The following is a 71,796-nucleotide window of genomic DNA, read 5'->3' on the forward strand; positions in this document are numbered from 1 at the left end:
ATATAGGTGATGATTGTGTTGAATACGACTGTATGGAGCTCAAACACAACAATATTGTGAGAAAAATGTTTTTCATCTATTCATAATTTAGTACCAAAGGTTCGATTGAGTTTAATGTAACTTTTGAGCATTCTCCAGATGAAATGCTTGTCCTGTTGCACAAACCAAGGAAATCAAGAACAACTGATGAGATCATTGCTATGATGCGTGATGAATATGTGTAGTCATTGTGAAAACTAATTGTTGTTACATTTTTAGAATAAACTTGCAATTTATCATTGGAATTATGATGTTACTTTTTTTAAGATTCTATACTTTAATCGTGTTAGTCCGAGAAGATTGTGATGTTTACCTAAGATTTTTTTCTTATTCTTCTTCAATCATGCAAAATAATACTACATCCAATTTTTTTAAAAATGAAAACAATTAAAACTATTACACGATTGAATTTATTTTTTTAAAGTGGATTTCCATTTTGTTTTCATTTCCATTTTTTAAAATATTTTAATCTTTCTATAAAAAAAATTAAAATTGATTTGTTGTTATTAAAATTTGTATTTAAGCCACAATTTATCTTTATGGAACTACACTAACATTCGATCGATAAAACAACATAAACATGAATAAAATAGCGCATAAAGTCACCTCCATGAGTTATTTATCTAAGCTTTCTTTTTTTTTTTTTTGTTTACTTCAGTCTAGATAAATTTGGTATTATCTTTTTTCTTTTTTTATAGGTACATTTAGTTTCAAATTATGCCACCTATTCTAAATATTTCATTTAAGGATTATTTCTTTTTAAAAATACTCATCGATAAAAAGGGATTACGAGTGTTTTCTTTGAAATAAATTAATTTAAAATGAATCTTTGTGTGGAATTGACAACACACAAAAAATGTTTGGAAATAACTTTAAACAAAAAAAGTAACATAAAATTAACTAAAAACATATGCATCATTTAGGTAAATAAAACAATTAAGAAATGGGTTCCCTTAATAATTGGTTTTTTTTTTTGAAAAGGGACGTTTAGATATTGGATCGATTCTGGAAAACTAATTTCTAGACATATGCTTAAAAAAAGACAAAAATCAATTCCCTTAACCATGTAAAAAAAATTAGGTGAAAAATCGGTTTTGGGAGAATCGACTTTTCATCTAGTACAATATTTTGCATCATTTAGGTAAATAATTTTCAGTTTACATTATTTGTGTAATTTTTTTTTATTATTTGGATGAAAAGTTCTAAATTAGTTGGATTAAAAGTTATTTAATAACATAACTACTTTTTTTAGAGGAATAACATAACTACTTAAAAGGTTTAATTGTAAAATCGATCCTCTTATTTTTTAACTCAGTATTTGAATTTCCCTATATTTCAAAATTCAAAATTCAGACTAGACTAGACAAGAAATAAAATCATGGTCCTTAGAGTGAGAAACGCACTCCTCCTTTACTGCTACATCTTAATGTTCATTTGAGTATTTTGTGCATAATATAATATTAATATAGGTTTTATGTGAAAATAGTTCAAAATTCAAATTTTATTCTTTTTTAATTTATTATATTTTTATAATATCATATATTATCTTTTAAAATATAATATATAAGATTAAATTTTATTTTCACATAAATTAGAATATGTACATTTATATAATTTTTATTTTTATTTTATATATTATATTTTTATAATCTTATGTATTTTTTATCACATTATTCAAAACTTATTTTATACAGTAAAAATATAATATAAATTTTATCTGTAATGTATATTTTTTTAGATAAATTATAATTTCATAAAATGATATTATTTTATTATCTTTTAAAATATTTATATATGTAATTTAATGACAACATTTTTTACTTATATTAAGATATTCTTGTTATTTATTATAGTAGTATTTTTTTTATATTTAACTTCATTTAATCAAGTACCTAATTTTTTTAAAGAATTAAATTATATAGTAAAAATACATAATTAACTAAAATGAAAGTATTTTCTAGTTTTTAAAATATTTATGTATGTGATTTATTGACATTATTTTTTTATCTATATTGCAATAAATAAAATGAATATCTTAATATAGATAAAGAAAATATTATCACCAAATCACAAGCATTATTTTAAAAGATAAATATAATATATAAAATAAAAATAAAACTTATTTGAATATACATATTCTCATTTATATGAAAATAAAATTTAATAAAATATAGAAGAACTTAAATAGTGAATTATAAAAAATAAATAAGAGAACTAATTTAGTGAAATAGACAAAATTAAAAAACAAATTTTACAATTAAACATACTTAAAAAATGACATAACTCACTAATTTAATTTTAATCATCTTCTATATATTTGTGAAGCCTAATTTTCTTCCGCTTACCCTCTTATATTAGCACTCTTTTTTTTTTTAATACATAGTATATATTAGCACTCATCTCAATCTCACTTGAAATGTTTCCCATAAGGGTATATCTATTGAAAATGTATTTTAAACTCAAGTGCACGTTCCTTTGCACATGTCGAACCACGGCTTTTGTTTGTGTGGTCCCATGACATTCATCAAATCCCAAAAATTAAGGTCATGAAACGACTAAAACTTATGGAGTCGGACTAAGTAATAAGTTAAGGAGATTATTTTTTTTTTTCTTTTTTAACATCTATCGTGAATCCATGAATAAAATATATGATATAGTTTACTTTATCTGTAAAGAAAAGTATTACTTAAAAATTCACAAATTTACAATAAAAAAGCCGTGGTTCGACAAACGTATAAGAGGTCAGTATTTGTTGGCACAATAAAAAAAAGAGCACAACTTAAAAGACATTTCTTTTTTCAACGAATTTACAATCTATAAATGTAATTTTAAAACTCAAGTCAAATATTCATAGTTAGTTGGGTAGATAAAAACTAAGAAGCAAAATATTTGTAACATTGAATAAATAAGCCAGCCAACTCTAACGTGATAATGTCAGAGGCAGATTCCATCTTTAATTTGGCCATCCATGTTGCCATGCTTCTAGCAATTAAGATATTTCCTCTTTATGCAAAAGTTCACTTTCCGTTAAGTAAGCTCTCTCGTATAAAAAGAATTATATATATAAATTAAGCCTACCTAGTTGAGTCGAAAACTCGATAATTTAGCCCTTTATTAGAATAGATAGTAGGAGTATTGTTTTTTGGTAGGCTATAAGACAATTCTGTTTGACTTAATCAAGACTACTAACATTGAAGTTTTTTTAAACGAATATTTAAAACAATTATATACTTAAATTTTGATTTGAATTTGAGACAATCGGTTAAATTGAATTCACAATTATTAGCTTATTTTGGGTTCCCATTCAACTTGTGGTGGCATGCCTTTCCAACAAATGAATGTAAAAGATACACTTCCGATCTGTTTACACACGCAATTTGGAGGCCAACCAACAATTACTCAAGCATACATTATGTTCTAATTAATTTACGTGGTTGATAATATATCTTTAGATAGGATTGTTAGTAATAATTGTAGAAAGAATTTTGTAGTCTATAATAATTTTACTCAACTTCAATATGACTGTTTCTAGTAAATATATTGTAAATTTGACTAGATTGTTTGTTAATTTGACTATTTACATAAAAATAGCAGTTTGTAGAAGATATATTGTTTTGTATATGAATATTTAAAATAATAAAAAATAAGTTATGCAATAGCAGCATAAAATAATTTCATACTATCATTCAATCATAATTTATAATAATTTATAATATAGGGTAAGTTTATTGATTTTTACGTTAAATATTTTAAACCATTAAGCTATTAAAATAAATGTGATTTTCTTATGACTATTTATAAAAATAAATTATTTTCTCAAACTAAATAAATCCTAAATATTTTTATAATACAACTCAAATGGGAGAATTCTAAGGTATATAATAAAATTTTATAAATTCAAATTTCATAAATATATTTAATTATTTTTAAATGAAACTCTCAACAACCTTTTTTAAAAAATAGTTTTTATTTTTTTATATCGTATTTTTAGGCTAAATTGTATATATAATTCTCTTATTTTCACAAAATCATAATTTTGATCCCCTAATTTCTAATTCCAACATTTGATCTTCCTAATTTGCAAAATTTCTAATTTTGATCTGATTGTTAACCGGGACATGTTGACCATCATGATATGTTATTTGACTGTTTATTAGATGAGTTGAAATATTTAAGAAGTGATTAAATATTTAATTAATTGAGATTTTATGTTCAATTTAACAATAATCAAGAAAAAAATAAAAGGAGAAGAAAATGAACTTATGATCAGACCCTAAATCATTTTTGTCCACCTCGTGTTTCCTTCTTCCCCAACCCGTCAGCCCTCCCGATTGAAATGTCGAACCAACGGTAACACATTTTCATCCATGTCCAACCCTAACTCACTCATTTGATTGAATTGAAGAGAAATAAAAAAAAAATGAAAAATAGATTATAAAAGTATTAATGAATCAACATTATCTTTATCACTCTTATTTTTAAGTGCAGATCCTCTGCTATCTCTGTAAAAGAAGAAATTTACCCATTAATCGCACTCTCTCTTAATTTGTTTCCTTCCAGTTAAACATAGCCATATAGAGAAGTTTATATCCCAATAAAAACGAAGAATTTAAACGCCCGCAGAACGCGTAGATATTTACCTAGTCATGTGTATTTAGCTTAATTTGATTGAGTACTAATTATTCAACCAAAACATGGAAAGTCAGATAATTCTAAATTAATCAAGGGAATAATATGAATAAAATTTTCCAACCTGAGAGACAAAAACATCGGACACCCCCACTTTTGCGCTATACGTAATACGTGTCTGCCTCTCATAGGCTTTCAATCTTTATAGAATTCCGCAACATGTTTCACTTTTCTCTATTTCCCTTTCATCACCATAATCAACGGCTACCATTGCTTCTGAACACTTTTTCTCTCCTATTTAATTCTTGTATAAACAGTAACACCAATGTCTCTGTCACAGCCAATCTCTATACACCACTTACTATATAGATTTTTTCAATTGGAAAAAGAAAAAATTCGAGGACAGTTCTAGAGAATCTAGACTTCTAGACTCTAAGTAGGATGGCTGGAGAAATAAGAAATTAATATGCTTCCTACTGCAATAAGTTTCTTCCCAAATTTCTTTTAGTATTTCTTTATTATAAAATAACTAGTAAATAAAAGAAAGAGTTATAGTAACTTTACAAAAAAATTGCTATTAATTTTTATAAATTACTTTTCTAGATTTTAATTATCTATCATTATTAATTTCATTTATAATTTTTATTGTCCATCAATAATAATACAATAAATCAATCACTCCACTAGTTTATTTTCAACTGAATTAATCTTTTTTTAAAAACAATGTAAAACAACAATATTTTGTTATAACCATGGTAAGTAGAGTATTTGTTTCCTTAGTATGACTTTTTAAAGTATTTTTTAAAACTTCAATCTTATGGATTGATTGAGATTAATTATCGATTCAGAGTTAAGTTAATAGTCACATAAATAATATTTTAAAAAAATATTATTAGACATATGAATATGAAATAATTATAATATTATATTTAAAAACTAAAATAATAATTAAGTGAGCCTAATTTTATTTCATATGACTCTTATTATGCAACATGAAGATTAATTGATGATATTTTTTTACATAAGAAATAGTTGATGATATGATATGATATGATAGACAAGAAATAAAAAAATGAAAAATATTAATTAGGTGTTTAGATTATTTAACTATTCACAAATTAATATGTTTTTATTAAAGAATTCTTAGTTAAATTATATGCTTAAGTTACAACATTTGAGTTCAATTCCTATAAATTAAAAAGAAAATATTTGAGTTATGAATTCCTACGTGTTTTTTTTATTATACATTCGAATCAGATAATATTATTTAAAATAGTAATTTTTTATTTAAATATTTAATGTAATTATATATATATAACTCTAATTCAAAATTATTAATTAAGTTGAAACAATATATATTACTTGCATTATATTTGTTTGAAAATACCCCATTAAAGAATTAATAAATAGAAAGTTGTTATTATTAGAATTGCATTGAAAATTAAATAAAAACACACTACTTACAATTTCTATTAAGATTTTTTTTTTATCTTTAATGTTTTAACAAGTGATCTTCATCTTATAACATTTGTTGGAATTTTCCTTTTTCAATTTCTAAGTTTAATAAAAATCTCGTATGATATGAAAATTGATCGAGACACGATGCTATCACATACTAATACAATAATTTCTCATATATGCTTCCTCGTCATGACCTTTTCGCGCTCTCTTTTTCTTCTCTATCTCTTCTTTCTTTCCTCTGCTGCTTTCTCTTGAGCTAGTGTTCTGGTGGGTCTCCAACGAGGTAAACAACCTTGTCTCTCTTCTGGGTCAAAACTTCTTTGTTTTTCTGCCTTTTCTTGCTGCTCATTAGCTTCACCATTTCTATATGATTCTCACTTTCATTTTATTTTTCTACTTTTCATTTCTCTCTTTGTATCTATTTGATTTTCTTTCACTTATCGAGCTTCGTGTTTGAAACATACCCTCTTGGTGTTGTCAAATTTAAAGTTACTATTTTTCATGTTTTGTGATTTTTTTTTAACTTTTGCTTTGCTTGATGTTTTTGTTTTGGTAAAGTCTATCTGTTTATCCCTTTTGTTTTACTTTCCTTGTTCTTTTGTGCATAGACTGACACATTTGAAAGTCAGGACACGTGTTCGGTGGGTTTGGTATTTTGTGTTTTGATGGTTTTGTTTTTGGTTTTTGAAGGACTTTAAAGAGATATGAGAAGAAGGGTTGGCTGTTGAAGTTGTTTTAGGACTAAAGTTTGAGTTTTTATGCAAAGATTAATGATAATGGATCCGCGTCTTTGTGGTCCCCCTAATGAAATCCAGTTGGGGAATCAGAGATTTGAAAATGGTTTCTTTGATCAAAGTAGGGAATTTGGTTACCTGCAGTCCAATCTAGTACCAACTGACACACCTTCTTCATCTTCGGTTTGGACTCATGAGGAACCTTCTCCGGAGGATTGTGAATTTTCTGATGGAATTTTGAGTTACATCAGTCAGATCCTTATGGAAGAAGACATGGAAGATAAGACATGCATGCGGCAAGATTCTTTGGATCTTCAAATTGCTGAGAGATCATTCTATGAGGTGATTGGCGAAAAGTACCCTTCTACGCCTTTAGGGCATCCAAGTTCTGTTGATCCAGATGATGGTAGTGGGGAGCATAATTTATCTGAAAACTATGGTACTTGTTCTTACAATGATGGTGACCTCAGTAGCATTTTTACTAACAATTTTTTGCGACGAAATTTGGGGGAACTTCCTAACCAGAATTTTCGAGGCAATAGCATTTCACAGTCATCTTATAGCTCTTCAAACAGTGTGAAAAGTAGTGTGGAAGGGCCTGTGGACTCTCCAAGCAGTATTCTCCAGGTTCCTGATCTGAACAGTGAGACTCAATCCATTTTGCTATTTCAGAAGGGTGTTGAGGAGGCTAGCAAGTTTCTTCCAAGTGGAAATGGACTCTTTGCTAATTTGGATGTGGCTAATTTTTCAAAACTAAAGCCTCGAGTGGGGAGTGATGAATTGCCTGTTAAGGTGGAGAAGGACGAGGGTGAGTCTTTTCCTGCTGGATCCAAAATAAGGAAGCACCATCACATGGAAGAGGAGGATGTTGAAGAAAATAGAAGCAGCAAGCAAGCTGCAATTTTCTCTGAACCTACATTGCGATCATCCATGATTGATATAATCCTGCTTCATAGTTTAGGGGATGGTAAGAAGCATTTTATGGCCCGCCGTGAGGCTTTGCAAACCAAGAATGACCAGATAGTGGTGTCAAATGGTAAATCAAAGGCTTCCAATGGTGGCAAGGGGCGTAGTAAGAAACAAAACGGGAAAAAGGAAGTGGTAGATTTGAGAACACTTTTGGTTCTTTGTGCACAGGCTGTTGCAGCAGATGACTATAAAAGCGCGCATGAGTTGCTAAAACGGATCAGGCAGCACTCAAACCCTTTTGGGGATGGAAATCAGAGGTTGGCTCATATCTTTGCTGATGGCCTTGAAGCCCGCTTGGCTGGTACTGGTAGCCAAATTTATAAAGGACTTGTTAGCAAAAGAACATCAGCTGCTGATTTTCTGAAGGCTTATCATCTATATCTTGCTGCTTGCCCTTTTAGGAAGATGACTGCTTTTATCTCTAATGTTACAATAAGGAAATCTTCAGCAAATTCACCAAGGCTCCATATTATAGATTTTGGTATCCTTTATGGTTTCCAGTGGCCTACTTTAATTCAGAGACTTTCACTAGCAGGAGGAGCACCTAAACTTCGGATTACAGGAATAGACTTCCCACAACCTGGTTTCAGGCCTGCTGAGAGAATTGTAGAAACTGGATGCCGCTTGGCAGCATATGCTGAATCGTTTAAGGTGGAATTTGAGTACAATGCTATAGCGAAAAAATGGGAAACAATTCAACTCGAGGAACTCAAGATTGATAGGGACGAGTACCTTGTTGTGACCTGTTTTTATCGCTGTAAAAATGTGCTGGATGAATCTGTGGTTGTGGACAGTCCAAGGAATAAATTCCTCAGTTTGATAAGGAAGGTCAACCCGAATATATTCATTCATGGCATTACTAACGGGGCCTTTAATGCGCCTTTCTTTGTTACTCGATTCAGGGAGGCACTGTTTCACTACTCTTCACTCTTTGACATGCTTGAAACCATTGTGCCTCGTGAGGAATGGGAGAGGATGCTAATTGAGAAAGAGATATTTGGCAGGGAAGCATTGAATGTCATAGCTTGTGAAGGCTGTGAGAGAGTAGAGAGGCCAGAGACATATAGGCAGTGGCAAGCGCGAATTCTAAGGGCTGGATTTTTGCAACAACCTTTTGAGCGTGAGATAGTAAAGAGGGCAATAGAGAAAGTAACGACTAGCTACCACAAGGATTTTGTAATTGATGAAGATAGCCAATGGTTGTTGCAAGGTTGGAAGGGGCGAATCATTTATGCCCTTTCTTGTTGGAAACCTGCATGACTAACCAAGATGGTACAAGTGCATCTCACTAGGGCTTTGTGCATTAGTTTGACTTCTGAGGAGCTCAGGTACTTCAATTGCTCACTTTCTTAGTTCTGTTTAACAATGCTGGTATATTTGTCATTGTGGTTTGACTCATCTTGAACAAACTTCAATCTGATAATTGATCAGGGTGAGCTCAATATGTAGGGTTCGAGATCAAAAGTAAGGGTTCAAGCTGTGAGTTCAGTTGGGGAAAACATGGTTACTTAATAGCCTGGTATGAAAGTAGTTAATCTATGTTATTCTCCTATAGATCATTTATAAAGTCTATTGTGTGATAGCTAACTTGAGGGCTGTCAAATGAGTATGATCCAATCTAATGTTGCAGATGAATTTAGCATGTAATAAGATCAAACCTATATTGCTGTTACTCATTTTGAGCTTTCTACTTCAAATACTTCTGATAGTTTACTTAACTGAAGATGATATAGCTTGTGTATTTTGTGTATTTCCTCCTAACAATTAATGGAATATTTACTTTGGAGAAATACTTGTTGCACACCAGATGGCGTGTTGCTATTCGAGGCAAAAGTTTGACTAGGTCCACGTAGCTTGGATGCTGAAATTGGTTCAAGTGTGGAAGTGATGTACAAACAGCGGATCTCTTTACATTTGCTTTTGAAGACTTGTTTCAACAGTGGATGAAAAGTAAATTCTAAATTATTCACTCTGTTCTCACAATTTGTTGGATTCATTGTCCTTGTATAACTGTCTACACTGTAGTCCAACCTTATGTTGTCGTGTCATTGAAAGTGTTTGAATGCTTTAAACATAATGTAAAACGTTTTATTTAAAAATAATTATAGTGGACTAAAAGTAAGTTGATTGTTAATGCATGTATATATCCTAATGGTATAGAACATTACATAGTGGTGGACCTTGTGATGGGGGACCTCCTGTGTCGAATGTGGCTTTTAAAGATTCACATGAGGAATTGAATTTTTCTCCTTTTGTCTTTGGAAAGGTTCATATAGGTTTTACAAAAGAGTATGAGTGGAATTTATTGCAAGAATCAAAACCGTATTCATAAGAAAAATTATAAACGTTAATTCCATTTTGGGTGGAAGAAGAGAAAGTGATAGATATAATAAGTGATGTAATGAAAAATGAATTTAGGAATAGAAATAAATGAGGTGAAAGTGAAATGAAATACTTTAATTTTCAGTACGAATAATGGAAAAAAAAAGTTTCCATTGTTAACTATACTAAAAAAAAAAAATCTTATTTTTATGTACAAAAAACATGAAGTTTATTTCGAATGCAAGAAAAAGAAAAGGAGGAAAAAAAAGTGGAAAAGTGCAGATTGATAGCAGAAACTCGTGATGCACACATAAAAATGAAAACAACGTTTGAGATAATAATTAAAAGTGTCATATATAGTCAACAACGTGCGTGGAAATTGAAAATGAGAAAACTCTTCCGTGGGAAAGGTTAGATTACTATAGGTCTCGTGAAAGGTGTAAGGTAAATTAGGTATCGGTCTGAGGTAAAAAAAAAACATTTTTTTAGATTCCTAATTTTTTTTTATTATTAACTATTAACAAATTTTAACTCATTAAAATAAAATAATTTAGAATCTCTTTTTTCCTTAAAAATTAGTCAATCAATATCATCTTTTTAAAAATTAACTAATATCACAATTAAGGTCATTTTAAGTATTTTATTTATCCCAAAAAAATAAATCCTTATTAACTTTCCTTTAACTCATCCCAAATTTTCTAACTAACGTATCTCACCCTCCAGACTTCATTCTTCACGTTTTTTCATCTCTTTATCTTCTGTTCATACAAAAAATCTATTCTTCTCCTTTCCTTGAATAAAACATTGTCTATTGATCAAACTTTGTCTCCGCGACTCAACCTCCCTGGATTTGACATCGTCTGGATTTTGAACGCCTATAAACCACATACATACCGGTCTCCCGTGTATGGAGCCTTTCATCTCCATCCAGATGGATTGGTGGAACGATTCATTTCATGGGCATGATTCTGGGTACGCAGCAACACAACACGTATCACGTAGCACCCTTGCGCCTGACACAACATCTAAATAACAAAATCTCTGTCTGTTTTCAATTCCAGGTTCTATCGTTCTGTTCATCGATCATCATTTTTTATATTTATTTTAGAGTTTAGTTTATTTAGATTTCTTTAATATTTAGTTAATTTTTTTATTTTGATTATTTACAAAAGAAAATGTCAAATAGAAAGTATGAATCTGATTATGAAAAATTGAAGAAAAAAATGAAAAGTTGAAAAACTAATTGAATCTCAATGTGATGCCCTTGATACTAAGTCTCTCTAAAATTCTTATAAAAAAAAGATCTCTTTAACATTTTCGTTTTAGGTCCCAAGATGTTTGTACACGGCTTGTCTATTCTAAAGGAAAAGAAACGTGTGTGATGATTATGATGCGTCAAACAATAATTTTGTAAATGAAATCTCGTAGGTTTTAATTCCTTTGACTTAATGTCGTATATTTATAAAACTTACACTGTGTATTAGACAATTTGGATTCACGGAAAGAAGATATATGACTATTACAATGTACTATTAAAATAGAATAAAATGAAATAAAATAATTGTGACGATAATTTTTTTTATTCCATCTCATTCTTATAAATCTATTTTATTATATTTCATTCTCGTTTCATCAATCCAAACAATTGAACCTAATGCAATTGTATTTTATTTTCTTGCATTCTATCCTATTTTTTTTTATTAATCCAAACTCGACCTTGAGTTTCCTGGACTGAGTATGGCCCTCTCGTTTGTAGTTCCAAATTCCAATTAAAGAGGGGATCCTACAAGACTTTTGATATTGGTTTAGATTTTTGGTCAAATCAATTTCATAATTAATCAATTCTAGAAAAAGAAATCCAGAAATTTAATGTCAAAGATATTAATGAGTAAAAAAATATTTAGAAGAATTAATTTTCTTTAAATGGTAAAGTAAAATCAGTTTTGAAGTGTAACTACTTTTTTAAGTTTTAGTAAACACCACACTCAAATCAACATATTATTACGTTTTATGTCCTATTTGGTAGAGATGAGATAAACAAGATGAATATAAACAATGGATATAAATAGGTGAAAAGTAGAATGGAAGTTAAAAGTGCTTGATTGAAGAGAAATAAATAAAAAAACTAAAAATAGATGAGAAATAATACAAATACAATGAGTCGTACCATTTTTTGAATTATTTGCACTATCTTTCACTCTTATTAACTTAATTCCATCCCCCCTCCAAATTGTCTAAGAAAAAATGCTGCTAAAGTTAAAATCTTTTGTTTCAAAGTCAACTCTACTCATTACAACTATATATATTTTTTTACCAATTACAATTAAATTTTATTTCTCCTGTCACTCAAATTGGTGGCCACATGGGCCCAGTGTTAAAATGCATGTGCTTCCAACAGGAAACCAGTTTGCAATTATAATAGTAACAATTGTCAGCAATGTATTTTCTAGTAAGTTTATGCAGACAACTTTTTTTTTATTTTTTTTATACAACATACAGACAGCTTTTTAGTTTTGTCCCCATGAAAACTATTTTAATTTTATCATGGTATCATGCAATTGAAAACATTCAGGAATGTATTAGGATGGAATTGCAAACAATTACACTTGATAACATGAAATGATGTGCTGATTAGAAGACATTTGTTTTTCTCAAGGCGTGCAGGTACAGTACTAGTGAAGTCTATAATTTGCCTTAAAACAATCCTTTACTAAAATTAAATTTTGTTTCAGATAGCACTAATACCCATATGGTTCAATCCACAAGGATTTTGGGACCATGACAACAACATTCAAAAATCAAAAGCGAGTGGTGATCTGGGAAAATAAAGCCTTGAAATCCTTTGTTGCTGAACCTGCTCCCTCAGGTTTTGATGCCAAGTCAAATGCCTTGAATTTAGCCTCCTCAAAATTTAGTGCCTGTTAAACCAATTATATGAAGAGGGGGCATCGAAATCTCAGAGTTGAGCAGAAATTAAGGCTTGCTTAGATAAACTTTTCCATAAGTACTACCAGGAGAAGAAAATAAGAAGGTAAAATGCATTGAGCTTTTTCATAAGCTAAAATCAACTTATGTACCAGCTTTTAGAAATGTTGAATGAAAAGAACTTCTACATAAATTAAGTGCATAAGTTGATTTTAACTTATGCTAGAAGCTCAATTCATTTTACTTTCTTATTTTCTTCTCTTATAATATCCAAACATGACCTAAAAAATGGGGGAGGTGTTATGTCCATCAAGTTTATTAACAATAAAAATAAGATACCTGAATGCAGACTTCTGCAACATCAGATCTACTTATGGTTCTGGTTTCAGTCTGGAGAAGCTCATCATCCTTCCCTACAAGTAGTTCCCGAAGACCTCCATCTTTGTCTTGCAAGCCACCAGCCCTGGCTCAGTATAGAAAGTGAGGAAACATGGAAAAGTTAAAAAAAGAAGAAAAAAAAAAACTCGGCATGTTCATAAAAAAGCTCCTGACTCTAAACTATTTCTCTCATTAGCAATGTGAATATTGAAAACAAGTTACCTCGAAATATCAAAATTATATTGAAGATAAGTAACTGTGTAAAATGTAGTATGTACAAAACCTGAAGTGATTACATGTATACTGCAAATAATAAAACAATCATATTTTGAAGATTTTCTAGTCAGATGGTTCCTGCACTTTGGATAAGAAGTCTCATTTGAAAGCTTTAGACAAAGGTGCAATTGAGATTTTGAAAATTATATGGATTTGGATCCCTGATGTAGTTTAGAGAGTAAAATAAAGAAGGTATCTGTTGGTCACAGTTATCCATGGTTACAAACTGTTATTGATAGGGTTAAGAGAATGCCTAAACCTCTTGTTACCAAAGTGTATGTTAGGCGCCAACCTGGCAGTAATAGGAATAACTTACTGAATTCTGTTAGGAATAACTAACTGAATTCTGTTAGTTAAAGAGTACTATAAATAAGAACTCTAACTTATTGTAAAGGAGTTTTTTGGGCATATTGGGATTTGGGACTAACTGAATTGGGATTCAGTTAGAGTTGGTTACAGAAGTTCAACTGAATTGGGATTCAGTTGAACCTTCTTCAGTTGTAATTCCCTGTTCTGAGTTCTTCTTCTATAAGCAATAAAGATTCTCGTGATTTACCCTCTGTTCTTGGTGTTTGGCTCTGTTTTCTTCTATTTTCTTTATCCGTGATTTGCCAGTGTTATCAGTTATCCATATGTATGTCTTATATTAAATTTCAAACTATTGATGACAAAATCATAAAATCAATGGTTAACTGGTTATCAATGCTGTATTTACTGTGAAAGTTGATGGAGAATTCTACAACAGCATGTTTGTTGTATGCTCTTTTTTTACTAGTCTTTTGATTAGAGCAGCACTTTAAAAAGTTCAACTATCCTATCCTAAGATGAAAAGTTTTTGGGCTTGTCAGATTATCAAATACTGTCATAGGATGATTAAGTTTTCTGACTGTTGTTGGGTGTTGTCTTAGGACAATCCTCATGAGACTATATCTTCAGATTAACAAATTATCACATTTTGATTTCATTGTAGGATTGCTGAAAACTCAGGAACAAATATTCAATTATGGTATGAAATTATGAGTCATTTTGGTGAACTCTATGGAAGAAGCTTGGAAATACAATTCAGTTCCTCCCATCCGCCACAAACTAACAGGCAAACAGTAGCACTTGAAGTGTGGGTAATTTATTAAATATCACTAGAGAGATGAATGCTATAGAATGGGACTTCAATTTCCACAATTAGAATTTTCCTACAATTGATCTCATAACAAAAATTGAGTAAAAGTCTATTAGATGTAGTATATGGACCTATTATAATCTTATTATCCTGCTAGACTTAGCTCCTATTCCAGTTTCCAACTAATCATCTTTTAAGAAGTGACACTTAAAAGAGAGGGAAAAAAATTAAATGAAGGTTTGACTTTGAGTTCATGTTTTTCAATAAAATAAAGAGTATAAGAATAAAATTGATAGATTAGGGAAGCCAACAAGTTTCAAGCAAGGAGATTTTGTCTAAACTCATATTCAACAAGAACAATTTCCAAAAGGATGGTTTAGGCAGCTCAAGTCAAGAGCTATGGCCCTTTTATAGTTCTGAATAGAATTTGCAAAATGCACACAAAATTGCATTACTCAGAAATTATGAACTTCAATGTCTCTGACTTGTCTTCATATGAAGAAAAAAAAAAGAGGTCAATTTTTTCGACCAGGGGAGAACGATGGACAATTCTAGAGCTGCATGCATAATACATTTAACTTATGCTCTTTTGACTAGTCTCTGAATTCATTTTTCACATGTTTTTAGGAAAAAATAGTTTTTCATTCACAATGCTAGAAAAGTGTGTAGTCAATAAAGTATACGAAAAAGAGAAGATACTTAATTCTTAGGAGATGGTGCTTGCACCACTTCTAGTATAAATAGGTGCCTTGGTGATATCTTGCAAATTGAGTTCCCTATCTTGACTCTGTAAATCTTACAAGGATTCCTAAGAGTCATTGAGTCATGTTGTTTTCTTGTCCTTCCAAATTTCACTTTTGTTCCGTATCTGACATCAAAAATCTAATATATACTCTGGAAGAAGATACTTCTATCATTTGTTATTTAGGAAGTTTTTTTAAAAAATATATGCAAGGCACAAATTGATGTTAATAAATTGTGATCTTGAGTTTTTGATGGTTTTTCAGACAAACTAACACCAAATATTCTAAAAGTGTTCTGTAAAAAATCCAAGTATCAAGGTAACATTATAGTGTTGATTGAAAGTGTTTCTGGTGCAGTTTAGGTTTTGAGGACTAAAGTATCAACATTTTATTTTATTTGAAATACAATTACAAGGAAACGGTTAAGTGGTCTATAATTTTATACATCATTGCAACTAAAAGGCACATATATGAGGGGAAAACAGAAGAAACCAAGCTAGGAATATGTCTCAGTATGGACAAGAATTGGTGTACCTTATAATTGTATATGGGATGCCGGAATCAGCCAGATATTGCTCAGCCTTCCTTTTCCAAACCTGCAAGCAACATAAAACAACATTCTTCCTATCAAAGGAGGAATAATGGAAGGACATGGGGGAAGTAAAACATACTCATCCATTTAGGCATGTACCAAACTTGCATTTTGCATTAAGATGACTTGCAAGCTCTAATCATATAAAAGCAATGGCAGAATGCTAGGAGGGAGGTAGTTCAGAAATAAAGGAGAAAACATTACTAACCAATATATTCCCATTACCCAAGCTGTTCAAAGGATGGTTAAGGTCCGTTCCACCCATAGACCCTACTAACACAATGTGCTTCACTCCAGCAGCCTTGGCTGTTCATATATATATATAAAACAATTTCAATAACACAAGCATGCGTAAGTTTGTATTGAAATCTATGATTAATGGAAAGAAGAAATAGATTCTCACCGACATCTATTTGATTTTTCTGCCCAATCCAGTCAACCTAATATGAAAAAATCATTAAAATTAAAATATGAATCAAAAGGGGGATAAATTTAAAAGAATTACTTAAGCATAAATGCATAATGCAGAAACTGTAATAGGTTAACTTAAGCATAAATGCATAATGCAGAAACTATAATAGTACCTGTTCAGGATATGCCCCATCCTCAAAATAGAACTCTGGTCTTTGTCCTTTGGTTGGATCAAAACCAGGCTTTATCTGTGGAACTGCACTTGTGAGGATTATGAGGGCATCTATACCTTGAATTGCAGGAACAATACTTTCAGCATCTCTTATATCCCCAACAATAACGTCATCTGCAGCACCAATGTTCTGTTTGCTTTCATCTGTTCTAACCAGACCTCTAGCCACATATTGGTTTGGCCTCTCTCTTAATTTTTTGTAAACTATTTGTCCTGAAATGTAACACCAGTTCTCAGTTAGTGATAAAAAAAACATGGTATCTATCGTATTTCAGCTACCACCAATAAATGCATATGATCTTGAATTGAGCATTGATTGACCAGTATAACATTTTGTATAATCAAGGCATGTTTGGTTCTTGCCTATGTAACACACATCATATAAGTAGCATGCACAAATATAAGGCGGTAAGGCTCAACATCAACCAACAATCTGAACCCCTTGAAACTAACATAACTGAAAATTTTATACAATGAAATATATAGATATTTGATACATTATCCTTAAGCCAATCTGAATGGTGCATCAAAATCAAATCCAAAATACTGTAACCCTCGTCTATTATGTAAACAAAACCTTTGAAAACCGTTTTTTTAGCATAGTATCATACACTTTCATCATCAAGCTGAAGGCTGAGTACTATACAGTTTGTGTATATTTCCTACTTACTCGTGCAATTACTATATACATCTTTTCCACATTGCATCCTAATCTTTAACTTAATGAAATACAGGATATCATGCTGTGTATCCTTATCCCATACTCAACGTAGACAACGTTTTTTTTCTGATTGGATTGGCCAAATAGAAAACTGTTCATTATTTTTTAAATCAGTTAGCTTATTAAGTTTTCAGCTTTTCAACTCCTAGCTTATAGCTTATAAGTTACAAGCTTTCAGTTAACCTATACGCTAGTTTTACCAAACATTTATTATACTTTTAAAAGCAGAAATCAAATGAAAAATGCGAGATTTTTGTAATTACAAATAAATCCAGAAAGCATTGTCTAAATTTGTCTCAGAAAGCCACACCCAGTAAACAAATGAATATTAACAGAAGCCATAAAATTGTATCAGTATTTTTTCAATTCATGAAAAGTCATAAACTATTAACCCCGATTCAAAAATATTCAATTCACCTCTAAACTCTCTCTCTCCATAGCAAGGAAAAGAAAAAAACGATTTTGAAGAAAATCCCATCAATTAAAGCATAAAATAGACCGTTAAACTCCACATTTTCCACTTCTCAAAAGAACCCAACAACGAAAACACGAAAAAAGAAAAACCCCAAACGTCATTTTCTGGTCCAAAATCAAAGTTCTCTTCATCCCAACACACACAAGAAAAACAAGAATCCAAAGAAAACCCATCAAAGCAAAAACCAAAAATGCCTCACCTGTGCGACCACCCGCTCCCGTAACAAGCACAGTACTCTTAGACTCCGCCATGGCCACAACACCAAATCTTCTCCCCACTCTCTTCACACCCTCTTTCTTACTAAGTGGCAACAAACCCAACGAAGAAGAAAAAGAAGACGAAAAGGAAAGAGAGAGAAAGTGGCGGCTTAATGAGGAGGAAGAAACCGGTAGAGGAAGTGACGGTGCCACCACGCAGTATTTAAGGCAGTGGTTGGGAGAAGTGGTGGCTGCGCACAAAACAAAAGGGACACGTGTCGCCATACCAATCACAGTAGTTGGCACACTTGCATGGTGCGGGTGAGACAAGAAATAAAAGAATGTGGAAAAAGAGTTTTCAACTCAACGAAACGAATGAAGGAAGGATGCGACCTTTCAACTTCTTCAGCAATGTTGTGTTATTGATACGTTTGGTTTCGTCAGATTTTTCAGATTTTCTTATCTGTTTACCTTATCTCGGACCATGACGTCACCATCTATGCTATTTGGTTTAGTTTTAGTGACATTTTTATGTATTAAAATAAGAACTAAAGAATTAATGATGTCAAAAAAGAATTAATAATTAATAATATACGTTTTTACTGTTTATATATATATACTTTTACATTATTGCTGTGCAACAAAAAAAAAATTCTAAAGAGAAACTCACGGCATATTGGTTACAATGTATAACAAATACACAATTACAGATGTAAAATATTACACCATGGATATAAAAAAGAATGCACATTTAACAAAAATACATTCTACGGTTGGTTATTATCAACATTTTTTATAATCAAAAGTAAATCTTCTCTTGCAGTTATTCACAAAGAGCAAAGCTCGACACCTTTGGTCCCAACTTCTTCAAAAGGAAATCTTTTCTTGCAGTTATTCACAAAAAACAATTATGTAGTATTATCAACTACAAAGTAAGATACAAAATAATCATAATGTTATTGTATATTAGTAGCTAGATTTCTCTTTTCACTTCATTTCGTTTGAGAAAAATTGAAAGATAGGAATAAACTCATCAATTACAAAAATAAAACAACTCATCATGTAAAAATATAGTATATGCGGCATTCCATTGCATAGATAATCCAACCATGGGGGCAACCCTAAGTAAGCAAGTTTCAAACTATAGAAAGGCATGACTTAATTACCGCAAAGCACGAAGCAAAAACATATTGAATTCCAATAGCTCTAAATAGGAAAAAAGAGAAAAAAAATAAAAAGATATGATAAATAAAGTTATATAAAAGTCAGCAATAAATGAAAAAAATGAGATAAAAGAGAATATAAATCTATGAATGTTGCACTGAAAAAACAATTAATCTATAATACTGATCATGGTTGTCAAACTCTAGAGTCAACTCGTAGACTCTTAAGAGTTTACGAGTTTACTTCAGTCCCGCGAGTCAACTCGATAGTAAACTCGTTTTTGAGTAAACTCGGAGCAGACTCGGTGGACTCGTGCAAACTCGCGAGTCTGGTCCGAGTTGCGCGAGTTTAGTTGAAAAAAAAAATCCCACGAAACGGCGTCGTTTTTGCTGTGACTGGTTTAGGGATTTGCTTCCCTTCGTGCTTACTCGTGCATTTTTTCTTTCTCCCTCAAAACCTCACACTGTCACACAGTCACGGGTCACCCCATAGGAGAGACCTTGTTCATTTGGAAGTCGCGAGTTCCAACTCCCACGAGCACGAGGTCCACGACGAGCACAACCCACGTAAGAATTTCTGAAATTTCATGGTGTTAGGCATAGGCTGAGGTTGGTATCGAATGAATCACTTGAATTTCTAAAATTTCATAGAATTTCTGAATTAAATCACTTGAATTTGAATGAATCCAAATTAGTATTTCTGTATTTGCTTCTGTTAGGAAAGAGGATCGAGGTCAGCCACAAGCTAAACCAAGACCTCTATAAGCTGCTGAATCCAAATTTGGATCTCCGGCTTCATATATTTTGAGCTTATTTGCATATATTACTGCAAGTCTACAACAAATTTATATCTAAGTTGCTGTAAAAAAATTAATTAATTAGATTTTTTCATAAATCTTTACTTGAATAATTTATTGTTTCCCTTCCCACATTTGATATATAGCAACTTAAATAAGGAAACAATTATAAAAATAACCTATGCAAGCAGGCAATGAGTACTCATATTATGTTTGGATTCTGTGGCTGATTCTATTCCTTTGAGCAGTAATTGCTAATTGGTTGTTACTTACTTGCTACTTGCTGCTAATTCTGTTGTTACTTGCTAATTGTTGTTGCTACTTGCTACTAATTTTGTTCCATTTTAGTATGTCTGGGACTGGGATTGGGAATGAATCAGTTTCATCAAATGCCAATACAGGCACATCCACAAGTGCAGCAAGCAGAAGCAAAAATGCTCCAAGAAATAGGACTGATATTGGGTGGAAGCATGGGACAAATGTTTTAGGGAATGGTAAAAAAGTTAAGTACAACTACTGCTCAAAGATCAACAATGGGGGAATTTTCATATTTAAGCATCATCTTGTTGGGACTAGATGGGATTCTGATCCTTGTGCTTCAGTGCCTGAAGAAGTTAAGATGCTTATGATGAACATTGTTGCAAAGGTTGCTAATGCATCAGAGAAGAGAAGAAAGTTGAACAGTATTCATGAAGAAGGTACTGAGGGAGTGGAAGTGGAGTCAAATAGTAGTCAAAGTGGAATACAACGGAAATGGATGCTTGCCTTCAAAGGAAGAGGAAAATCAAAATTTGTTCAGGCTAGTGGTGGTGAGGGAGTTCAAGCAACTTTAAATCAGTTATATAAAAAAGGTGACAAAGATAAAGTTGATGATCAATGTGCTGAATTTTGGTACACAAGTGCCATTCCATTCAATGTTATTAAAAATCCAGCTTTTGCAAAATTTTGTGACATGGTTGGGAGATATGGGGTTGGCTATAAACCTCCATCATATCATGATATCAGAGAGAAGCTTTTGAAAAGAGCAGTGGCCAAAACTGATGTAATGCTTCAAGAATTTAGGGATGAGTGGAAGAAAACTGGTTGCTCAATTATGTCTGATGGGTGGACCGATAAAAAAAGACGTTCAATTTGTAATTTTTTGGTGAACAGTCCAAAAGGGACTGTATTTCTTTATTCATTGGATACCTCAGACATCTCAAAAACAACTGACAAAGTGTTGAAGATGTTGGATGATGTAGTGGATTTTGTTGGAGAGGAGAATGTAGTGCAGGTGATAACTGATAATGCTGCAAATTACAAAGCAGCTGGAGAATTGTTGATGCATAAACGAGAGAATTTGTATTGGACCTCATGTGCTGCTCATTGCATTGATTTAATATTTGAAGATTTTGAGAAACATTTCAAGGTTCATCAGACTACTATAACGAAGGGAAGAAGGATCACCACCTACATTTATGGTAGAACAATGTTGATTAGCATCATGAAGAAGTTCACAAATGGAAGAGACTTGATTAGGCCTGGTATGACTAGATTTGCCACAGCTTATTTAACTTTAGCTTGCCTTCATGAATTGAAAGCATCATTAATGAGCATGTTTAGCTCTGAAGAGTGGAAAACAAGCAAGTTTGGAACTTCACAAGAGGAAAGAAAAGTACAGAATATGGCTTTGGATAGTCGATTTTGGAAGAACGTAATCATGTGCCTCAAAGTTGCTGCCCCTCTTATGGTGGTCCTTCGATTGGTGGATTCAGATGTAAAACCCGCCATGGGTTTCATATATGAGGAGATGGAAAATGCAAAAGAGAAGATAAAATGCAACTTTAATAACACCAAGAAAAAGGTATAATTTCTAAACTTTCTTAGATTTAAAATTTGCTTGTGTATTATTTTAAGTTTTAACTATTTCTAATATAGCATATTTGATATCTATCTACTATGTAGCTATGAGCCTATTTGGAAAAATCAGCTTCACAGGCCTTTGCATGCAGCTGCATATTATCTTAATCCTCACCTGCACTATGAACCTACTTTCAGACATGATGACCCTTAGGTGAAAGAAGGGTTGCACATGTGTATGAGAAGATTGGTCAAGGATGCTGCAGAAAGGAAAAAAATTAATTTGCAACATGTTGAGTTTCATTTTGCTAGAGGGCTTTTCTCTATGGAAGAGGCAAAGGATAGTAGAAAAATCATGCAACTTGGAGAATGGTGGGAGATGTTTGGTGATGGAACTCCAGAGTTGAGGAGATTTGCTATTCGTGTTTTGAGCTTGACTTGTAGCTCTTCTGGGTGTGACCGTAATTGGAGCTCATTTGAAATGGTATTTCAATTGAACCTTATGACTTTATTTTATTTGTTTGATAATTTTACTTATTTGGTTTACTCGTTTAGATAGTAATTAAAATTTGATTTTTAATTATAGGTTCATACAATGAGAAGAAATCGATTACAACAAAAGAAAATGAATGACTTGGTTTATGTCATGTATAACTTGAAGTTAAAAAGTAAACAAAATAGAAAAAGTATTGCTCTTCCATTTGATGAGATTGAATCTGACAATGAATGGATAACTGAAGAGGGATATAATGATGAGGATGAGCAACCTCAAGCTAAAGGTCATGGTGACAATGTTGAATTAGTGGGAGATGTTGGAGGAAGTTCAAATGATCCAGTTGTAGATGCTTTTGATATAGATAAATTAATTTTCTTGGAACCTAATGATAATGATAAACAGTCTGAGGAAGACCTTGATGATGATGGAGATGGTGATGAAAGTGGTGATATTCATGGAGATGATCCTATTAGAGGATTGGACATGCTTCTTTGAAGACATTTGTGCTTTTTTTTAATTATTTAAATGCTTTAATTTTGAACACTTGTTTTGTAATAGACTAATATGAAGTATGAACTACGAGCTTATTGTCATTTGTTTACAAATTGGTGAATTTTGAATAGATTTACTTATCCATTTTTTGTACGAAGTAGACTCTTACGAGTTTACGAGTTGACTCGTAGAGCTCTCATGAGTCTGCGTAAACTCTCGATATTGATAACCTTGATACTGACATTACATTATAAATACTAACATTCCAAGGAATTGGATCACATGGAACATGTTTTGGAGCTCTCATCCGCATAAGAATGTGCCAGCTGAGGGTTTAGGAGTGGAAAACAAACACCAAGTATCAGCAATCAACATTTGTAGAACAAATCAATAAAACAATTAATATATATATCTTGAACAATGAGTATCCATTAAACAGTAAACATATATTTACTTTGAATTAAAGGACACTAAGGACATGAGGAGCCAGTAAGGGACAAAACGAAATCTCAAAAGAAGAAAAAAGGACTAATACTAGTTAGAAAAAACCACTATTATGCCCCATATATGAGAACAAAATAATGAACAAATGAAATAATAATGTTAAATAATAGATAGTTTGACAGTTTAAGATTAACAAGGCATGTAAACACATGACAGAAGAATCTCATATTGAACTGATATCCACAAAATGGAAATTAAATTAGTACGATAAATCATAAGCTTTCAATTTGGATATCCGAATAATCAATTAATTTTACATTTACTGGTATTGCAACGATCCCAACTAAAATGCCTTTAACCCACAAAAAATCAATTAGGATCACAATCATAACCAGGCAACATACAAATACAAATTTATTACATTCAATAATAAGCGAGCCTCAAGAATATCCTCAATAGTAGGAAGGAAATGGAACTATAGATTAATAACTAAACTATTCAAGTAGCAGAACAATAGAATAATACTCAGTTGTAAGATGAAAGAATAGAACCAAAATTCATTACTTGTCTATTTTCATTTCCTTAGCGTTCATTACTTGATCTAGAAATGACTTGACTGCATGTTCATCCGTCCCTGGGTTCTTCTTCCCCTGCAATAAAAAAGCAATAGAAGAAATGAGTTCCATAGTTTTTTTTATCAAAAAAAAAAAATCTAATAATGTTTATCATCATAACCAGAGCAACTACTGAACTGAAAAAAAATTTCCTTCACTACTACTCAAAAGTGAAAGGCATAGTAGGAACCACAAATCTTCATATATACAGGGAAACATAAAAGCACTGCATGCTAATTTTTTTTTACTTCTAAAAAGTAAATGGTAGACATGCAAAAGTTCAGGAATAAACTAGCATAATTTGCTTAATCTTAAAGACCATCCAAACAAATAAGGAGCAGGAATCAAGACAATATTTTTTTTGTGAAAAAACTAGTAATGACTACAAAGTCAGTATAACATTTTACATGCACTTCAAACTTTCATTAAAACTTAAAAGTACACAACATAGAACTATAATTTTGTACCCAACCAAATGCAAACGGTAGATTATTCCATGTGCCCAGTGGAACCGTGGCTATGGGTGGCAGATGAGATAACTTGAGATCACGAACAACTCCAAGTAGCCAACCAGCTGTTCCATCATCCCTACCTAAAGCCCTACATATCAAAAACTAAAAACAAAACAAAACAATTCAACCCATTTGCATATAAAATTTCTTCCAAGAAAATAAAATAAAATAAAAAATCTATGATGTTACAGCTCTAATTGAAACAATTCTTAAAAAAGAATTTGAACTCACAATTAATCTCAACCTCTCCATAATCTACATGGCAACATGATCGCCCTGAAGCTTGAGGTTTTCCAAAAAACGAAACACCCCTATGGAGGAATTACATAATCAACCAACTAGCCCTAATAATTTTTCCCTATTTCCCTCACATCAAACCTAAATCAAAACTTAAAAAAAAAAAAACCCTCTATTTTCTCCCCCTTCCTCCCCACTCTTAAAAACGAAAGATGAAAACTTTAAATATCCCAACAACAAAAAAAGCAAAACCCGCATCACCAATTAACCTAACAACCCCAAAAAATTGCTCTTTTATATATAAAAAAGGTTCACCTATTCCTTCTCCTATTAGCAACATACTAAGAGAGCGGCACCACCTCCTGCAGCGATGTCGGGTGTGGCGAGTTTCTGCAAATAGGGCAAGAGCCATTGAGCTTCAGCCACGAATTGAGACAACATAGGTTGAAGTAATGGCAACACTCTGGCATCATCCTCAACATCTTTTGAATCTTTGTACTCGCACAAACATATTGAGCACGTGGTGTTAATAATATTTTTGCGGCGGATGATGGCGACACATGGTGGTTAGAAATCAACTCACAGCGACAGAGATTAAAATCAGAGGAGTTTTGTTGCAGACATGGAGAGGAAGTCAAAAAAAGAAGGAAAAAATGTTAGGGTTTATGAAATTAAAAAAAAGAGAACCAAAGGAAGGTTGAACGTGATTGTTGTTGTTGTTGCGAGCATTTTGTTGTCATAGCCCTCGGAGGCGACAACGATGGAGCAGGAGTAGCGGAGCTTGTCAGGTATGGGGGTGTCGGAGAAGAAGGAGAGGTCGACGCGACGGAGGGAGGCGAGGAGGGAAGGGGGGACACCGTGGTTGGTGATGTGGAAGGCGCCCTGTTGGCGGCAGGCGTATACGAGGGAATCTCGATCGAGGTAGAGGGGGAGTCAAAAAGTGAAATAGGAAAGTGAGAAACGAGAGAGGAGAGTGAGAGATAAAAATTAATAACACTCCTAAAATGATTTTGTAAGGTTTTTACAAAATCGTCTTGGAATAATAGCCTTCAAAGACAGTTTTACGAAAACCATCTTGGAATGACAACCATTCTAATACGGTTTTCATGAAACCGTCATAGAATGATAGTTTCCAAGACAATTTTCATAAAATCATTGTTGAAAAATCTCATATTTACAAAATTGTCACCATCCTATATATTAAAATAGTTTTCGAGAACTACTAAAAAACCATGTTTTAACATTGTTGAATCTAAGTCAGTTTTCAAAAAACCGATGTAGAAAAATAAGTGGCTGCATTTTTTAAATTAAATTCAAAATTTTAGAGACGGTTTTATAAAAACCATCTTTGAAAAGCAAGTGTTCAAGGACGATTTTCGAAAAACTGTCTTTGAAAATCCTTCCCATTTAATTTTTGCTTTCATTTCCCTTAATTTTTGCATGCTCTCTCAGTCTCTTGCGGCATAACTCTTGAATCTCTTGCCCTTCCCACACCCACACCCACACCCGCTCCTACCTCTAAACGCATCCACACCCACGCCCGCCCCATATGCCTTGCCACTGCCTCCGTCCGCTTCCTCTCCCGCCAACAAACAAAAAACCTAACTTCATTTCCTTTTCCCTTTCAAGATTTCGAAATGTCAAAACCGTAGAGCAACATCAGAGCCTGAGCTTCAATTCTGAGCAACCATTTTATTTTAGTTTCGTTACCTTTAAATGTTGTGTTCTAGTTCTAACTCTTAATTGTTTTTCGTGTTATGCCATGTCAAATTTTCCACAAATCAAGATTGACAGAGTTTATTTTGGCCATGGCGGCAGGGTGGAACTTACAGCTCATAGTGGAGACGTGGTTACAGGGAGGACTTATTGCCACCAGAGTGGGGTTAGCGGTGGCGAAGTCTCACACGTGCGAAAGACACGCGTGCGTAGTTTCCAACAAGCAGGCAAGGTTGAAGTACGCAGAGAGGATGGGGCAAGGTGGGCGTGACAACATGCATATATCATGGTGGGGGAACACGAATTTAAACTCTAGGGTTTCATATGGCGAAGCCTTGTGGCGAAAGGTTCTTCGCGGTGTGTTGTTCGTTCGACGTTTCTTCTTGTGGGGAAGGGACTTGACATAGCACAACTGTGTAGTTTCTCATTTTATGAGCCTTGCATAGCATCACTGCTAAAAAAAACTATTTTTTACGATACACATTTTAAGACGGTTATACGAAACCGTCTTAGAATATCATGTGGTAGTAATCTTGCAAATAATAAAAGTTATACGACGGTCATTAAAAACTATTCTAGAAATTAACCATTCAAAATATTCAAAGACGGGTTTTTGATAAAACCGTCTTTGAATTTTGCTCACCTTTTTACTTTGACGCTGAGAATTTCATCCTCTTTCTTTGCTCTTCCATGCCCTAGAACGAAGCTTCCATACTCTCCTCCTCCCTCTCAACCCTCACCTCCTCGCCACCTTCCTCCATGCCCACGCCGCCAAGTCCTCCTTCCTTCATAACCCCTTCGCCTCCCCCTCCTTCCTCCACTTCAGAGCTAGTTCTGTTGTCGTCTTCTGCGACCTTGATGTCGATGACTTGTCTCCTCCTCCTTCCTCCACTTCAGAGTTGGTTCTGCTGTCGTCTTTCGTGACCTTGACGCCGATGACTTGTCTCCTCCTCCTTCCTCCACTTCAGAGCTGATTCTGCCATCGTCTTTCGTGACCTCGGCGTCGACGATTTGTCTCCTCCTCCTTCCTCCACTTCAGAGTTGGTTCTGCCGTCGTCTTTCGCGACCTTGATGCCGATGACTTGTCTCCTCCTCCTTCCTCCACTTCAGAGCTGGTTCTGTCGTCATCTTCCGTGACCTCGATGTCGATGATTTGTCTCCTCCTCCTTCCTCCACTTCAGAGTTGGTTCTGCCATCGTCTTTCGCGACCTCGATGCCAACGACTTTCGCCACCCTCTTGATAAGCAGGTGCACCCTATTTGGCATTTGTTCACAACTTCATTGTAATATTTTTGTGGTTTTGCCAAAATGAGTTTGATGTTTTTTGTTATTTTTTTCAGAGGGAAATTCCATGAAAGCATAACATACAATGGCAAAGCCTTCTCAAATGCAATGAAGAGGAGCAGAGGTTTTGTCACACAAGATTATGTTCTCTATCCCCACTTGATTGGTTGAAACTCTAGTGCTCACTTCCCCTCTCAAATTGCCAAATAGTTTCACCACGAAGGAGAAAATTCTGCATTCAAAAATTGTGATGGCTCAGCTTGGTTTAACCAAGTGCAAGGACAACATCATTGGAGGGCCACTGGTTAGAGGGGTGGGTTTCTGGAGGGAAGAGGAAAATGGTTAGCATTGGACAAGAAGTGCTCACAAACCCAAGCTTGTTGTTCCTAGATGAGCCAACATCTGGATTGGACTCAACAATTGCTAAGAGAATTGTCTCAACTTTGTCGAATGGAGGGAGAAAGTTTTGATGACCATACCTCAACCTTCAAGTAGGATGTATTGCATGTTTCAAAAGGCGTTTCTGCTTTCAGAAGGGGACCTTGTGTATTTTGGAAAAAGATCTGAAGCTATGGAATATTTTTCTAGATTTGGATATGCACCAACCACGGTCATGAACCCCTCAAATTCCCTTTTGAATCTTGCAAATGGTATGTTGTTTGCTCTTTATTATTTTAAAAAGTGTGAGGTTTCCTTTGTTATTTATGAACCTTTGTGGACAGAAGTTCAAAATTTCATTTATCTATTAGTACCTACATATATTTGGATAAATTCACTTATTCTATTTTTCATGATTGATTAAATCTATAAATTAGATTATAAGAATTACTAGCTTTGTGACAAGTCATTCATTTAAGTTCTTTTCATCTCAGTTTTTTCCTGCATTAAGGGCTAAAGTGAATGTCTTTTACAGAAGTCAGACTTAAAGGAAAATTTAGAAAGTAATGTACTAAAGTGAAGTGATCAATGCTTCCAATCTAGGGGACAAAATTAGAAATTAGAAATGAACTTTTCTCATTAATTATTATTTCATATACTCATGCTGCAAATATGGTAAAGAACATGGGGGATAACGATGAGTTATTTAGGCATTGAGCATGTGATTCTTTTTTATTAAAAAGAAAATAGATGGGCTTAATTTAACTTTCTTAGTTGGCCACATGGGAAAATATCTTGTAGGTGTCTACACTGATCAATCGAATGAGGGCCATGCCTTAAATAAGCGTAAGTTGATTTTTGCATATAGGAACTACTTCAATGCCAAATTGAAGCCAATGCTTCATGTAATAACTGATTATGATAAAGTAAGGGTAGAATTGAAGACAATGGCTTTGGGGAATGGCTACCAGTTGGTCACAACAATTCCTCGTGCTACTAAAAAGAGACATCAAAGAGAGGAAGTATGCATCATCTTTGACATGCGGATTTGTCAGGTCCTTGTGGTTTGATAAGGACAAGGCAAGGAATAAGGGCAAGGAACCTTTAGAAGGACTTGGAAGACCTATGGCAAGGGCTAGAACAAAGAAGGCCAAGGAAGTTCTTCAACAAGTGTTAGCCATGCTATTTGAATTTAGGCCCAAGTTACAAGTGGAGAAGCTTCAGATTGTTAATTGTACCATGTTCCAAGAAGAATAGAGGATGCCACTTTTGTTGAGTGGTTTTATTAGCATTTTGTTAGTTGAAATAAAGGCTCAAACTTGTGTTAAAATGGGTGTCAATTCTCTTGGGATTTGCACCACCTATGGGCTTGTTTTAATTTAAAGAAATTAAGGTTTAATAAGGTGAAAACTCTAGGATTGTGGCTGCCTCTTGGCTGACCAAGGAGTTGCATAATTTTCCATATGTTTATGTGTCTTAATCCTAGTTTTAATTAGGTATAATGACACTATCAATTGTTGTTATCAATTCTAGTTTTAATTAGGTTTAATGACACCATCAATTGTTGTTATTGGTGATCATTTAACTTGTGTTACCAACTTGATGTCATTCCTATTTATAGGCTGCACATTTTCTAATTAAAAGATAGACCTTGAATTTGAGTTTTTAATCACCTTCTAAAGTGTGAGAGTGAATCTCCTTAGTTACTTAAGTGATTCAAGAAATTGGTTTATCAAGGAACACCACCTTGTGTGTGACACCAATTCTGGAGGAGTGATTCTTCATTCTCCTTCTTCATCTTTCTAAACCTCCATTCTTTAATCCCACTTGAACACCATTGTTATCATCTTCATTTTCCATCCAAACACATTCAAACTTTGAACCAAATACCTTACATTCAACCCTCCATAAACTCATCACTTTCTCTCTCATTCAATAAATTTCATAAAAAAAAGAAAGAAAAATCTTTGAAGATCCATCTTTAACCCTTGTGCAAATGGGTTTACATCATGGTTGCTCTTATTGCATGACTACTATGGTATAAATATGATATTTTACACATGCAGGATCATGTAACAAATTTTGATAAATAAATAAGAGTTCCACTTGGAAAATAAATTATATATGTGCTCCTAAGATGTCATGTTTAGCTCAATTTTGTGTAAAATTGGACTCACCAAAAGTAAAATATACCAATATAGTTTCTCTGAAGACTTGTGAAATTATATATTGAATTATTACCTTGTTTTAACATAGAATGTGGTTAATCAGAGAACTGAGTAAAGTCATGAATGACTAAGGTTATAAACTAATTTCTAAGCTTATAACAATAAATCAATTGACAACATGAGTTGACAAAAGTGATTAAGGATCTGGATCAATTTTCATCTTTTCTATGGATGTGGATTTGATTCCCCTATTGTCACTTAAGTCCCACACAGTGAGCAACTTTCTTCACTCTTCAGGGAGCTCCCTTGACACCTAGGCACTAGTTGAGTAGCTATGATTGGATAAAATTGTTTGAGGTTTAGGTCTATATTCAGTAATCTACTGGGTGAGTCTCTGCTGATAGCCCTACCATGCCATTGACGTCCTATATGGTAGTATTGGATGTTTCTCCCCATTTTATAATTTATCTCAATAAAAATAATAATATTTCAAATGCTATGCACTTGCAGATTGGGATTCTATTCTTCCTTTCTATCTTTTGGGGTAGCATGCCTCTCTTCCAAGCAATATTTACCTTCCCCCAAGAGCTAACGATGCTGAAGAAGGAGCGATCCTCTGGAATGTACATGCTCTCCTCATATTTCATGTCTAGAATGGTTGGTGATCTTCCAATGGAGCTTGTGTTTCCCACCATATTTCTTACAACAGTCTATTGGATGGCGGGGCTAAAAGCTAGTTTGGTAAACTTCATATACATACTGCTCAGTGTCTTCCTCGATGTGTTAGTTTTACAAGGGCAAGGCCTTGCCATTCGTGCTATTGTAATGGAATAGAAATCTGCATCTATATTGGCATTGGTGATCATGCTAACTTCCATTTTGCTTGGTGGATACTGTAATCAACATACCCTTGTTCTAATGGCCAGTGTATGATTGCAAAACATCATGTGATCAAGCAAGTGGGGCTACATTTGCAGGGGGAAATCATGGTTGCATTGGCTCTGTTCATAATGCTAATAGGCTACATATTTGTTGCTTATTCCTCTTTGTTGTGTATTTAGGTTTTTTTACATAATTTCTAGAGAGTATTCTATAAGTTTTATTGGCCTTAATGATTTTTTTTTTAATTTTCAAGTAATTTCTCTTTATAAACATAAATGTTGATGCATTTTGTGTCATGGGAAGATAAAAAGTATTTCATTTAACAATTAGAAGGTTCGGTTAAGAATATTTAGACTTATTCTACTGGTTAAAAAGTATTAAACATAAAAGTTGATGCATTTTGTAAGAATTATCTATGGAGGTAATCTTGTCGCAACGTACGGTGCTTTTGATGGAATAGTAAGCACAGGAATGTAGACTTATATTTCAACATTGTATTATAAGGAAAGTTTAATGAATATTCTATATAAAAGTAAACTTGTAGATGTTAAGTTTTTACGTACGTAGCAATTACTTTTGTTGATATAAGTAAGTGAGTGAAATCAAGTTAGTAAAATCAAAGCCTCTTTCCTCTGTTAAGTGCGTGAGTATTGAAAGTAATTTTTCTCTCTCTGATTTTCGCTTTCGCTATGAAAGTGTTGTACCATTTTTGTTTTATTAGTTCACTGATAACATTTTCACCCTCATTGCGAACATATGCAATATTTTCACTCAAAGGTGTTGGATCAAGTGACCTCAGAATAATTAAGAAGGGGGGTTGAATTAATTATTAATGTGTATTGACTAATTAAAAATTATCCTTCTTAGTATTACTAGATTCAATTAGGCTTTACTACTAAGTTATGAGAAAGTAAAAAACAAAAGCAATAACTTAGACAAAAGTAAAGCGGAAATAAAAAGTGAATAACGAAAATTAAAGAGTGCAGGGAAAAAGAAGACAAACACAAGATTTATACTGGTTTGGCAACAACCCGTGCCTACATCCAGTCCCCAAGCAACCACCGGTTCTTGAGATTTCTAATAACCTTGTACAATCATTTACAAGCAAAGATCCACAAGAGATGTACCTTCCACTTGAACTGATCCACAAGAAATATACTCTCTCTTGTTCTCAGTATTACAATCCAAGTAGATGTACCCTCTACTTGTACCACAAAGGATGTACCCTCCAATGTGTTGAGACAAAGAATTCTTAGGCGGTTAGTCCCTTGAATCTTTGTAAGGGGAAACAAAAGATATCTCAGGCGGTTAGTCCTTTGAAATCTTTTGTTTAAAGGGAAATAGAAGAATCAAAAGAATTCTCAGGCGGTTAGTCCTTTGAATCTTTTGGCAAAAGGGAGAAGAGAGAATCAAAAGAATTCTCAGGCGGTTAGTCCTTTGAATCTTTTGACAAGAGGAAGAAGGGATGGAAAGATATCACACTTTTGTTTTCTGCAGAATTTCCACTTGCATAAAAAACAAAGTTTTGAAACAAAATTTAGAAAGCTTTTTGGCAAAGAAAAAGCAATGGGCAATGGTTAGAGAAAGATTGTGAAAAAGAATTGTTTGGAAGAATATCATACATGTGTATTGAATGTGTGCCAAAGTCATGCTTTTATAGACTCTTCATGTCTGGTCAAAGAAACCATTGGAAGAGTTGTGACTTTAGAGAAAACCATGTTAAGAGTTATAACTCTTAACTTTTTCTTCAAAACTGTTCATTGGTAATCGATTACCACAAAGGTGTAATCAATTACACAATGCATTTTATGAAAAGTTGTGACTCTTCACAATTGGATTTGAATTTCAATGTTCAGATTCACTTGTAATCGATTACTAATATAGTGTAATCGATTACACTATTTGAAAAACATTTTGGAATGTTACAAATCATTTAAAAACATTTTGAAAACCAAACTAGTCACTGATAATCGATTACTGACAACTGGTAATCGAATACTAGGAGTAATCACTCTGATAACTTAGAAAATTTGAGAAAATTCTTTTGTAAAATAAAATTGTGCTATTTAGTTTTTGAAAAATTCTTTTAATACTTATTCTATATGAAGTCTTGACTTGTTGCTTCTTGAATTCAAAATCACTGGACTTAGTGAACTCCGTTGCAAAGATCAAACATATGTCATTGATTATGCTTTTGTTCTTGATAATTAATTATTATTAATTTTAGATATTTTTAATTATCATAGTGTGGGTGTTGTAGGTTTACATTGAAGAAAAAAAGGTGGTGACGATGTTATTGAGGAAGAAGTGTTAGTATATGATTATTTTGTTAATATCCACAAGATAGATCTTTGTTATTCTAGGGATCTCCCATGTATCAACTCAGAAGTGCTTGTTCATTTTTATCATGCATTGTCTTCTTTAACTTCATTTAAATAGACTTTGTTATCTTCATATTGATGAATATTGTGGTGGTGACTTAATTTTGCTAATATTGTGCTCGTAGAGGTGTAACTTTAAATATGGCTTTGCTTAATTGTCTAAGAATAGTTGGTAATATAATCTTCATGTTCTACCATAACCAATTTTAATTGGTTTTGTATGGAAATGTTGTCAAATTATTGAGATGTAGTTTTATTTGTTGTTGATGGCATCTTATTCTTTAATTATCAATGTTGTGTTATGTAATATGGGTTTCAGAGCTGATTATTAAATTTTCATTTGTAGTTGAAATTTGTTAATGGGGAGGACTTCAGTCCTAGAAATGGGAGGTGGAACTTCAATAACAAGGTATGTCATTCTACTCTTCCATTAATTTCATAAAAAAATGATTTGAATTTTCTAATAAATGATTTTTTTCTCTCCAGAAAATTGTCAAGCCAACTAAAATAGAAAGATGAGATGCGGTTAACTTCTTTGCACGTTGTGATAATGAGGTTAATTTAATTTTGTATCAAATCATTAAATTAATCCTCCTAATATATTTATGATATCATATTGTTCTCATTTTTTTTAACATTAATTTGGAATTTGGTTCTGTGAAGTGATCAGAATTTGGTTTTTAAATTTTGTATATCAAAGCTTTTATTTATTCATTATAGTTTGTATACATGATGTCGTGTGTTACCTCTTTGCTTTAAAGTATTTCTTGCTACATAATGTTAAGTGAATGCCGGCTTAGTTGCAATTTTATAAATTATATACAGTATTTTGTGGTACCTATTTATTTTGTGGTTTGTATTTTTATGTTCTCTAGAAGTGTGTTTTCAAACACGTATTTAGTATAACTTTTCCTTTGTGGAATTTGCTTATCATTCATCGGCTTTCTAAACATGTGGCTTTATTGTTGAAAAGTAATTTTTTTAAAATGCTCAAATTAATTAATTTATTTATTTATAGTTTGAAGCATGTTCTATTTATAAATTTTAAAATTTTTATTTTTATTTACAACCGATAATTCATTGTTTTTAATTTTTGTATTTTTTTAAATAAATACATTCTAAGATGGTTTTGTAAAAATCATCTTAAAAAATCTATTTTTTTAAGATGATTAGAATCCTTAATCTTTTAAATTTTTTATTTTTTTAAAAAATACATTCTAAGGCAATTTTAAAAATTTAAGTGAAGACGATTTTTAAAAAAATATTTTTTTTTTAATTTTTTTTAAAAAATGAATCCTTAGTTTTTTTTTATTTTTGTAATTTAAAAAAAAAGACATTCTAAGAAGGTTTTCTGGAAAAGTATCTTAGAAGATCTATTTTCTAAGACGATTTATGAAAACTTGTCTAAGAATCCTCCTTTTTATTTTTTTTTAAAATTAATTTCTAAGACGATTCTTAACAAAATCATCATAAAATATCTCTCAGAACCGTTGTGAAATGCGATTTTTTAATAGTAAGAGAACTATCATCGAAAGTGTGTTTTTTTAGTAGTGAATGTTTCTTTAAGGCTTTCCTAATATAGAATGTCCCATTTTCTACATTGAGTTGTAGAGTATATGATTTTGAATTTATGAATTCTACATTTGTTTGGAACCAATGTTGAATTTGTGAAGTCTACATCAATATGAAGTGATATTGAATATGTCTATATTTAATATCATGTTAAACAACATCAATTATGAAATCAATGTAAAGTACATTTTAGAACCAATATAAAATTATTTTGCTATAATAATAAGTCATTGATATAACTTTTATGGTAATTATTATAAAATTAATAAACTTATGATAATGTATACTTTAATAATAGTATAAAATTGTTTCAGTTACATACCATCTTTTTCCTCATAAAATAATACCATCAATAGACTCAAGATTATTTATATTTATATAAATCTTGCTTAAACTTAAAAGCCAAAGACTACAAGTAACATTTAAATATAAAAACTTGTGTGCACAAAAGCTGGGTAGCTAGGTAACTAACTAGCGAAAGCATAACTTATTTTAGACTCGGCATGACTATTGAAACAAAATAACAACTCACCAAAATCATAATTCAAAGTGTATATAATAATGACAAGAAACTAGTGAATTATAGGGAATAATGAAAGTATAGATCAAATTCATTAGGATTTGTTGGATCTTGATTTCGTCGATTTTGGGTCACACCATTTCTTCATTGCCTTCACTTGGTCTTTGACCATTTTATATAGAGGGAATTGTGTCAACCCAAATATATGCATTATTTATATATTATTTGTGAGAATCATAGGTTTTAAAATCCTGTTAATTTCCTATCATTGTTAATCTAGGAAACCCTTAAAATTTTTACAATTTAAGCATAATACTTGATTGATTGTTTAATACAATAATCTCATCTTTTATTATTTTGTGGTTTGTATTTTTATGTTCTCTAGAAGTGTGTTTCCAAACACATATTTAGTATAACTTTTCCTTTGTGGAATTTGTGTGATAGTACTTACCATTCATCGGTTTATTTAAACATGTGGCTTTATTGTTGAAAAGTAATTTTTTTAAATGCTCAAATTAATTATTTTATTTATTTTTAGTTTGAAGCATGTTCTATTTATAAATTTTAAAATTTTTATTTTTATTTACAATTGATAATTCATTATTTTTAATTCTTTTTTAAACTCGGCATGACTATTGAAACAAAATAACAACTCACCAAAATCACAATTCAAAGTGTATATAATAATGACAAGAAACTAGTGAATTATAGGGAATAATGAAAGTATAGATCAAATTCATTAGGATTTGTTGGATCTTGATTTCGTCGATTTTGGGCCACACCATTTCTTCATTGCCTTCACTTGGTCTTCGACCATTTTATATAGAGGGAATTGTGTCAACCCAAATATAGAAACAATAACAAAGGCCAAACTGTATGCTAAAGTTGTTGAGCTTTTGTTCCCCTCCATATGAATAGTGAGCAAAATGGTGGCAGCAAATGCTAGCATTGTGGTGATGAGTGAGAAAAATAGCATAGCAAAACCCCATTTTAGTTTTCGAGGCAATGCCCTATGGAATTCCCACAAGTCAAATGAAGAAGTGAGTATAGAAAGGAACATCACCACCGAACCCAATGAGGTGGCAAGAGCCACGACATCCATGATAGTGAAAATTCTGAATGCAGAAGAGGTACGTAACACGGGTCTTCCTCCTTCATTACCTCCTGGGATGGCATAAGCAGCTGCAAAAACAACACCGGCAATAAGGACTGCCACAGTGGAACATGACTGAGCTGTTTCCTTCATCCATTGCTTTGCTTCATCATGCATCTCTGCATGGTCTATGTCCAAAAGATCTCCTGCTGTTAAACCATCTTCATCAGCATGCATCAAGTATTGCTTTGGAATCTTTTCTCTAACTCGCTGCAATATTAAGAAAACATAAAATTGTAATTAACCAAAAAATAACATTATTCAAAGAATCGAAAAAAAAATTGTTGGTTAATGAAAACAAACACTATGTTGGGTGGAGTGATTAATTATTTTCATTAACCAACAATTCCAAAAGTTTAGACAGTTATTCTTTACAAGAAACAATAATTTTAATTTGTAGCCCGATAAAGTTATAAGAAGAAAAGTTAATTATTTTTCCTCCAAGGTAATTAACATTAGGACTGAAAGTCAAGGTAATTAATTAAGTTGTAACAATCCTACTGATCAACGTGTTTAATTTACTTGTTTTGCCTTATAATTAGCTTGTAGTTACCTTCTATTTTAGGAATTCATCTCTAGACACCTTAATCATATCATGATACAACTTAATTAACTACAACAATAATGTAAGTTATAGAGTGAAAAATCAAGAAAAAGGAGATAAATTATTAAGTGATCTTGAAGCATCTGTTATTCATAGTCTTAATTATAATTTCTATGATACACGTGTATTTAACAATAATTCATATAAGGTAATAAAAGTTATTGGAGACCATAGAGCTAATGATAGTTTAACTAATAATACTTTCTTAATGAATAGTGTATAGAGCTCTAAACACTTACATGGTACCATTCTAGCTCACATTGCAGTTGGTATGCCACACCTGCCAATCCTTGTTCTCTGTAATACTCCATGCTTCCAGCTTGGTGCAAGATAGTACGTTTATCTTTACTTATTCTTTGTGTCAATAGCTCAAATGCTGAAGTTTTCTCTATGAACTCATAGATTTCCAACTGACGGTACTTCAGAGCCACATGCAATATGTTGAGACCATCCTCGTTAACATAAGAAATGGCTTCAGGATACTTTCCAACGATTAGATTCACCACTTCTATAATCCCTGATGCTGCAGCCATGAAAAGTGTACTTTTCCACATTATTCCGACTTTGTCATCTGAGTAGAGCTTCTTTTTACTTTTTTTATCTTCAAGTAATTTTTTTACTCTCTCCTCTTTTTCAACTCTATTTATAAGCTTCATATCCTCTTTCTTTTCTGTGACGTTACCGGGAAACTCCAATGAAAGTGCTATTGGCTCGTTAAAGGGTACCAAAGGATACTGCTTCCATGATTCCTCATCAATGTCCAATAGCAACTTAACTAGTTGCTCTGCAAACTTATGTCTCTTCTTTTGATCCCAAATTTTACCGATAAAACTGAACCGGTCTGCATATATATATGTGCATTTAAAAGGAAGGTCAAAATACCGTTTAACTTATTTTGTATGTGCTAGCTATAAATTATTGACAACACATGCTATACCTTTTGCATGTTTCCAGAAAGCATAGTTGATTCTTGAGAAAACTCCAACTTCTACAATCAATTCAGCTAATTAATTAGTACAGTCAAATTCTTTGATTTGATCAATTTATTCATATGATTGGTACCAAAATACCGCCTTCTAAAGGTTGCAGATGATATATATACACTCTTAATGTACTAAATATCTTATTAACACCTATCATTTCACTTTAATTTTTTATACCTATTAGTGTTTGAATGTGTTATGATTAGATGAAATAATTCAAGTAAATCTCATTACACATGCGAGCTTTTTTTTCTTTTTTCTTTTTCAGATCAGTAAAATTCACTTGAATTTTAAGATAGAATTAATAGAATGTATTGAATAGAAAGCATTAAAAAGTCATGTTTAATTATTCATTAATCCTTATAATTGCAAAAACTTTCTCTTTTAATCTAGTTTAAATGATTTTATTTTGATTTTTATAGTTACTTTTTTTTAACCTTTTTGTTTCTTATTGTCGACCATGAACATTTGAAATGAACATGATGTGGTTTATTTAATCCACGTTAAATATCAAAAGAGATATTAGACGACTTTAGACAACAAGAATAAAAAGGATAAAAAAATTATAAGATTATGTTTAACAAGATATTTTTAATTTTTAATATTTTTATTAATTGAAAATCTCGTATGATAAATAAATTTTTAGTAACTTTTGAGTAACTTGTAGTGTTTTTTAAAATATTAGCTTCTAATTTTTTATATTTCTTTCATTTTTATCCTTAATATATTTATCAAATTTTGTGTTTATCTTTTTAAATAAATCATAATTTTATTATTTTTTAATCATTTTATACTTTTTAACTACTTTAAAATCTAATTTTACAAAATACTTCTAATTTAATAAACTAATTTTTCAATCAGCTAACTTCTCAACTTCTATCTAGTTTTGTCAAAAATAATCAAAAACTACTTAAAATGAAATATTTAAAAGGGACTCAACAAAAAAGTTGTTGCAAGAAAATAAAAATTAAACCAAAAGTCTATTATTAACACTCCACTATTTGCATTCATAGTCTTGGAAAACGAAAAAATAAAAAAAGAAATAGGGTACTTGATTTGGTTGTCTTTTTATTTCCATCATTCGGCTGGCTGCTTTCTTCATCTCTTGCGATTTTGACTGAATTGTTTTCTGCGTCATCTTCCAATTCTGATTCATATCCATCCTCAGGAAGCACTTTTGCCAAAATTGCAGTTAATTAACGAAAGTAAGTTAGCACTATTTACTTCATTGATCTATCTGGACAAAAGAAGAAGAAAAATACTAATGGGGCATGTCCAAAACCACTTGTTAAAACATACTTATTTAATCTATTTTGTTGAATATTTTTAATTTTTTATTTCTTATTATCCACTATATAACTAATTTAATAGTAGAATAAAGCCGTGAGAAAAAGAAAAGGAAAAGTAATGATCATGAGTGTCGTACATTCATATAGGAGTCTCTTTGTGAGTCCCATTTCCAGGGTGCCTGTGCTCTCGAAAGCCAACTGCATCTTCGCTAGCAGCTTTAAACAGGTCAGTTGCAAAACTATTTTTGTATTCTCTTTCTCTTTCTTCTGAACCATAAACTTTTCTTTGGCTAAACTTTTATCCACATTTTTCAGCAACCAAATAGCAGCGCCTGCATGCATGTGATTTCAAAGGTTAGGGACGGTATGCATGCACACAAACACACTTTAATATAAGCAAATACATATAAGGAGATTTTAAGGTACGCACACACAAACACACATTCTAATTACCTTTTCTACATTTTCCCTAAAATACTCAGCCTGGCCCGGAGTACTTTCTAATTTTTTAAAGGGTGAAATCTGTTTAAGCACTTTTAATTTTAGGTTAAAATTAGTTTTATTCATTATATTTTGAAATGAAAAGTTTGTACTTCGTATTTCTGATAGTTAGTAAATTTTCTCTTTCTTTGTCAAACTTAGTATATTAGAACCAGCGACAAAATTCTTCAACTATATATATATATATATAAAAATATAAGACTAAAATCTTCACTTTTAAAGTATATATATAAATATTAAGATCAACCATGAACGAACATTAAAAGACATAAAAGCACATTTTATCTGTATATTTTAAAATTATTGAATGAGTCTCTATCCCGACCGAAGATAATATAATGTATTAAACAAATGTGTTAAGGAAAAATATATTTGTAATTAACATTCCTCTTATCATGAAAAATTAGTCACCATATATAAAATTTTATTTATCATTAGAAATCATGATCAACTAAGTAAGGGGTCGAGGGTTGAATAGTTAAGTAAAGTGTGTGAGTGTTATAAATTAGGTTTAATTCTTATATAAAAAAATGAGAAAAAAGTTACCAAAACTAAAATTGAGCACACAAGTGTGAAGAATGGGACGCTCCCTTCCGCCATATATATTGGGTTGAAAATGCTTAGAAGACTGGAGGCCTCTGGGCTGCAGCTTGCCATGCAAATACTTGATCACACGTAGCCTCCCATACCTAGCAGCCCTAAAAGCCACGGTTTCATTCTGATTATTCTTCATCTCCAGAAGCGCGTCTTTGTCTGGTTGCGATGGCATGAAACCCATGATGAGATCCACCATCTTTGGATCATCGTGGAACAACACGGCCTCGTGAAGAGGTGTGTTCTCTTCATAATTTGGCTTCCTCAAGGCTTCTAACTGCTTTGTTTTTGGTAGCATTTGGAGTAACTCTTTGAGGCATTGCTTGTTTCCTGAGCGAGCTAGCACATGAATGGCAGTGTTCTTCACCAAGTCCAAAGGCTCAAACAACAACTCCTCCTTCCTGTCATTCCTCCTGAAGATGTCCACGAAACATTCCCACTCTTTTGCTGCAGCTTCTTTTTGTGCTTTCACTATTTCATCGCTGAAAGTAATCATTTCTTTATTACTCGCTTCCATTTCCTTCTCAGACATTAATTGATTTCTCAATATGTGTCTATGTAAGTTGGAATAAAGATTGGTGAACACTTCACTCTAGTTGTACCTGAAAATATGAGAGAAAAAAAATATAATAAGTAATATAATATGATAGAAGATTAAAAAAAAAGTTATACACCCACAGAAATTTTCTATGTTCATTCAATCTGAAATCATTATAAAAGTTATACCAATAATAATGATTTCTGATTGGTTGGTCGTATAAATTTTCTTTTACTAACAGTGCAGAACCATTAATAAACTCAATCGAAAGAAAGAATTAGTGCTAATGTGATGTTTAGAGTGATGAAGTGTTCATGTGCCACTATTCTATAAGTTATGCACACTCACACAAACAATGATATATGCTAATATACTGAATGAATCATGTTCAATGTACAGAGACTGACTTCTAGTTGCAATATATATAATTGTTGTTGTGGGCTCAACTTGGATTGCTTGTGAGCTGATTCACTTATTGTACAATCTGAGCTGAAATGTAGCTTTAAATTAATCTCAGAGAATTTTTCTTTGCCTAAAGTTAAAAACTTTGAGGGCTTGTGTTCGTTAAGGGACCCGGTTCTTTGCTACATCTGCAAGTAAATTGCATGAAAAGTTAACCTTTCTTTTGGACAGTTATGAAACGTTAACAGAATACACGCCATACACGACCTTTCAAATGGATTGACCCAAGAGTTTTCTATTTTTCTTTGCTGAAGAAGAAATGAAATTTGATAGTTAAAAAAATGATAAGTAAAATAAGAAAGTGCCAAAATAGTGCTGAATGAATCTGTTGCTGTGTCACGCCAGAGGCAAAGGTTAGTGACTCCACGTGGTGACACACATTCTGGGGAAGGTCGTTTCTGACTTTGCCCTTCCACATATACATAGATGCATGTTGATGCTGTGATTAAAGCAACGTTTACTCTCCCCTCCACTCCCCAGCTAGCTATCGTATCATGGAATCTAATTTCTTCTTTAAAACCAATATGCTAACTCTGAACCACACATTGCAGCATGAATTAGTGGTCCCTTTAGTTGGCACGGATTGGTCATGGATGATGGAGTTCCTGAAGGGCATGGTAAAGCCAGTGGCTGCCACTGCAGTGGTGTGTTTGGCTGTGGCCTTGTCCTTCTACCAGAAGCAGGGGCTGGAGCTAGAGATGGTTGTTTCCATTGTGAGGGCATATGATCATAATCCTTTGGCAAAATCTGTGCCTAACGATTTTAAAAGAAAAAGTTCCTCCAACTCAGTGGTTCATCCACACTTTTTAGAAATATATATATATATATATATATATATTCCTTCCTATTTTTTTTATATTTAAACTTGTTATATATCCCTAATTTTTCCTTCCTTTCATAATAATAATTACTATATTTTATTTTTAAAATAGATTGTTCTCCTAAGATCTTAGATTTGTCTCCAACTAAAGAACATTAGAACATCTGTAATATTATTAAGTTAAGGAATCCATTTTGGACACATTATCTTTTATCCAAACAATTTAAGTATTCCCACAATGCCATAATATTATATATTTAAACAATTCATATATAGATTTATTTCAACAGTGAAAGATTTAAACAACTCGTACTTCTGTAATTTTTTTTATTTGCATTTAATTTTGTTTCAAATTAAAATAATAGTATGTTGGTTTTATTTTATAATAAAATAATTATTTTATTTGTAAGCAATTATATCCTATAAACATACGAAATTTATTAGTAAGAAACATTTTGTGCCATGTAGGCTTGCTCTAATAAGGAAAAAAATTAAGATAGTGTACCTTTGAATAAAATACCCATAAAGATACCTCCGTTAAAAATACTCTTAGAATATATATACGTACTCTTAATTTCATATGTAATTGAGAGCATTATTTACTTTAAATATATATATATATATATATATATATATATATATATATATATATATAATCATTGTAGATATAGTAATTAATGTAATTTTTGTCCCCTGGTTATTTGATGTTTACAAATTTTAAAAATTTAGTATGGTCTTGATTACCATATAATAATGTTTTTTTACCGTACCATATAATAATATTATTTATTAAAACATGTCATATCACATGTTACACTTTAAAATAAGAGTTTAATAACTCACTAGGATCAATCTAGTCGAGGAGGTTCCCAGTAGTCATAAATTCTATTAATTTAATCATACACTAAAATAAATAAGAGTTTAATTTTTATATGTTGTAAATAAAACTCTCAATTAACCATAAATCATCCTAAATATGATTTAATATGTAATTATTATAATATTTAATACACATAATTATAATAATTTTTTATTAGATAATAATATAAAAATACTTTACTGTTTGATGCATAAATTATTTTCTCTTTAAAAAATTACTGAGATACTTCAATGTTTATCATGTTATCAGTAGTGAAAAAATTACTTTTATAATTTTTTAAAAAATTAATATATTTTTAACATTGAAAAATATTTTGAAAAACTAAAAGAAGATCAAATATATTTATAGTGACTACTTTTTAATATATATTTACTATTTACTTTTAAGAAGTAAATATGTTTTTAGAATGTTATTTCTATTTCATATATATTCTCAAAGCAATTTCTTTAATAAAGAGAGAGAGAAAAAAAGTACCTACAATAGAATATTAATGATACAATGAATGATAGAAAAAAAGAAAGAGTTGTCAAACATTATGAAAATGTGAAGCATAAACAACGTTATTCTTTATTTTTTTTGGTAGTTACAGTTTTAAGGGGATAGGATGGTGTGTCTAAGGCAGAAAAAATCTCTAAAGAGCACTTGCAAAAAAAGATGCATTTAATTACCTTACCCTAAGGATACAAATGAAAACTTAAACCTACAACTTATAATATGCAAGACATTATCTTGCTCTACTCGACAAACTCTTGGAGTTACCATCATCAATAACATTATTCTTTTGACAAAAGGTATCAATTCTTTGCAATATTCGTAAGTAAAGTGCATGAAATCGACAACTCAAGCATGGCTAATTGCTTTGATATATGAACATAGCTAGAGTTTCTTAGTGGCCCTATAATATTCTAAATATTTGCCTTTAATTAGTCTATTCTTTAAAGAACATGTTTAAAAGGGAAAAACTCTTTTGCCTTTATACATTAATTAATCAGCAAAAATTATATGCACGCGATATACGTACGCCATCGTTGCCAATTGGATAATACAAGTTTTCTACCCAACGTTGCACGTACAAATCCTTCTTTTCTTTATTTCTAAAATATAGAGAAAAATTAAATTAACAAAAAAATTGAATAAATTTTAAAATAAAACATTTAAAATTATAATGAAAAATATTTTTTTTAAAAATGATGATATAAAAATATAAATCTCAACTATCATATATAGATGTTGGCAATTGAAATTTAAAAAAACTTAGTGTCGAGGCCCAATTAGTGGAGAAAATCAGTTAGTGATAAAGCTTGAGCCGGAAGGGTGTGCGCTCGAAATTAGCAACGGAACTGGGCTTTGAGTTCTTGTTGCCAGTATAGGGAAACTATTATTAACACCACCAGAAGTGTTTTTTAAACCACCCACATGGGAGGATAACCACGTTCCTTGCCTCGTGAAGATCGAGCACCCCTGTTTCTATTTTTTGGAATTTGTGAGGGGTTTATGGGTTTGGGGGAGAGGTGTTTTGAATCTTTGTTGTTGTTGTCAATGGGTTTGGGATGTAAATGAAGCTATAAGTGATAAAATTTGGGTAATGATTATGCAAGAAGAATTAAATCATTTTGAAAGAAGAAAAAAATGGGAATTAGTATCACATAGTCAAGTCATTGAAATAAAATGATTTTTTTTAACAAAATGATGTTAATGCAGTGTTTTCAAACATATAAAAGAGTGTTAGTGTAACAAAATCAAAAGGAATAGAATTATATATAATTTGATAAAAGCTCTTGGAGTGTTACTGTAATTTGTTAAAGAAAAACTTATCTTCTCTATCAGAACTAATATGTTGGCACTTTAACTACCTAGTTAATAAACATTTTTTTTATTTTATTTTAAAGTTAAGACTGGTGAGGCAGTAGTAGACAGTAGGCCATTGATTTCGTGACCTAATTATAAATAATAATGCATGATGGATTTGATTTAAGAGTATAATGTTATAAGCAACTTGCGTATGAACCATCTCTTAATTATTTGAGGTATGTTAAGCATTTAAAACACGTTAGCCTACTTAGTGATTTGTTTTATTTTAATAGCGTGTGGCAAGAATTTCCAACATGTTGACCATTTCACCGTCTTCTAATTATGATTGGTACCAATAATTGATAAAAACAACTGTGAGACAATTCATGAAATATGATTAGCTCTTAACTAATTCTTGCATTGGATCGGATCATCGGAGTGAATTTCAAAAACTTATGATGGCAAATAATTGAAAGGAGTGGAACATATTACAATTATATCAAGGGAAGTTTTTCTCAGGTTAATGCTATATGCAATTCCCATTTTCACATTCACCTTTACCTTCAATTATTTATTATATATTATATATAAATGTTAGACTTAAATAAAACTTTAATCTTTCTATTTTATCAAATCTGTAATTTTTATCTCCCTATTTCAAAATAGAGATATTTAATCCTTTTATTTTAAAAAAATTCATAATTTTGATTTAATTCTCAATTTTTTTTACTTTTATTTCTTACATTTTAATGATTTACCAAAATATTAATAAAAAAATAAAATATACAATGAAAGAATCAAAATTTAAATTTTAAAAATAGGAAACCCAAATATTTCTATTTTAAAATAGAGAGACAGAAATTGTAAATTGAATAAAATAGAATGATAAAAATTATATTTAAACCTAAATTTTATAATTAAATATTTTTTGTCTATTACTTCAGTTGATTAAATTTGAATATTACTATTAAGTTTCTTAAAGATAACTCAAACATATTTCATTGTTGGTTTCGAATTTCTGAGTAAGAAACATCCTCTTTTAATCAATAACGCAAACATATTGTTGGCTTGAATTCCATTGTTTTGAAAATATTAGTTGTTTTATATTATAATTGACTTAATTATAAAATGACAATCGAGTTTCTATTCACTTTATATATATATATATATATATATATATATATATATATATATATATATATATATATATATATATATATATATATTTTTTTTTTTTTTTTTTTTTTTTTCTCTTGCGCTTTAATGCAAAGCAAATCTTCCTCAGTTGATGGAGACGACGGAAAAATATACATATATATATGAACGCTAGGCCCAAATGGAGAATTTAATATTTTATATTAATTTTTTATTATTATCTTATCAAAGCATCTACGTCAACTACACATATTATTTTATTATAATTGTAATATGATCAAAGCATCTACATCAACTACATACAATTACTACATCCCAACTCGGGAAATTCACAAAGGACTTCTCTCTTTCTCTCTCTTTTTCTTATTTTTTTATTTTATTTTTTTGTTCATCAATGATCTAAGCAGTCACAGATGTCTCCACAGCAAGCTTGCCAGGATAAGCAACTTCTGATTTTATGTCATCTTCCCATAGTTCTGGCACTGCCTCCCTAAGGTTGTGGATGCTTTCTAATGCATAATCTGCTCCTTTAATTCTCTGAGATTTTCCAACCTAAAAGTAGTAATCAATAAATTAGAGGCTCATATAAGTTTGGCACGCAATAAGGATTGCCTTGTGGGAGCAACTATCCCCACAATTTTTTTTTTCTTTTTATTCATAATACTACATGTGTTATGTGGATATTGTGTGTTTTACTTGAGAAGTTATTACATTCTCAAAAAGAAATGTTAACATATTCTTTAAGATACTTTTTTCAACACATTTTTTTATTACGTATCAAAATTTCTTGAGATTCACAAAAATTTGATATATCTCATTTTTTTTACTAACAAATTTTTATCTTGATTTTGTAAATTTTTTTTAATAAATTTAAACTAATAATAGAGTGTGTATTAGAGAGTGTTGTTAGTACTCCTTTGATCACAATTATTTTATACATAACACATAATGAAGTGTTATTAATTTTTTCTCCCATAAATTAAAAAACTTAATTACAAATCACATAAAAATTAGCTATCTGATAATTTCTCATTGTATCCCCCATAATTATATGTGTGTGAAGTTCCACACCTTAAAATTCTTGGATTCCTCATTATTCGTTTGGCAGTGTTCCTACTACTGAACAAAACTACCAATGACTTACCAGCACAGTGTGAAGACCCACACGTTTTCCAGCTTGTGTGTTGCGGACACTATCCTCAAAGAACAACTGAAAGTGACACATATAGGAACAAACAAAAATATGAGAAAATATGAGGCAACAAAATCAATAATGTAAGTAAAATAGGATGATTTTTCTTACAGTTCTTTGTGGATTAAGGTTGGCTATCTTGAGGGCCAACTCAATGGCATTTTCTGATGGTTTGCAAATAATTGGTGTCTTTGGCAAAACTGTGTGGGGATTGGGTTGAGCAAAATGGCCAATGATGTCAAAGATTTGAAAGCTGCTAGCATCTTTTTTTGTGGTTGGATTGGTTGTGCCTGAACCCCCCACAAATTCAATGTCATCTTCATCATCAGAGACAGTGCTTTTGTGGATGGGATTAAGGGTCTCAAAGCATATGATTCCTTCAAAGCAGTCTTCTAATCCTAGCCTGCTTAGTGCCTTAACTGCATGGACTTTGTCTGAGTTTGTGAAGATCTGAAAATAAAAGACCAAAATAAGGTCTCATTAGATTTTTTTCAATTTTTCTAGGTAGTAGGATCTTGTGCAATTCTATTTTTTTTATTATCGACAAATGTTAGTTTTGTTAGAAATGTCAGTTTAGAAATTCCAACTTGCAACCTCTCCCCCATCTCTTCACACTTCTCCAACCATTGTTCAATTCTATTGATTTTAAACAACTTACCAGTCTCCTATAGGGTAGGCTCAGCAAGAGGTTCCTCAGAACTGGGTCTGGTTTCAAATTCTCATAAGGTAATCTCCCATGAACAAAACTGTAATAGCCAAATTTCAAAAATCAATTTCATCACAAACACACATGAGAATAATAAATGAGGGTAAAAACAGTAAGAAAAAAAAAAAGGCATGTACCTGTGATATTCATCGTAGTCAAAGTCATATCCAATTGCCTGAATTGACAATGAAACAAAACAAGCATAAACTATCAGAGATTTCTGAATTCAACAATGAATTCCCATTTTGAGCAAAGAAATGAAAAGATAAAAAAAAATGAAATCGTACCCTTAAACCAGCCATAGTTGTTCCATAGTTCTTGTAGAGGAGGTTGGACAAGTCATCAATTTTGCTTTTCTCTATGCCAAGCTTTTCGGCCATATAGTCTGGATCAATTGTACCACTCGTGTCAGCAACACCAATAAAGAGTAAAACAATAAACACATTACCAAGAACTTTATTGGCAAAGAGACACTCACCTTTAATGTTTTGGCCACATGCTTTTGCAAGACCAGTGCTTAGTGGATACAAAGTATCATCTAAATCTGAAACACAAATATAAGAGTTAATGAGTTATAATCATTATCACACCCAAATGAAGAGGGTTCAGATTTTGCAATTAATTAATGACCATGTCTCACTGAAAGACTCACCAAAAAGAAGGCAATCATATTTTGGTCTCTGGTTCATGTACTCCATTTCAGGCAGAAAACCTTAAAAGACACAACAACAAAAGGAAGTGAGCACTATGATGCATAACCACATGAACCAATCAATATTTATATGGGAATTCATTGTGATTCTCAACCAACAAATGTCACTGGTTTTCCATTTTTTTAATTTTAAAATTTGGTCTTGTTAACTCGGATTAGCACTGAAAGAAGCTAAAGCATCATAAAGGAAGACAATCAAAGTGGTAATCAAATCCATTGGAGATAAAGCTTTGTAAAGATTCTGAGTGGACAATCCACAGCCAAGTAAATAGATTAAAAAAAATGGTTCAACAGTACCCCTTTGAGGGCACAGAATTTAATGAAACATGAGAGGGTTCAAAAGCTTCAATTATTATAATTATAAACTGAGAAAAAAAAATGGACCCCCAAGAAAGGAGAGCAATCATGGAATGGTCTAAGCCAGAAACAAATTATTAAAATCCTTTGAACAGAGTTTATGAGACAGAAAATTCCTTTCCAAAGTGCATAAACTTTTGGAGTCACACAATCACTCATTTATCAAACTTTCTGGATTCAACGGAATATACAAGCCAAATCACAAGACTTAATAACAACGTATATTTTTTAGGCCTCGGAAAAAAAGGAAAAAAAGAAGTGGACACGTGTCTATGTATTATTATCACCAAATAAATTGGGGAGTGTTCTCAAAAACAGAGGTACGGTTTTCAGTTCCGAACATTTGTTCATTGCTTAATGAATTTTGAGAATTCAAAAGGCAAAACCTTATACATGCACTCATGGTAATAATGGGTGTTTTGTAGAATCATTAAGAAGCCATGGTTTAGGAGGATTGTGTGGGCAATGAGTGAAGAATGAAACAGAAAAGTTTAATGATCTAAAAAAATATGTATGAGAACAATTGGAGGCATTAGCTTACCAGACGCACAACAATGAATGAGTGTGGGAAGGGTATGAATTAAGAAGAATCAAAGCTTAGAGAGCAATATTGTATTGAAAGATGAAAGGAGGAGGGGGAGGAAAAAAGCTAAGGCAATGATGAGTATTTATAGATGGACAAGTGCACCATTGGCTTATATGGCTATAATATTAGATTAATTTATTATCCAACTAGAGAAAACTCAGTGAATTGCAGGTGTATTTATATATTTGAGTCAAATGTAAAAAATATAAATAAGTTTTATTTTTTAATTAGATAGTATATTATTTATATATTTTGTATTCCAATGTATATTTTGGTTATATATAAAATAATATTTATTTAAATTTTTTTCTTAATTTATATTTTTTAAATAAACTAAACTAGACATGTACTATTACTAATAAAAATATTTATTAATTATTTCATAGCAATTTTTTTGTTCTTTGATAATTATACTTACCCTTCCTATCGTCTCAATCAAATGTGGATACCTTCTCATGGCTGGTAAGTGTAAAGCATTTAAGTATAAGGTGACGTGTAGATAAAATTTCCCATAAATATTTGTAAGATAAGAAAATAAAATAACTAAATTTCTTTCATAAATATAAATTAATTTATGCATGTTATTTTTTTTAAAAAATTAAATAAAATATTTTCTATCAAAATTAAGTGTATTAATTTTAGTTTATAAAAAAATTCAATTCATTTTTTTCTCCTATAAGTGTTCATAAATAAATTTATTCAAAAATGACCTGAATATAAGAAAAATACTTTTATTTTTAACATTCAGATATTTGATCTTTTTTCTTCCGAATTTCAAATAATTTTAATAGAGTCTGATAATTCAAGAAAGTGAAATTTTGTCAATGTCTATTTTTCTTTAAAAAAAATTAAGCTCTTGAACTTATTTTAAAATATTAAATATATAACTTATTTTGATTAAGATGGAATTCAAGGTGAAAGCAAAAGGGGGGAAAATGTGTCTTGCATTACCTTGCAATGTTGGATCACTTTTTAATATACTTTAAAATTAATTATACTCAAATATGAGAGGTCGTTATATATATACACGCTGCAAAGTGGGTTATATATATCGTCAGCCTGTTTTTTTTTCTTCTTCTTTTGTTTACTGTTACTGATGTTTTGTAAATGAGGCATTTGTAACATTTGTGCTGAAAATGCCCTTTTATATGCAAAATGAGTTTTTAAAATATCATTTTCAAAAAATAATTGACTTTTATCTTTAATTATTTCAATATAAATTCCTTTAGTATTTTGTAAATTGTTTTCTAAAAATTTAAAGCAAATAATAATACATCATACCATTTAAAGATTGACACAAAATCTTGGTACACCAAAAAGTTTTTATTGAAAATTTGACATTTTCATAATTGTGATAAAAGAATTTTAAACTTGTTAATATTTTTTTAAGAATTAATTGAATGTATAAAATTCTTAAAAACTATGTATCTATTGCTAATGAAACAAAAGGAAAAGTAGAGATTTTTTAAAAGAAATTGAAAATATCTCTTCTCAATCATTCTTCTTTTATTATTTTACTTTTCTTCTTCTACATCTAATATGTACATACGAGTGTACACACTGTTCTTCCATTATTTTACTTTCTTCTACATATAATATGTACATACCTCCATATAGCACGTGCGCGCATATAGAGAAATCAACCTCTCCTATTATTAAAGCTTTAATTTACTTTTTTTCTACAACCGTCAATCAATAAAAAAAAAAAAAAAACATTAATTGGACAGTGAGTGAGATAGGTCTGTTAAATGACACCTTGAATTAACATACAAGTGCATTATAAATTTCTCTCTATATAAATCATTGTTATCCGAAACTTTTTTTAAAAATAATTTGTTGTTTAAAAATTAAGCAATATTAATTATTTTAATTTTGTAGCTATCTTTAAATACCGTTATTAAGTGAAATATATTTTACAATGAAGAAGAATAATCTATAACTATTATAAAGAGAATAATCATATTTGGTGTATCTTTGTTTTGAATTATTTTATTCTTAACTATTATAATCTACTACAACATTTTATTTTAACTTTCAAAAGGCACGAATTACCATTTTGCACTAGTTATAATAAGATTAATACTCCAATTTAATAGTTTTTAAATATTATACCAAATCTTAATTAGCATTTATTTTTAAATAGATAAAGTATTTCAAAGTGTCAGTTGTATTTATTCTGTTTATCAAAAGTCACATAATAAGGTAAAAAAAAATAGATATAAATTCCATGAGTTTTCTTAGTAAAAAATCGTTTAATTCCCATTATTTCATGTTCATTAACTTCCTATAACTGCAATAAAAAAACAAATATCATATGCATAAAACCGCTTCCTTTAAATGTTTTCACCTTTTGTTTGGCTGATATGAAGCACGTACACGCAATAAAGCATGGAAAAAGATGCTTGTTAATTATATCTTGCATCATCTCAACTTTTGTCCACAAATTTTCTTGGCTTTGGTGGTACCGTGCCATAACACATGGTCAATATCACACTCACAACACCTCTTCATTTTTTCATTATTGAGGCACTGCTCCCTCTTATGGAAGTAACTTCTCTGCCATTGGAAGCAGCCACCTATTTGACAAGGGAGAATAACAATCTTATAATTAATAATAACAATCTTAACCAAAATCATGTATCATTTGCAATCATTAATAGCAAAAATGGCATGCACCCTTTTGCGTATTGGACTCTCTTTTACCAAATTACATCTTCTAGAGCTTGAGGGTAATGAGTGCTCACAATAGGACAAATCCAAAGTTTTTTGTTGTTGTTGAAAGGACAAAGCCAAAGTTGTATACAGCTCAATTTTAAACATCAATAAAATATTAATATACCCTTATAAATTTGGGGTGGTGAATTTGAATGAACCTTGTTAAAAGATAACTATATTTCTAATTTAAATATTTTTTTTTCTTGATATAGATTCAGTACAGGGAAGATATTTTGGGGCATTTAGGTTAAAAGGGAAAGATTACTGTACAAGTTATATAAGACCATTAATCTGGATTCTTCTGGGTGCTTGATGCACGTAAGTTACTCTAAAATATTAACAAGCAGCTTACAGCTAATAGAAGCACTACTTTGATCAGTGTCCTTTTATACTAAGGACAAAAGTTACGGTTCGAGTTCTGATTAATGAAGAAGATCCTCTGTATTTTTTCTCATGCACATGATGATGTACTAGAAGGGACCGAATAATTGATCACCAGATTTGTCTATTTTTATATCCTAGACTTTGTGACCACATGTAGATATTTAAATATGTGTTTGGTCGGTAAATGTTTTAATTTGTTTAGCCCCTAAATACATAGTGATGGCCGTGATTCATGTGTCTAAATATGTTTTTTATATACTCTTTTTATCTTTCTCTGTGATTCACACCACCGCAAATAGAGACGACTTCGGTGTCTTTTTTATGACATTCACAGTTGTAATTAATAGTTTAATTTTTTAATAAAAATTACAGGTGTTAAATAATATATATTTTTTGTTATTTCACTTATTTATAGAAGTAGTTTAGTGTTATTATTTATTGTCTTTATATTTTCTCTTCGTCTCTTTTATACATATATGCATTACTTGTCTTTTTTTAATGTAGCTAAATCTTTTCATTCCCTTTTGCACTTTCTTCCTTTTCTATTTTCTCTTTACATATTTATGTTTTAACTCAAAATTATTGTCTAAACTAAAACAATTTCATGTTGATTAATCTTTACACTTGGCGGTAATTAAAAGTTTAATTTATGTAAATGAATATTACTCCTTCGAAAAGAAATTGTCTTTTTCTTTTTCTAGTTGAGGTACATTATTAGTACATAAACTCTCTCACATGATGTGCTTTAATTATGATAGTATATATTGCTCATATCATCTCATGCTTATTCATATAATAAATAATATCTTGATGATTCATTGGATATAACTCACTAACTTTGACACCTCATATCTCTTGAATTACTCCCCTACCCTGTTCCCCTTCACTTCTTGTATCACTGTCACCTAATAAGGTGAAGGATGAAGTACCTCACCTAGTAAAGGAAAATGAAAATATCCAATCTCTATGGAGGGGAAGTACAATCATATGAGAATTCAAGACATACAGCTGTTTCTCAGTTTAGCTCCTAATTTTGGATATATAAAATTCGTTTTTGCAATCAAGCGTTGGATTATTTTTAAAATAAAAACTATGCAATGTAGAAAATTTAAATATTGAGTTATAACGTTTAATATGTATAATTTTTTTTCTCAATAATAACAAAGCAAGACTCATTATTAATGCTGAATTATAGAAATCCATGAAACTGGATTACATTGATTTCTCTCTTTAGAAGATTAGAAGATCCAAATAGTCCCATTTATTTCACTTTGTTCGTTTTCATGTGGGGGCTAATGGAGTTGGAGTAGCACAAATTACGAATTATCATCTCTGTCTTATTAGTGATATATATTAAAATAATACACCAAGATCCAATGATTTTACGTAATCTAATTTGTATATAATAAAATGATTAGAATTTGAGCATCCATGATCTATGCAGCAAGCCCCACAATGCAGTGCCCAAACGTAGACACCTATACAAAAGCCATAATAATAGTAATAATAATTAAAAAAAATTGTAGTAATTATCCAATATGAACGCATTATTTAATTTTATCAATATTTCCGAATCCTTTATTGCATAATAATCCAAAAAAAATTAGTTGATGGTGGAGGGGCTAGGGAAGTACCGCTTCACGTGTAACAGATTTTTAAAGAAAATTATCAGAAATGTTCTTTGCTTATGCACTCCGAGCAATGGAACTTCAGTGGAGAAATATCAAATATAAGGAATTAAAATTTTTTATAAGCTAAAGATTTCATTAATGATAAAAAAAAAAACTTGTATTTATTACTGGATGTGCCTAATTTAAGACACCAATTCGTACAATTGATAAGCACACCAAAGAAATAGGAACGAAATCCAAAATTCCTCTGTTGATCTAGGAAGTACAAAATGAGCAATTAAATTAAAGCAAGATGATATGATTTATTTAAATAACTCCGAGATTATTTTAGTGTGATCTTCTGAGTGCAGTTGAAGTAACTCTGCATGCCTATCTTGACTCTATGCCCAGTTTCAAAGCAAAATTATATTATTTTGCTTCCGTTTCTAAAATCCATGATGCAAGAAAAGACCCCTAAATTCTTTTCCTAATCTAAGTTTGGGTGGTTGAATGCTTGGACCATTTGACAGATATGTGCATGTGTTGTTTATTGCATTTGCGTCTATGACATATATATAGAGATTATGCTATCAATAATTAAGTGAAAAAGATCGTCCTAATGCAAAACATGCCACGTTTGTTTCCCTTATTTTTTAATTCAAAAGGGAGCCAATAATTGGAACCTAAGATTACATCCTAGGGAAAACCACAACTTGATCAGTTGATGAAAAGAAAGGAAAAGAATAGAAAACAAAAATATTCAATTTCTTTTTCTTAATATGGCTTATATGTTTGTTATTTTTTAGTTGGATGAATAATTTCCATTATTTTGTCTCATTCAATCAATTTTTTTTTTCTGGTGAAATCTCATTCAATCATCACTATATATTAAATTCAATTAAATTATGTCAAAAAAAAATTTTTTTCTTGACTATACATGCAGCTGCCAGCACTGTTAAGGGGAAAAAGTGGGGGAGGAAACAGAGGTAGCCTCACTCTTGGTGATTGTTTGTGTCATTAAATACTTAAAATATACAGAAGATGGTTAATTTTTTACTAAAGAATAATTCTAAATTTTCCAATTTTATTATTATTATTATTTTACTTTTTTACATATCAAATTCTGTATGCATTTATATTTTTAAAATATTAAAAAAATTGTTTAGTATTTTATTTATAAAATAATAAAAAAATATTTATAAGAAAATATAATATCATTACTACTCTTTATCAAAATGTTGGCACTTGTGGTGGGATGTGAGTTGCACTTGGCCGTGTCTCTTTGAAAGCTTCATTTCGAATTTCGATCTTTTTTCCCCTCAATAATTCCAACCACCTGGGTTGGCTGTGATCGTGACCTTTAATTTGCTTTTATTGGTTAATAAAATTACTATTAATTAATCTAATGTATGTTAACATCGTGACTCTGAATAATAATTGTTTTTCAATTAATTCATAGCTGACTGGGTTCAATTTCTACAAAAACCATGCGACAAATCTAAAGTATATATGTCCTCAATACATTATTCGATACACTAAATATTAGATTAGTCATATTTTTTAAGTAAAAATCAATCATTAATAAAATAAATAAATAATTTACACATTAATAACTTTTTAACAGAAAAATACTATCGTTATACTTTAGATCCATATTGTATATGTTAACACTTTAAATTTTGATTGATAAAAGTTATATCAATAAAGACAACTTTAATTTACAGTATTTTCTTTATTAGTAAATATTATTTTTATATATGGTTTTTGAATTATATATTCAATATATTTTCTTAAATCCAAAGGATTAGTATAATGATGTAAGATTCAGTTATACTCATATAAAATAAAAATGATCAAGTTAATAAGAGAATTTATATTTTGATTACTGTGTAAAAAAAATTTAGAAAAGAGATAATCACACACCCATTAAGAACGGAATAAATCTCTAACACAATAAGTCAAAGGACACTCGTAGTCTATAACCTAAAAAAAAATATTTTCTTATTTCAATTAAAGTATTTTGGTAACAGAAAATTAGACTATAAGATATTTGTCACTGATATAACTATTCCTTGCTTATGGTTGGATATTTTTTCGCCTGCAAATTCCAAAATGGGACTTGACTTACCTAGGTGAAGTTAATTAGTTGACTTGGAAAACTACAACAAACAAGACTATAAACTAAAGTGTGATGTGGAAATACATTAAATATAGTCACAGAAAATGTCATGACAGAACAATATTTTACTTTACTTTGACTTTGAGGATGTGCATGTTCTTAGATTTCAAACTTTACACACTATACGATGGAATTTTATTTTTAAATGTAAAAATTAAAACAAAATACGTTCAACATAATTAAAATAGAATTAAATTAGCTTTTAATTTAATTTTGACTTTCAACTCAAGTTTGAAAATAAAAAGGCTATTACTACTTCATTCTCATTTGTTTAGATATGTTAGTCCTTTTTTATCTTAAAAACAATTAATATTGTTGGAAATAATTCAACTTCCACATCGGTTAAAAGTAATTTCACATTAGAATATATAAATGAGGGAAAACTCTCACTCCTTAAACTAATTTTTGAGGTTGAATTAGACTTTCAGGATCAAGATATTTAATAAGTATTTTAGTTTAAATATAATAGTAAATTTTATTTAATAATTTTAATCTATATGCATTAATTTTAAACATCTAAGAGCACCTACAAGACATGTAATTGCTTATATATTACGAGTTGTTTAAAAATAAGACTGTTGATTAATAAAAATTATCATTAGAACATTTAATGTGTCATTTCCTATACAAGCACAATTACTTATATAAGTAATTTTTTTAAGGAAATGTAAGTAATGTTATGCTTATTTTTAGGTTAAATAAATTTTTAATTCCCGTCAAATTTCAATTTCCTCTAAATTTTTTTTGTCTATTTTTAATCTATCATTTGTTTTTATTGTTAATAATTAGTCCTTGGGAGGGAGAAAAAATGGACAGTTAAAAAGAAAATTTTTAACTCCACAAGTACTAATTATAAGCAATAAAAATAAATAAAATATTTAAAATAAACAAAAAAATAAATAAATTAAATCTCAAAATATAAAGTTCAATAGGGAGTGAAAAAGAAACTTTTAAAATCAAGCATTAGAAAAATAAACACGAGAAATTAAGTTAGACCCTCCCTTTAGTACACTGTCTTCCCCATCCTCGATGGCAAGAATTGGGAAAGATGGTGCATCCAGATGAAGGTGATCCTCGGCTATCAAGATGTCATGGGCATCGTGGAAGATGGCTACCCAAGCCTTCCTGAAGGGGCCACAGAGGCGCGGAAAGCTATCCACAAGGAGAACAAGAAGAGAGACTGCAAGACAATGTGTCTTCTTCACCAGTGTGTGGATATTCCCGATTTTGAGAAGATTGTAGGAGCTGCAACTTCCAAAAAAGCATGGAACATTCTGCAAAAGGGAAATGTCGGTGCAAATCAAATGAAGAAAGCAAGGTTGCAAACCATGATGAGCTAGTACGAGCTAATGCAAATGAAGGATACAAAAAAGATTGCAAATTTCTTCAATCAAATTATTAAGCTGACGAATTCGATGAAATTATGTGGCGAAACGATAACAGAATCAACGATTGTTGAAAAAATATCGCAAAATTTGCAATATCGTGAAATTTCTACCACGTTGTAGTGATGGAGGAATTCTGAAAGATAAAGTCTCTGAAGATCAAAGAACTTCAAGGATCCCTTGAAGCCCATGAGCAACGACTTAATGAAAGAACCACTGAGAGGCACACAGATCAAGTGTTGCAAGTACAAACTCACAAAAGAGGAGGAAGCAGTGGTAGAAGCTAGAACAAAACACGAGGTAGGGGTAGAGATCCAAGATCAAATGCTGGAAAGGCTCCTCAACAGCAAGAACATGAGAAACATGACTCAAAACAACCTGAATCGTCCAATGGTAGAGGAAGGTACAGGCAGTATAGAGGAGGAAAGAAAAGATTTGATAGAAAGAGGCTTAAATGCTTCAATTGTGGTAAAATTGGGCATTTCTCTGCAGAATGTCAGGAACCAACTCAGAATCAGTCCAAGGGGAGACAAGATCCTAAAGCAAACTTGGCAAAAGGTGAAGATGCTGATGTAGAAGACAACACCTTGTTATTGATGATGACAACAAATACAAAGGCTGGAAACAATGATATTTGGTATCTTGACTCAGGATGCTCCAATCATATGACTGGACATAAAGAGTGACTGGTGACTTTTGATATGAAGAAGAGAAGCAAGGTCAAATTCAGAGACAATAGAGTCATTGAAGCAGAAGGAACTGGTGATGTGTTTATCCAAAGGAAAGATGGAGGCCAAGCCTTGATAACAAAGGTTTTGTATGTTCCCACAATGAAGAACAATCTGTTAAGCATTGGTCAATTATGGAGAAAGGATTCAGCATGAACCTCCATTATGGCACAATGGAGATCTTTGACAGAATGCAGAAGAAAATACTGAAGGCCAAAATCTCAGAGAACAGGACCTTCCAAGTGAAGCTAGGGGCATTTGATTCTCAGTGCCTAAATGCAGAAACCAAATCAGATGAGTCTTGGCTTTGGCACATGAGGTATGGACATCTCAATTTCAAAGATTTAAACCTTCTACATGCAAAAGATATGGTGACTGGTTTGCCAGAAGTTAAAATCCCCAAATTTGTTTATGACCATTGCATGATTAGTAAACAAACAAGAGCATCCTTTAGCAACTACACACCCACTAAAGCCAATGATTTACTACATGTAGTGTACTCTGATGTTTGTGGACCATTTGAGGTTCCCTTTCTAGGTGGGAATAGGTTCTTTGTGTCTTTTGTTGATGAATTTAGCAGGAAAATATGGACATACTTACTCAAGGTTAAGAGTGAAGTATTTGAGAACCTGAAGAAATTCACAGCCATGACTGAAAAACAATCAGGAAAGAAGTTGAAGATCCTTAGAACAGATAGAGGAGGAGAGTTCAACTCTAGAGAAATTGAAGCCTTTTGCACAGACAAAGGCATCCTACATGAAGTAACAGCCCCCTACACACCACAACACAATGGTGTGGTTGAGAGAAGAAACAGGACCATCATGAACATGGTAAGGAGCATGTTGAGAGGAAAGAACCTACCTAAAGCCCTATGGGGAGAAGCAGTTGTCATAGCAACATATGTACTGAATAGGTGCCCCACACAACAACTTAAAAATCAAGTACCAGAAGTTGTATGGTCAGGGAAAACACCGTCTGTGAAGCATATGAGAGTTTTTGGCTCAACATGCTATAGACATATTCCTGATCAAACAAGGAAAAATTGGATGACAAGAGTGAACACATGATCTTTGTTGGCTACAATCCTACAGAGTCATACAAACTCTTAAATCCAAGAACGAATCAAATACTTTTCAGTAGGGATGTGTAATTTGATGAGCTGAACACATGGATGAAGGACAAGCATGATCTAAGCAAGAAGCCAATGATGCAGATCAACACAGAAACATTGAGTGAACCAGAACCTGATAATGTTACAGGTGAAGTTCAAGCTAACCTATAGGTGCAGTTCAAGAAGTAGAGGGAAGAAGATCCATAAGGACTAGAAGCTTGCCAATAAGACTAGAAGACTATGAGATGTTTCCTGATAGTGCAATAGATGATAATGGCGAATTGGTTCATTTAGCACTAATGTGAGAAGCAGAACCTGTCACCTTCCAAGAAGCAATTAAAAAGGATGTATGGTTAGAAGCTATGAGAGAAGAGTTGAAAGCCATAGAGAGGAACAAGACATGGGAGTTGGCTAGTCTACCAAATGGAAAAATAGCTATAAAGATCAAATGGGTTTTCAAGAACAAGCTCAAACCAGATGGGAGTATTGCTAAACACAAAGTCAGGCTAGTGGCAAAGGGCTTTATACAGAAAGAAAGCTATGATTACAAAGAAGTCCTTGCACTAGTGGCTAGGTTTGAGACTGTGAGGTTGATAGTTGCTTTGGCAAGTTGGAAAGGGTGGAAACTATGACAAATGGATGTAAAGTCTGCCTTCCTAAATGGACCCCTAGAAGAAGAAGTATATGTACAACAACCTCCTGGATTTGAGACTACAGGACAAGAAGATAAAGTGCTGAAGTTGAAGAAAGCACTCTATGGGCTTAAACAAGCACCTAGAGCATGGAATAAGAGAATTAACTCATTCCTAACTGACAGTGGATTCAAGAAATGCATTGTAGAGCATGGTGCCTATGTGAAATTTCTCAAGAATGATGAAGCTCTGCTTCTATGCCTTTATGTAGATGACTTGGTAATTACAGGAAGCAACATGGGGGAAATTAAGAACTTGAAGACACAACTAGGGTCAGAATTTGATATGACTGACCTTGGAGAACTTTCTTACTTCCTGGGAATTGAGTTCATGAAGACTAACAGAGGCATTATAATGCATCAGAGGAAATACATCACTGAAACTTTGAAGAGGTTTCACATGCAAAACTGCAACTCAGTAGCAGTTCCAGTAGAGCCCAATTTGAAGATTGACAACTCAAAAAATGAACAGAATGTAGATGCAACTTTGTATAGAAAAATTGTTGGGTGTTTGAGGTTCATTTGTCACAATAGACCATAGATTTCTTATGGTGTTGGAGTGATTAGCAGATTTACGACTCGTCCAAAGCAATCTCATGTAGTAGCAGCCAAGAGGATCATGAGGTACCTAAAGGGGACATAAAACTGTGGTATTTTATTTCCAAATTAGAAAGAGAAGGGTGATATACATCTCGTGGGTTATACAGACTCAGACTGGTGTGGAGATAAAGTAGATAGAAGAAGCACTTCTGGTTTTGTGTTCTTGTTATCGGGTGCTCCAATATCCTGGAGCTCAAGAAAACAAGATGTTATTGTTTTGTCAACCTGTGAGGCTGAGTATGTAGTTGTCTGCAATGCATCGTGTCAAGGTCTCTGACTATTGTCCTTACTAGTTGAGTTGAAGTGTGACAGTTTTAAGAAGATTGAGCTACAAATTGACAGTAAATCTGCCATAGATTTAGCCAAGATTCCTGTGAGGTGTTAAAAAGGTAATTCAATACCTCTAGTCTGTAATCAAGAGGTTTACTGGTTAACCTTGTAAATAGGTATAGTTACTGTTGCCTATAAATAGATTCAATACATGTTGTAATTGATATAACTTCTCAATAATATATTTCATATATCCCTATTTTTTAGCTCTATCTTCCCTCTGTTTCTAACACTAAAGATATGAGAAAAAAGTAGTATATTTTTTTATATTTTCTAATCACTTACTTTTAAAATACACAATAACTACCACTATTACCATCATTATCATTATTAGAATGATCTATTATCAACATTACTACAAACACTATTTGTTATTACAACAATAATCTTCAATTATCACCACTATCATGTTCATCACACTTATTATTGTTATCATTGTCAATATCGTTATCATTCTGACTTTTACCACTAAAAATATTATCATTATTTCAACCATAATAAATATTATTGTTACTAATTGTTGTCACATCCCTATTGTTATTATCATTACTTTTATTATTACAACTCTCAAGTTTAGTGTTGATGTTGTTGTCGCCTTTCCATCACTCTTACTTTATTATTGAATAAAGTTATATTTGACAAGACATTTTAGTTGGTTTTTAATTTTTTTTACTAGTTGAAAAAACTCTTTTTTAGTAGTTTCTCAATAATTTGTGTTTCTTAAAATGTTATTTTTAAGAATATTTTTTAAAACGTTAGTTTCTAACTTTTTATATTTTCTTTCACTTTTACCTGTGATGTATTTATTCATTTTCCTTGTTATATTTTTTAAAATAAATCATGATTTTATTATTTTTTTTTCATTGTATATTTTTTATCTACTTCAACAACTAGTTTTTATCAAATACTTTTAATTTAATAAATTAATTTTTTTAAATTTTAGCTGCCAGCTAAATTTTGAGATAGGTTTACCAAACATGCCCTAAGTTTAAATTAAGAAGTAATAAATGATTTGTGATTTGAATCTAATATTTAATATTAAAATTTAAACATTGAAATTATAAAATTAAAAACTATATAAAAATAATTTTAATTTTTAAAATTTCAAAATTTAAACTTCACAAATCACAATCATTCCGAAAGGGACAATAACTTTTTCATTTTTATTTTTTGGGCAGATTAGTTAATTAATTCTGGCCAGTAATTTTGATCAGTTCACAATTTGGTGAAAGATTTGAAACTTTGATGTGAAATTTTAAAGCCTTCAATGTTAAAACTGAAACGTGTCTAAATTCAGCCGGTGTAATGTGCAGATAGTGGCTCTGCAAAACCCAATAATGGAGAACACAAAACAAAAAGTAAAACAAATCGCGAATCATAGAACATGCATGCATTGTACCCTACCTTGTAAATGTTGTTTTAAATTCTAACAATAATATAAATAGAAGTTGTTTGACGTAGAAAGCACTTTCAACCGTGCTCATTGCTTGCCAAGCTATGCTAAAAGTAACATAGTTTATATAAATAAATTCATACAGCAGCCGGGTGATTATTATTTGTAATCTGTTCTAAAATCCACTTTTCATTTTGTTTCTTTCTTTAAATGATCTAGCCCAAAGTTTTCATGTCATTGTGGATGAGATGTTACAGCTCAATTTTTGTTTTCGAGAGAGCTAGTTTAATTTATTAATTAAAATTAAAACAAAAACAATTTACAAACTCCAAATGAGAGGAATTTGGATTCAAAATATATTATTCCAACAGCAAACCATCTCACAAGTTAGGAACTATGAGACGTGTGGAATATTCACCTAGAAAAATGAGATGTGTGGAATGCGTGAGTCAAACTATAAATGAATTATTGATTCAATATTAACTTGTTAAAAGCCACACACTTTATGTGTAAGCTAACTAATTTTGTATATTGTTTTAGATAAACAAAAAAAAAAAAACTTCATTACTATATCTATTTATTAGTAATAAAAAAATACTATAAAGTTTGACACACTTTATTGAATCTAAAATAAATTAAATTTATTGCCGTATTAGTAATTTACACTTTTACTCATTCGAATATTTGTCATTTTTTTATGAACATGAGAATAAAACTTCATTACTATATCTATTTATTAATACTAATGTTTAAAAAATTATTAAAAATTGTAATAATAGATAATATATATGATTTACTCAATGAATAAAAATAAAAATTAACATGAAATAAAAATGTTTAGGGAAAAAGTACCTATTTTTATTTAAAAATTAATAAATAAATTACATATTACATATTTTAATACATGATATGATAATTAAAATTTACTTAATTTAGTTATTTCTCTATCTTCATTAAAATTAATTTAAAGTCTTTTTTTCTGTTATAATATCAGTCTCAACTATTCTGTTTCTTATTCATTAAATTTAGTAATTTTAAGTTACTTAAACTAATCATTTGGTGAGGTATATAATTAATTTTTTTTTTGTTCATCAGAAATATGACTTGAGCTAACCTTGCCAAGAAGTAATGGAGATTAGCAATGACACCCACACACATTTTGACATGGAATTTTTATTAAATATTTTAATAATTAATAAACTTAAACATGTTTTTAAAGTTTAATAAAAAATAATTAAATCACAAATAAATTAAAGTCAAATTTCACACAAGTTAAGATGGCCGGTGTTTTGCATTCCACTTTATCAAATCCAAACATTATCTTTTCTTAAAAATTAATCCTAAATTTTAAGTGTTTCTAGTTTACACACACATCTTATCCATAAACTGCAACCAAAGGAGATCGTGCACTTATGATTGACGCCAAATTGCAAGCAATAAAATGATATAAAACCAAAAGTATACTTTCTTTTGTCAAATTATTATGACACTGATTGGTGATCAACCATATGCATGCCCTAGCTCTATGAAGGCCAGAGATATGGCCCTATCAATTATCTGAACAATTTTATGAATTCACTATCTCCAGATAAAATTTGGGGTTGATAGCACTCCTCAACTCAGCAACTATCTACGGGCTGAATTTGTGTACAAGAGAGTACTCTTTACAACTTCAATCTTCATTAATGGCATAGAAGGATTTGTCTCACACCACTTATTATTAATTTAATTCAACCTTCAAATCAAACCTAGTGATGCAAAGTGATTGTGAAAGCCCTGTGCTTTTAATTTATTCATCAAGTTTTGGAGCTCTACGATGCACATATCCCCATCAAAGGTTAGTAACATGTGAACCAAAGGATACCTTGGTCCTTCAACGCAACGACCAACCATCATTATTTATTAACCAAAGAAATTAATATTGGAAAATGACGGTAGGTATAGGCGATGATGACGATAAGGTGATACTAATTACTGTCACCAATAATATTTTTATAATTAAATAAAAAATATCTAAGGACTAATAAATATTAACATCAACATGTATCTAATATAAGAATGTGATGGATCAACATATTCATTCTATAAAACCCATGAATATTAATTAATTAGGTTCCATTAAATATTCCAAGTATATATATTCACACCACCTAATCGTCATCACCATGCTTTTTATTTGACCTATTAACAATTTGACATAGTTTACCAAATAGAGTAAGGAAAAAGGGGGAGGACAAAATTTCGCAGCATTATATATATATCAATAAGTCAAGTTCTAATTAAAAGACGGACAGTGTCTGTGTGAGTTTTCTACTCAAAATTATTTATCATCACAATTATTCTGAACTACACATTAATTGAGAAGAAAAAAAATACTATCTAGATATGGTATATTCGAAAATACTTAAGTGATGAGAAGAAATTAAGAAATCAAAATTTAATATGGAAAATAGAAATAAAGAGTTTGCCACGAACATGGCTTATACAAGGACCAGAAACTCTCTCGCAACATGCATTTGACAGGGAATTCACTTGGCTTTATATGCCTTTCCGACGCTGACAGCTAAAAATTTGAAAATAAAAATAAAAGAGCATATACAGGGAAAATTCAAGGGTTTTTCTTTTTTGTGATCACCTACTCTTGGAAGTTGCAAGCCTCGATCTCATAAAATTAAGGAAGAAAACAAACAATGATGACATTAACCTTTGAAAATTCAATCCGATACTTAAACTGTAATAATTAACGAATATCAAAGGATTGTTTTGAGCAAGAACTTAATATTTACTTTCAATAATTTTTTTAAGATATAATTTTTGTTTAAATATATTTCTAATCCATACAATTTAGTATTATTTTATTTTTCATCCTTATAAAATTATTTTTGTTTTTAGTCTTTATTAATAATGTTTATTTTATTTTTCGTCTTTATAATACTTTAGATTAAAAAAATATTATTTAAAATATTATAAGAATGAAAAAAAAAACATATTTTATCAGTACTAAAAAAAATTGTAAAGACTAAAAATATATTTAAGTTTATACTTTTAACGTAATGTTATTTTATTCTATAAAAAAACACATTATTTTAATAGCACTCTATTGTTAACTAAAAACTATTGAAAATCATAAAATTATATAAATTTTACTTATTATTTAATCCGTCTCACGTATGATTTTATAAGTTTCAATAAATTTTAATTAATAATAAAATTATATTAAAAATATTACGTTAATATGTTGTTATAACTCATCGTACTTCTTGTATATGCAAGAGTGGTGATACATGGAAAACTTTTATTTCACAAACATTACATCGATCAATATCTATCATTTTTCTATATTTGTTGTTAATTGAGAGAAAGGTATAAAACCCACAAATAGAATGTATTGAAAATGAGAAGAGTGAGGTTACAAGGAGTACATAAATGGGGCTTATATAACCAATTAATACAACTAATTTGTAACTAGCATTTTACATCTCTAATGGAATTTGAACTATATTGACAGAGAAGTATATAATGAAAATGTTGAAAATACATGGACCGAGAAGTATACAATGACTAAAACTGAGAAGTACAAGTATCTATTAAACGAAAGAGAAATACAATAAAAATATTAAAAATACATTAACCAAGAAGTATATATACAATGACTAAGGGGGTGTATTGGATTGGGATTTTGAGAGAATATTTTGACAAAAACAATTTTGAAGATTTTAAAAGATTATGTGGGATTTTAAAAGATTTTTTTTAAAAGACTTTTTACAATCAGGATTCTTAACCCAAGATTTTAATGGATTTCTAACACAGATTTTTAAGATTTCAAAGTACTTTATGGATTTTTAAGATTTTGAAAGATTAAACAAAATAATAACGGAAGTTACAAAAGTGAATGAAAAAGATGATAAATAAATTATAATGTTTGAATAAAGAAAATAAAAATGATAGAAATTTTAAACCTTTTAATAACAAAGTCATTATTGCCTAAAAAAATAATAACAAAGTGATTCTCACTTCATGTTCGCCTAATTATTAGCATTTCTCCACATATCTGAACCTATATTAGTCCTCCATATATTAGCATCTTCTCGTTCCTGCTCTTGTGTTTGAACAATGGGTTCATGATCATTGTCTTCGTAATTTGGTAACACTGAAGATGAAGATGAAGACTCGTCAGTAGGTTCCACTGGAAATTCATCAGAACGACATTCTTTGCGAAGAAAATTATGAAGTGTTGCACATGCCAACACAAGCTCTGCTTGTGTTTTAAATAGAAATGGAGGTGCTGACTTAAAAATTGTGAACCGCGATTTAAAAATACCAAATATCCTCTCAATCACATTCCTTAAGGATGCATGCCGAAGATTAAATAATTCCTTTTCATTTTCAGGGTCATTACCGTGACCTGCAAAATCTTGTAGATGATATCGTACACCTCGATATGGGGCTAAAAATTTGTGTCGATTAGGAAATCCACAATCCACCAGATAATACTTACCTTGGGGCACTTTAAGTCCATTCTTCCTTGCCAAAGCATCACTTAACACCTTGGAATCTATATCTTCATCATTTGTATCTTCATTATATATATCTCCATCCATTTCTTCGTTCTTTATGTCATGGTCATGGTTATAAGTCAATATCAAAGTTAATACAAATTCATATATAAAATAAATATAACTAAAGTTTAACCACAACAATTTCACAAAATATATAACCTAAATACTTCAACCATAATAGTTCGACCAAAAAACAAATCAAATATTTCAACCAAAATACAACCATAATAGTTCGACCAAAAAACAAACCAAATACTTCAACCAAAATAGAGACCCAAAAGATATAGTTCAACAAACTCACGATGTTTAAAATAATATGTTAATAATAGATGATCAAAATATTAATTATTCCCTAACTTAAAGTTTATCCAAGATGAGCGTTCTTCCGGTGACATCTTCAAGAAAAAATCCTTTTTTGCTTTAGTATTTAACAATTCAGCTGTCTTGAAACGCGTTATGTCATCCAAATTTGGAATTTCTTTTATAACATCCCAAATAATACCCTCGAGCTCTCTATCTCTATCTCTATCTTTTTCTCTTTTTTCCATCATGTTGGATATTTTTTCAAAATTCACAGCAATAGTCCCAATGCCAACAAAAAGATTTTCCAGAACGTTGCCTTGATTGTTGATCCCAACAGCGCTTGAACTCCCTCCATACTCGGATCTCCTTCGCTTGTGACAGTTTTGTTTTTCTATGGGAACCTCTGAATCTAAAGGGGGTGGGATGGTGGACTTGGTTGGTTTGGTGATGGAGGCTGATATGCTGGTTCATAGTTATTTGGTGTTATGAATGTATCACTATTAGGATCATATGAAAATTCTTCTATCCCAACAGTTCTATTTTCTGGCTCAAAAGTTGTTGCATCAGTATCATCTGGATCGACTGATATAGAATTATTCCCGCTAGAAACTCCACCCCCAACAACGATCTTCAAATACTCATAATCAACCATACTTTTTCCTCGAAGTTTGCTGTGACTTGGGTGAGACTAAAAACAAATCATTGTTAATATACTACAAATATTATAATTTACTAAATTTATAACTATTAATATCTTTAAAAGATTATGAACTTAGCTCACCTTTAAGTAATCTTTCCATACATCCTCATGAGCACTGAAAGTTTTTCCAATTGGGTCCCATCCAAAGCCAGAGTTGTTGCGCATAAGGGTTGACATCATGTTATACTGGTTTCGAAACCACTTCATCCGACTCAAATAATGACTATAAGTTTTAGGGAATTTAGTTTTTGCATTGAGTTGAGGAAGTATTATTCGTTCTACATTTTGTTTGCTAAGTGACCCATTGACATCACGCAATCCCTTATTCATAGCATCCACCAAGAGGTGCAACAACTCATTGGTATCCTCCATAGTCCAAGATACATAATTATCTTTGTCTCTACTCTTTCCTTTGTTATTTTCTTGTGAATCCCCCATTTGATCGCTAATATATATATAAGAAACTAGTTATTTGACAAAAATAGTTATTGTTTCCTAATTGTCAAAAGTATAGTGACTATATCCCGAATAATATACAATTCAATAGAAAAACCAATAAAAAACTACCTAATAATAAAATAAGGGTCATGCTAACATGCGCACTTAGGGCACATGTTAAGGATACTTCCAATAGTAACTATGTCTTAAAAACAACAATTTTTGACTTTTAAAAAAGTAAATTGCACAACTTTCAATATAAAATTTCTATACATAATACACTAACAAGTGTCTTAAGGGCACATGTTAGCATTTTCCATAAAAATAATACTCATATATCATAAAATCATTTAAAAAAAACTATTAACAAAATAACAATAATAATAACACAATAACAATTAAAAAATTATTAACACAATAATAATAATAATAACACGCTGTCAAAAAAATAATAATAACACATTAATAATTAACATTTTAATAATAACACAAGAAAATAATAATAATAATAATGGACGTTGTAAAAAAACAAGTTGAAGAAACAGAAAAAAAAAGAGTTTTTTATTTTGATTTGCATATACAGTACTAAAAAAAAAGCAATATGAAATCTTGATGCATATCAATTGCCATTCTTTTGATGCATATTCATTGCCTGGACGTTGAAAACAATATGAATACGAAATCTTGAAGCATATACAACACCCTTTTCTTTTGATTTGCGTAATATACATATAGTATGAACAATATTGACTATCGATTGCCATTAAAAAAATAGGTAAAATTGATTGAAAGGTTGTAAGAGAATGAACCTGGTAGTGGTTTGTGTCTTGTTCGGCAGGAGAAGAAAAAGTCTTTGGAAGATTATGAAAAGTCTCAAGGGTTTGGGTGAGATTGTTGGAGGAGTATTTTATGTGTATTTCTAACTAAAAAGTCTCTCAAAATCCATTCCACAAAAGAATCCATCAAAATCTATTTACTTTTGAATACCAAAAGACATTTTAAAAGTGGTAAGAAATCTCAATTGAATACCAATAGATTTTGTTGCCCTGAAAAAAAAATCTTTATTGTCTTAATTGAATACCACAAGATTTGTTTATATTTTATAAAAGTCTTGATTGAATACCACAAGACTTTTTAATCATAAAAAAGTCTTTTAAAATCCTTTGAAATCTTAATCCAATACACCCCCTAAAACTACTAAAACTACTCAAACTTAAGCACCTTCAGAAAAGAAAAAACTATCAAAACTTAATCATTAGGAACATAAGCTAAAGGCGATACTTAGCCACTGAAGACAAGCAATCCAAAGGTAGATATAATAACAATGCTATCAAAACTAAAAGCAAATCAATAGAATTTGAATTTAATTGATGTCATTTGAACTAGACTTGATTGTATGAAAGAAAGAAAGAAAAAAAACTAAACCAGTTCGATTTGTCAAATCAATATGGCTGACCCAACCAATAAATATCCCTATGGAACGGAAGGAGCAAATATCATCTAAAGGATTTTGTTGTTCTTACACACGTTTCATCTTTTCGTACGGATTTTTTAAAGACAAAATCTAATATCAAGTTTACATGGAATTCATTTCTTATCTTTCACTTACCAAAAAAACATGGAATTCAATTCATTCTCATCCACACAATGCAAATGCAAATAATTGAAAATTTGAAGTGTAAAAGTTCCTCATAAAGCTAAATTTAACCTACCTTATTTAGGCATAAGTTAAGTGAGATCATTAGAATGAAGTAAAAAATTTCATGTTATGTTTGGTAAAGACAATTTAAAAGTTATATGATAATCAAAAGTTATTTAGTTTATTAAATTATACATATTTGATAAAATTATTGTTAAAATAATTGATTAATAAAAAATAATATATATATATATATATATAATATTTTTATATAAATTTTATTTTTATTTTTATTTTATATAATATATGGTTTAATTATAATTATAATTTTAAACTCTATCAATTTTTTTATAAATCAATTATTTTAATTACATTTTTCAGTTTTGATTAATATATTTCTTTCATATTATGTACTCTAGTATTAATCTTATACTATATTTTTAAATATTTTCAGTTTAAAATAAAATAAATTTACATGCTCTTAAGTAAACGTCATATTGGTTAATTAGTATAATAATTAAAATATCTTAAAAGTATAATGTTAAAATAATATACTATATACAAAATGAGAATGCTAGATAGATGTTAATGGCGTCAAACTCAGTTGGTTAGTTGGTTAAATAATATGTGTGATTTATTATAAATTTTTAGACATTATCTTTATTTTCTACAAATAAAAAAATATTATAACTAGATAATACTAGTATTTAATATTCTTTCTTTAGAGGAGTATTTAATATGCTTTATTAAGTGTCTATAGTTATTTTCTGTAAAAAAAAAAAAAAAGTGTCTATAGTTATTTAAAAACAAAGTATTAATTTTAATGGAAAGGGATGGAATGGAGAGGGATGGGATGGATTAATTTTAATGACCATTGTTTGGATTCAGAAATAAAAATAGAACTCATTCCACATTATTCCATTGTTTTTAGCCTTTTTCCTTACCTCCCAAATCGGGGAGTACGTACGTGATGGAATGGATCTTACTCTATC

The 71,796-nt window shown here is 30.9% G+C and overlaps 7 protein-coding genes and 1 pseudogene across 12 annotated transcripts; 3 read left to right on the top strand and 5 right to left on the bottom strand.

Moving 5' to 3' along the window:
- Positions 1–6,269: 6,269 nt before the first annotated feature.
- On the top strand, positions 6,270–9,966 carry LOC100807788 (scarecrow-like protein 9). Of its 4 annotated transcripts, none has more exons than XM_041017036.1 (4): positions 6,270–6,412; positions 6,820–9,160; positions 9,264–9,351; positions 9,620–9,966. In XM_041017036.1, the coding sequence occupies exon 2, from the start codon at positions 6,888–6,890 to the stop codon at positions 9,090–9,092; it is 2,205 nt and encodes a 734-aa protein (XP_040872970.1). In that variant the 5' UTR covers positions 6,270–6,412; positions 6,820–6,887; the 3' UTR covers positions 9,093–9,160; positions 9,264–9,351; positions 9,620–9,966. The 4 variants fall into 4 exon arrangements, with proteins under 4 accessions (XP_040872970.1, XP_006583594.1, XP_040872971.1 ...); XM_006583531.3 differs by having other exon boundaries at positions 9,640–9,966; XM_041017037.1 differs by having other exon boundaries at positions 9,282–9,351.
- A 2,659-nt stretch (positions 9,967–12,625) lies between these two features.
- LOC100794855 (uncharacterized) lies at positions 12,626–18,723 on the bottom strand. Its single transcript, NM_001254574.3, has 7 exons — positions 18,224–18,723; positions 16,770–17,041; positions 16,589–16,625; positions 16,394–16,491; positions 16,128–16,189; positions 13,419–13,542; positions 12,626–13,072 (listed from the first exon to the last, which is right to left on the bottom strand). The coding sequence occupies exons 1-7, from the start codon at positions 18,504–18,506 to the stop codon at positions 12,953–12,955; spliced, it is 996 nt and encodes a 331-aa protein (NP_001241503.1). The 5' UTR covers positions 18,507–18,723; the 3' UTR covers positions 12,626–12,952.
- A 1,807-nt stretch (positions 18,724–20,530) lies between these two features.
- LOC102667960 (uncharacterized) lies at positions 20,531–23,011 on the top strand. The gene is made up of 3 exons (XM_026129098.1): positions 20,531–22,024; positions 22,235–22,504; positions 22,682–23,011. The coding sequence occupies exons 1-3, from the start codon at positions 20,531–20,533 to the stop codon at positions 23,009–23,011; spliced, it is 2,094 nt and encodes a 697-aa protein (XP_025984883.1).
- A 4,733-nt stretch (positions 23,012–27,744) lies between these two features.
- On the top strand, positions 27,745–29,450 carry LOC100808846 (ABC transporter G family member 9-like; annotated as a pseudogene).
- A 6,924-nt stretch (positions 29,451–36,374) lies between these two features.
- Positions 36,375–41,822, bottom strand: LOC100809390 (uncharacterized). Of its 2 annotated transcripts, none has more exons than XM_006583532.4 (7): positions 41,727–41,822; positions 40,793–41,442; positions 39,883–40,077; positions 39,508–39,630; positions 38,411–38,461; positions 37,713–38,314; positions 36,375–37,079 (listed from the first exon to the last, which is right to left on the bottom strand). In XM_006583532.4, the coding sequence occupies exons 2-7, from the start codon at positions 41,370–41,372 to the stop codon at positions 36,456–36,458; spliced, it is 2,175 nt and encodes a 724-aa protein (XP_006583595.1). In that variant the 5' UTR covers positions 41,373–41,442; positions 41,727–41,822; the 3' UTR covers positions 36,375–36,455. The 2 variants fall into 2 exon arrangements, with proteins under 2 accessions (XP_006583595.1, XP_006583596.1); XM_006583533.4 differs by having other exon boundaries at positions 41,567–41,781.
- A 4,846-nt stretch (positions 41,823–46,668) lies between these two features.
- LOC100795391 (uncharacterized) lies at positions 46,669–50,148 on the bottom strand. Of its 2 annotated transcripts, NM_001254708.3 has the most exons (9): positions 49,995–50,093; positions 49,037–49,096; positions 48,863–48,928; positions 48,672–48,769; positions 48,522–48,559; positions 48,337–48,424; positions 47,790–48,128; positions 47,631–47,696; positions 46,669–47,038 (listed from the first exon to the last, which is right to left on the bottom strand). In NM_001254708.3, the coding sequence occupies exons 2-9, from the start codon at positions 49,080–49,082 to the stop codon at positions 46,886–46,888; spliced, it is 894 nt and encodes a 297-aa protein (NP_001241637.1). In that variant the 5' UTR covers positions 49,083–49,096; positions 49,995–50,093; the 3' UTR covers positions 46,669–46,885. The 2 variants fall into 2 exon arrangements, with proteins under 2 accessions (NP_001241637.1, XP_040872804.1); XM_041016870.1 differs by having other exon boundaries at positions 46,722–47,038; positions 48,672–48,928; positions 49,995–50,148.
- Positions 50,149–67,190: 17,042 nt separating this feature from the next.
- Positions 67,191–67,766, bottom strand: LOC106799453 (uncharacterized). Its single transcript, XM_026129099.1, has 2 exons — positions 67,664–67,766; positions 67,191–67,570 (listed from the first exon to the last, which is right to left on the bottom strand). Exons 1-2 carry the CDS (start codon positions 67,764–67,766, stop codon positions 67,191–67,193), a joined length of 483 nt encoding a protein of 160 aa, XP_025984884.1.
- Positions 67,767–68,436: 670 nt separating this feature from the next.
- LOC106799239 (uncharacterized protein At2g29880) lies at positions 68,437–69,099 on the bottom strand. The gene is made up of 2 exons (XM_014777429.1): positions 68,809–69,099; positions 68,437–68,715 (listed from the first exon to the last, which is right to left on the bottom strand). Exons 1-2 carry the CDS (start codon positions 69,097–69,099, stop codon positions 68,437–68,439), a joined length of 570 nt encoding a protein of 189 aa, XP_014632915.1.
- Between the last annotated feature and the right edge of the window lie 2,697 nt (positions 69,100–71,796).

This window comes from Glycine max, chromosome 7 (genome assembly GCF_000004515.6).
Source record: "Glycine max cultivar Williams 82 chromosome 7, Glycine_max_v4.0, whole genome shotgun sequence".
In the NCBI taxonomy this organism is placed as follows: domain Eukaryota; kingdom Viridiplantae; phylum Streptophyta; class Magnoliopsida; order Fabales; family Fabaceae; genus Glycine; species Glycine max.

Coding starts and splice junctions, on each gene's coding strand:
- LOC100807788 (XM_041017036.1), top strand. CDS start 6,888: ATGCAAAGATTAATGATAATGGATCCGCGTCTTTGTGGTCCCCCTAAT.
- LOC100794855 (NM_001254574.3), bottom strand. CDS start 18,506: ATGGCGACACGTGTCCCTTTTGTTTTGTGCGCAGCCACCACTTCTCCC. Junction 16,190..16,393: donor TGGGTAATGGGAATATATTG/GTTAGTAATGTT, acceptor TGTTGCTTGCAG/GTTTGGAAAAGGAAGGCTGA. Junction 13,073..13,418: donor TTGCAGAAGTCTGCATTCAG/GTATCTTATTTT, acceptor TTGGTTTAACAG/GCACTAAATTTTGAGGAGGC.
- LOC102667960 (XM_026129098.1), top strand. CDS start 20,531: ATGTCTGGGACTGGGATTGGGAATGAATCAGTTTCATCAAATGCCAAT. Junction 22,025..22,234: donor TTAATAACACCAAGAAAAAG/GTATAATTTCTA, acceptor GATGACCCTTAG/GTGAAAGAAGGGTTGCACAT. Junction 22,505..22,681: donor ATTGGAGCTCATTTGAAATG/GTATTTCAATTG, acceptor TATAACTTGAAG/TTAAAAAGTAAACAAAATAG.
- LOC100809390 (XM_006583532.4), bottom strand. CDS start 41,372: ATGTCTGAGAAGGAAATGGAAGCGAGTAATAAAGAAATGATTACTTTC. Junction 38,462..39,507: donor TAAAAAGACAACCAAATCAA/GTACCCTATTTC, acceptor AATTGATTGTAG/AAGTTGGAGTTTTCTCAAGA. Junction 38,315..38,410: donor TTTCTGGAAACATGCAAAAG/GTATAGCATGTG, acceptor ATATATATGCAG/ACCGGTTCAGTTTTATCGGT.
- LOC100795391 (XM_041016870.1), bottom strand. CDS start 49,082: ATGGAGTACATGAACCAGAGACCAAAATATGATTGCCTTCTTTTTG. Junction 48,129..48,336: donor GCCTACCCTATAGGAGACTG/GTAAGTTGTTTA, acceptor TTTTATTTTCAG/ATCTTCACAAACTCAGACAA. Junction 47,039..47,630: donor TGGGTCTTCACACTGTGCTG/GTAAGTCATTGG, acceptor TACTACTTTTAG/GTTGGAAAATCTCAGAGAAT.
- LOC106799453 (XM_026129099.1), bottom strand. CDS start 67,766: ATGGATGGAGATATATATAATGAAGATACAAATGATGAAGATATAGAT. Junction 67,571..67,663: donor TGGACTTAAAGTGCCCCAAG/GTAAGTATTATC, acceptor AAGATTTTGCAG/GTCACGGTAATGACCCTGAA.
- LOC106799239 (XM_014777429.1), bottom strand. CDS start 69,099: ATGGAGGATACCAATGAGTTGTTGCACCTCTTGGTGGATGCTATGAAT. Junction 68,716..68,808: donor TATGGAAAGATTACTTAAAG/GTGAGCTAAGTT, acceptor ATTTGTTTTTAG/TCTCACCCAAGTCACAGCAA.